The sequence below is a fragment of the Eretmochelys imbricata genome, chromosome 2, assembly GCF_965152235.1.
Source record: "Eretmochelys imbricata isolate rEreImb1 chromosome 2, rEreImb1.hap1, whole genome shotgun sequence".
In the NCBI taxonomy this organism is placed as follows: Eukaryota; Metazoa; Chordata; order Testudines; family Cheloniidae; genus Eretmochelys; species Eretmochelys imbricata.
In genome coordinates, this window is record NC_135573.1 from 163,857,253 (window position 1) to 163,929,341 (window position 72,089).

Here is a 72,089-nt window from a genome sequence, read left to right on the forward strand (position 1 = left end):
CAACAGGTTTGTTTGTTTGTTTGGTTGTTTTTTTTTTAAGGACTTTTCTAACATATCTGTCTCCAGGCAGATAGATAGAAAACTCTCTAGCTGCTCTTAGCTTAAAAAAAAAAAAAAAACCCTTCAGGTTTGTGGAAAAACGTGTGAATTTCCCTGCAAGAGGTTTCCTGCCTTTAGGTAGAGAAAACTCCAGCTCAGAAAAGAAGAATACCTTTGTTATGCCTGCTGCTCTGTCCCCCAGGCAGAGACACAGAATCTACAGCTGCAATCCTTTTAAAAAAAACCTTTTAAAATCCTGCTGTGCTTCTGGTTCAAAATGATCCCAAAAAAGTCTCAGAATGATCCCACCTCTCTGCCACCATGTCAAGGTTCCTTCCCCACTCTGAACTCTAGGGTACAGATGTGGGGACCTCCATGAAAGACCCCCTAAGCTTATTCTGACCATCTTAGGTTAAAAACTTCCCCAAGGTACAAACTTTGCCTTGTCCTTGAATCCTGTGCTGCCACTACCAAGTGTGTTAAACAAAGAACAGGGAAAGAGCCCACTTGGAGATGTCTTCCCCCAAAATATCCCCCCAAGCCCTACACCTTTCCTGGGGAAGGCTTGAAAAAAATCCTCACCCGTTTGTACAGGTGAACACAGACCCAAACCCTTGGATCTTAAGAACAATGAAAACGCAATCAGGTTCTTAAAAGAAGAATTTTAATTAAAGAAAAGGTAAAGAATCACCTCTGTAAAATCAGGATGGTAAATACCTTACAGGGTAATCAGATTCAACACATAGAGAATCCCTCTAGGCAAAACAGGTTAAGTTACAGAAAGACACAAAAACAGGAATATACATTCCATTCAGCACAGCTTATTTCACCAGCCATTAAACAAAAGGAAATCTAACGCATTTCTAGCTAGATTACTTACAAACTAACAGAAGTTCTGAGACTGCATTCCTGTTCTGTTTCCAGCAAAAGCATCACACAGAGAGACAGACCCTTTGTTCCCTCCCCCTTTGAAAATATCTTGTCTCCGCATTGGTCATTTTGGTCAGGTGCCAGCAAGGTTATCTTAGCTTCTTAACCCTTTACAGGTGAAAGGGTTTTGCCTCTGGCCAGGAGGGATTTTATAGCACTGTATACAGACAGATGGTTACCCTTTCCTTTATTTTTATGACAGCCCTGATCTACATTTTAGTTCAAGCTCCCATCCAATGTCAAGTGAGATTCTGTACTATTAAATAATTTCATGAATGGCATTGACTAAGAAAGCTTTTCATTTGTTTTGAATCTTTAATTGTAGGATCCAAAAGGGCTTAATCCAGGTCCATAAACTATATTATGCCCATTATACGGATGGAGAAAATGATGCACAAAAATGTAAAGTGACTTTCATAGCTCATGCAATGAGTGATTAGCGGGGTTGGTAATGGACTACAAGTATGCCAGAACTCTATCCATATCATTGGACAATGGTGACATTCCAGAAAATAAAGTACATGTGAGGGGAGAATGAAAGGAAAGAACCAAAGACCTCACTCTATGTGAGTCCAGGAGAAAGTAATGGTAGGGTTGTCAGTGGAGATGGGAGGCAGAGGAGAAGGATCAGGAGAAAAAATAAGAAGTTCAGTTTTGAAGATACTATGTTTGTAATGGAGCTAGGGCATCCCAGAGGAGATGTCAGTAAATGCAGCTAGAGTGGAAAAGAAGGGGAAAGGTCAGAGTAGAACAGTATATTTGGTAGTCAGCATAGAAGCAGTTGAAATCATGAGAGGAATACAGTTCAGCAAGAGAGATAATAAGGACCCTAAGGGACACAGACACTTACTGAAAGATGGGGTGGAAAGAGCTGTTATAGAAGATGCTGAAGGTGAGATTCTGGTAGGAAGGCAGCCAAGAAAGCATAGGTTAACAGAGGTTAAGTGATGACAGAAAAGAGAAGAGAGAGAGTGATCAGTATAATGGCAGCAGACATAGGCTGCAGGTTCAGAATTGCCCCTTTGGTTTACTGGTAGATTAGGATTCTGTTTCCCAATAGTTTGACTTTGAAAAAGAAGAGTGAAAATAGCAGCATATAGGAGGTCTAACTCTTCTGAAATCCAGCAGAATAAGTTCACCTTATGGTTTTCAATATCACCGGTGTGAAATCAGCTACATTCTCCATATTTTATTCCATTGTCAATATATTATTGTTTCTGAATGATATTTTGAGCAAGAGATCAATGCTAAGTACCTCCAAGTGCAAATGCAGATTTCGGGAACAAGGGCCTTCAGAGCTAATATTTATTGGAGTTCAATAGGCTTCCACTCCCTAAGTAATCCAGCATATTTTCTTGTTTCAAAGTTGTGCCACATTTTAGACCTAGGGTGCCAATGGAATCAGTCTATTTTGGAAAAGTTCCAACTTTCACCATTTGAGCCATAGATTCAATTCTATAAATCAAAGGCACTTTCTGGGTGGTTATCTCTAAGCAATTCCACTACAGCGGCTGATGGCTACAGTAGTATTTCTAGAATGCCAAAACTAAGCTGGCTGATCCAGCTTGGATTCCTGCCCCTGTATGCCTTCTGAGTTCACTGTTTACTTATCCTTACCTCACTCCAGGCAGAGCTTATGAAATGCAATTACAGGCACCACTCTTAGCCAATCTCATTTTGTTCCCACTCTTGCTTTAGCCAGCTCACCAAACGTTGATTCACCCCCGCCAGCATCTTTTCCCATCTTGTGACTTCTTAAACTGCCCTGCTTTCTTCCACTGTAAGGTCCTTGGAGTTAAGCTGTTTCTAATGAATTCAAGTGCTTCTGCCTCATAATTCAGCTGTTAGTGATGAAGCACACACTGCATACAGCAATAGTAGAATTGCCGTGATTACAAAAAAAAGAGGCAGTCTACTATAACTGAGTTAGCAAATTTCCTGGCAAAGTATGAGAAATAAATTGTGTACTCTTGTTAAAACGAGTCAATGAGTTACAGAAGGAATTTGATTATTTCTCTTCCTATAGTAACAGAGATCCTTTGATGTAGCAAACTCAGTATGTCAAAGTAATAGCGTACCGGGAACTGACTAAGTCAATCAATAAGTGTTACAGGTCTGATCAAGTTTCTCCTGTTGGACCCTCACCAGACTGCAAAGATCCAAAAGCTGAATGCTACGTTTTCTGTGCTTGCTGGAGCTGGCAGAGTTTAGCCACTCTTCCTGGTTTCAGGCCTTGAGGCATGCACTCCAAGTGCAACCCTCATGTTTTGACATCCCTCTTGGCTCTGGGGACCCCATGGCCCCAGCTGCCTTGGCCGTGAAACTAGTGCCTTCTGCCCTAAGCCTCCCACCAGCTCTTGCATGTTCCCCAGAATTCCACTGAAGTTGTGAGCCTTCTGATTTACACTTTACCTCTTCAGGGGTATGCAATAGTGAACGCTAACAGACTCACAAACTTTTTACAGGATTCTAAACACCATTGCACTTTACTTAGTAGCCTGAGAAATGCACAGGTCTATACAAAAAAATAAATACAGCTATACAAATGCTTCTGCCTCAGTTTCCTCACCGGTTGGGCAGAGACCTCTTCAGTCAAAGTTCCTTCTCCAGCAGCTCATGGCTTCTATGAAGAATCTTGAAGCATTCTGCAGTTAAGCCAGGCTCCCCCTTTTTAAAAAAGACCGCCCATCTCTTCCTCTCTCCTGCTCAGAACTTCCTGTCCCTTTTCCCCCTTGTTCCCCTAAGAATCATTTTTAAATTCCTGCTTTCCCATCTCTGTCTCTTTGTTCTGTTTGGGAATTTTCCACTTTACAATCTCTTGCAGAGAAACTTAATCTAATTGGTTTCCACATTCAGGCCACTCCCTTGTCTTGCCTATTGTTTGATCCAGAGAACAGTCATTAAGGTTAACAGCTCTCCCTGGTCTTGTAGGTATGTGCTGCACCCCAGTTTAGCAAGTGGTGGATTCCACATCCACACAGAGGAATTCCTTAATACAACAATTTTTTTTATAACTTCATAGCTAGACTTAGCTACTAGACTTCACAAGTTGTATAGACAGATTCTCCAAATCATCACAGTAGTTGTTTTCAAACTGTATTTTTAAATATACTGACAAAATATGTCAGCTATGTGAGAAGTCTGATGGAGAGATATGTGACTCTTCATGAGTTCTGTGATACTTTTGTGTGATTAAAAAAGAATACCATCTCATATTAGCCAACAAAGTTGGACTTTGAAACTGCACCTTAAATCTAGCTGGGTGTGGGGCTCCAGATGTGGTTGTGCTGAGTGATAACAGCACCTGGAAGGGTTTTCTGCTTGTCACTAGCAAAGCATTGTGAGAGACAGCCCAGGCTGGAGAGTTAAGGAGGCACAGTGGTCCCATGGTTCCAGGCTGCACCCTGGGGATCCTGTCACACCCTTCAAAAGGGGAAACCCTGCACTACAGATTAGACTTCCATGGGGCATCTGGAGGACTGAAGCCATAACACTCTACTCATGACAACGGCCATTTGCATCAATCAGGAAGCTGTGTCTGCTGCCTTGAGTAAGGTTTGAAGGGACAATCTGGCAGTAATTTACCTTCCTTGATGAGCACGTGGAACTGTATGCTATCCTTCTGCAGAAGTTTGTCAGTGAATTCTGCAAACTTGGTGTGACACTTTCTCAAGGTCTTCAGAGCTATAGGTCACTGTGCTACCCCTCTGCCTCGGGGAGAGAGAGAGATTTGCTAGTGGTAAACTGTGTGTCAGTTCCCTGGCACTCTCAGTCAGATAGCACCAAAAAAATTTCCTCAGGACTCTGTCAGCCCTTAATTTGCTTTGCCGGTTAACCCTTGGTGTACACCAGTCCCCAGACTCCCCAGATGCATTCCCCTGTAATATACAGTCCCTGTCACTAGACACTTACAGTAGTTACTATGTAAGCTCCTCCCACAGAGACAGTGTACACACAGCTTGAAGGTTGCCACTCAGGATTAAGTCCTTTATGACAACACAGCACTGTAATCTCTGGTGACAACAAATATAAATTGATTAACAAAGAACAGAGATTCACAGCTTCAAGTGAGTGTTCAGTAAGAATAATGGAAACAGAAATGGTTATAAATAAAACAAAAGCACCACATGCTTTCTAAAGACTAAATTTTAAGACGTTACAACCCTTGTTTAAAATAGTTTCTCACCCTTAATGTCCTTCTGCAGAGCTTGCTGGTTTTTAATCAATCCAAGACCAATTTATTCACAAATCACCCCTTCTGCAAAAGGGGTTCTTCAGTGAATTGGATAACAAAGGGGTGCTTCCTTCTTCTTATAATCCAGCCAGCCTTTGAAGTGTCCCCTTTTGAAGTGTGCACCAAGATAAGACTCTTCTCCCCCATTGCTTGTTCTCTGGCTTGCTGGCGCCATGTGGAGTTCACATTCCCTGTCAACCTGTTTTTCCTTAATGACTTAATATATAAATTGTGCTTCCTTTGTGTCAGCTTTACCATGCTTAATTTATACTTGATAGAGATGTAACTACCTTTCCTCCTGCGTGAAAGAATCTGTCCCTCTCTGTTTAGTTGCAAACATTAAAGCATAGTATCAATAGGTATAAACAATTCTTCATATAGCATGAATACAAAAACTGCACAATGATATCAATGGCCAGTATGTCATCAGCTTTTATTTGATACTTCACATGACATTCTTTCAAGATAAATTCTATGACAGCCATATGCTAAGTGTAGTGAGTTGTCAGGCCTGAAAGGAGTTGCTGACACAGGGTAGTGAACCACCAATGAGCCCGTGTCACACTTGGAATAATTAACAAAATCATATTTAGACAGTAGTTCCTGACAACGTGCTATGCAGAACTGCAGGTTGGTTGAAGTGAAACCTTCCTCCTGAATAAGTCCAAATGCTTTGCTTCCTTACTGGATGGGGGTGGATTTTGACTGATGTTGCCTGCTTCTTTCAGTAGCTATTTTGACTACTAAGGAGTTTGAGGCAGGCTGAGTGAATACAAATTCTGCTTTCTTTGTTGGTACAAAGTATCTTTTCAGTTCTTTTTTGGAGTGGGGCACATGTGACTTGGGTATGCCAGACCACCTTGGCAGGTTCTAAGATGGTTTCATTGATGGAAATCTTCACAGCCAGTACTCATGGCTTGCCAGGGTTCTACTATGGAACAATAGGCAAATACTGCAATTCAAGAGGACATGAGTTTTCCCAAAGCAGTAGAGTCATGTTAGGTGGTCATTGCTGAGCCACTGCTTGCCAGCCACATACAGCGGAATACACATATATGGAATACACACCATGTGAAGAAGCAAGAGAGAGGGGTTACTTTCCTTGGACAGTAACTGAAGTTCCTTCAGATGTGTGGTTCCTATCTGTATTCCACTGTCTGCCTTCCTTCCCTTCTGCTCTGGATCCTTTATACATGATTTGAGATTTAGAGGGAACTGGGGAGGTGATTGGGCTGCACTGTACCTTAGGGCCTCGGTTCAGAGCACAATGAAGAGAAGGGTTCAGGCACAGACCAATGGACACTGCTTCAAAAATCTTCTGTTCTCAGGTTCATGGACCTCATGTGCTCCCCAGTGGAATAAGTTAGGGGCCTCGCATCTCAAAGAACTCCAATTACTGTACAAAGTAAGTAACCTCATTTTTCAAAACTACCCTATCAAATTTGTTTATAAATATGTTGTTTTTCAAAATCGCCAGGTTTGGAAAATTGAAATGTTCTGACTTTGAAAGATCCCAGCATGTGATTAGGGCTGACCAATTAAAACTGTCAATGAAAAATGAAAATGATATGGGGGGAAAAAAAACAAAAAAGTTGAACATTTTGAAAAATGTAAAATTGGGAAAATCAAAAAGTTTTTGTGAAAGTTTCTGGTTTCAAAAAGTTGTCAGACTTAGTGAAATAGCTCTGTGGTTTTTGCATCATTTAGCTGATTGTGGATTCATTCTCTCCATTTCAAAGTATGAATTCCCTCCCTCAGATGCATACAATCCTTTGGACACATGAACTCCAAACAGGTAATTATATCAGATCTAGAAATAACCTTACCACTCAAAGGGTAACAAAGGCCATTCAACTTACAGAAAATCTATGCTATTTTCTTGGATACTCTCAATGTTTTGTGGAAGAGCAGTTGAACAATATGAAATCCCTGAGTGATCTTTTGGAAAAGTATAGTTGAGTCTGAAATGTTGGATATCAAGGGAGGATCAATACAGATATCAGTGGGAAATGGACCGCTGAATTCCAAACTGCTTTCATCCTCATAACAATGGAGTTGACATGTTTCCCTATTTTGGCTTTAGCCAGCTGGAAATTGCCATGTATTCTGAACACAGATGTAAATCATAAAGGGCTTAATGATGCATTATAACAGAAGCAAGATACTCCTTTTTAAGTATATGTCAATGCTGAGTCATCAAGTGTGAAAGGAACTATTAAGTACATAAATTACATTTTCAAACCATCAAAATGGGCAGTTCAGACAAGTTTCATGATAGAGGCTAAGCTTTTGTCATGGATATGTTTAGTAAAAGTCACGCACAGGTCACAGGCAATAAAGAAAAATTCATGGAAGCCCTGACCTGTCTGTGACTTTTACTAAAATTATCTGTGACAAAATGTGGATCTGCGGGTCCCCACACCACCTGCAGCGGGGCAGCTGCATGGCGGCTAGGAGCTGCGGGGGCCTGCACTGTGGGTTAGGTGCCAGAGCTTCAGGCTCCCCTGCCATGCATGGTTGGGAGCTGAGGGGGGGGAGCACCTCCTGCAGCAGCCAGGAGCTGTGGGATACTCCTGCTGCCCGCAGTTCCAGGGGCCTGCAGTGGCCAGGAGCCCAGGGGTTCCCCCCACTGCCTGGGGTGGCTGGGAGCTGCTGAGTTCCCCCACCACTGCTGCCTGCAGTTCTGGGGGTCCCTGCTGGGTTCCCCACTACTTCAGGCTACCCCCACCGCCTGTGGCGGACAGGAGCTGCGGGGTACCCCCTCCGTCTGTGGCTTCCAACTGCCACAGGCTGACGTCAGGGAGGTCGCTGAAAGTCAGGATTCCGTGACTTCTGTGATCTCTGTGACTAAATGATAGCCTTATCCATGGTTATCTCTCTGGACCAATCCAATGACTTGTATTGATTTTAGCTAACCTGGATGTTACTGCTGGCCTGTCTGTCACAGTCAGATTTTTGCTTTAGCTACAAAGTTGGGGGACCAGAGATATGGATGAACTCCCAGAAAGAACTCGTAGCCCTTTAAAAAAGGCTTCTGAGTCCAAGAACATTAAGGAACAGAAAATTCAGTTTGTGGTTGGAATGATTCAAACCCTGGTCAGAGATGCCTTTATGGAAGCAATGCAGCCCAGAGTAACATCTTTGTCAAGTGCAGGGATGTCCTTGAAGCAGGAACTACTTCTGTTCTTGAACTTCAAGGATGATGACGTATCCCTGAATATTAAAACCCAGGAAATAGACCTAAAATACATAGTTTGCAATGCGTCACAGAGAAACATGAGGCTTTATGTTTTAAATTTCAAATGTAAATATTTTCAGGGTTTTTGTCATTTAAATTAAATACATATTTTAATGTTGGTAAGCTGGTAGATTTTAAATTGTGAAGTTTGGTGTGGTTTTTACGACAAATACAACCAATTTAACCTAACACTGAAAACATTTCATTAACCTTTAGTTTGTAAAAATGTGTGCCCACCCTCCCCCAGCAATCTAAAACTACAAGTTGAGTGAAATGGGAATGGAACTAATACATCTAAACCATTGTGTATTATTACCTAGAGCTATAGCAATGTTTATAAAACTGCCCCTCTAGTATAGTTGACACAGAGGCACAGGAATATCATAACATTTAATAAATAAAGCGACAAGTAAATATAGTCCAGACCCTTGAGTGTTAGTTGAGACTGTACATTTAATAGAAAGTACAGCACAAGCATTATATAGTTTAAATACCTTGCTTCGCTATTTGCACCTTGGTCATAATTACAATGGAAACCTGGATATTGTTCCACAAGACATTATCCCAGTACTTTCAAAAGCAGTCAAATATCACAAATGAGACCAAAACTATGCTGGTCCCTCTCTTTACAGTCACCAAGGACGTTGATTTGAAAACAAAGAAAGGGGATATGCAGCAATATTTGATCATGTTTTGAGTATATAAAAAAATCACAGAATAATAAAAATGTAGGACTGTAAGGGACTATGAGAGGTCATCTAGTCCAGCCCCCTGTGCTGAGGCAGGACCAAATAAACCTAGACCATCCCTGACAGGTGTTTGTCCAACCTGTTTTAAAAACCTGATGGGGATTCCACAACCTGTGGTAACCTATTACAATACTTAACTATCCTCGTCATTAGAAATTTTTTTCCTGATATCTAACCTAAATCTCCCTTGCTGCAGATTAAGCTCTTTACTTTTTGTTCTCCTTTCAGTGACCATAATTGATTACCATCCTCTTTATAACAGCCCTTAACATATTGGAAGAATGTTATCAGGTCCCCTCATCAGTCATCTTATTTAAAGACTAAGCATGCCCAGTTTTTTTTTTTAACCTTTCCTCATAGGTCAGGTTTTCTAAACCTTTCAGCTCTTTTGTTGGTCTCCTTTGAATTCTCTTAAATATCTACATCTTTCTTAAAGTGTGATGCTGAAAACTGAATACATGAGAGGCAGTATCAAAAGCTTTACTGATATAAAGATATATCACGTCTACCGCTTCCCCCTATCCATTAGGCCAGCAATCCTGTCAAAGAAGGAAATTAGATTGGTTTGGCATGATTTGTTTTTTGAAAAATCCATGCTGGCTATTTCTTATAACCCTATTAACCTCCAGGTGCTTACAAATTGATGGCTTATAATTTGTTCCACTATCTTTCCAGGATCAAAGTTAGGCTGACAGGTCTATAAGTCCCTGGGTCCTCTTTGCCCTTCTCCTGTCCTCTGGGACCTCAACCATCCTCCATGGATTCTCAAAGATCATTGCTAATCATTCTGAGATTGCTTCAGCTAGTCCATTAAGTACCCAAGGGTGAATTTTGTCAGGCCCTGCTGACTTGAATACATTTAACTTCTTATTCTTCAACTATTATTTCCCTATTCTGTCTTGTGTTCCTTCCCTCTTGTTATTAATATTCTATTGTGGGTTATAACATATGGAGATAAGAAATGAGTGAATGGAATACATACTGCTCATCTCCAAAATTTGGCATTTCCTTTTTTATTACTCTTTATTTAATGAAATCTGACATTTATGAGGAAAATGCGAAATGCTCTTTCAGACACAGAATAGGGTTCAGTGTTAGTGATTACTGTTTTTAGTGATCATTTGTGATATGGAAACCCTAATTTCCCCAAAACCATTTCCTACAGGTTCCAGTGTGTTTGCCTGTCATTTACAGTGATCACAGGATATTTAAATTTAAGGATCAGATTAGAAATTATTGCTTTGATTTTCTCTGCTGTTTCCATCGGTAAGAAAATTTCAGACCTTTTCAAACACCTCCCTCTGACCTGCAGGCAAGAGTGTTGCAGCCTGAAAGAGTGGCAATAAGATTCAATCATAACCAGCCTGACCTGCCACTAAAATGCCTGGCAGAATTTGTTTTGTCCTGGCAAGGTAGAGGTTATGCATCTGTGCACATACCTTATTTTAAAAACTTTCACTGCTATATGGATCTGAATATAGTGATTCTGTGGATAATATTAAAGAATGCATGTTGCCCAAATGATTCTTGCAACAGGATTCTACTGTAATTATGATATTTTTTTCCAAGATGACAGGCGATATTTTGAAAGGCAAAGTGATGGTCTGGGAAAATGGGCAGGATTTTCCTGTGCATAGCATAACATATGTGAAAGCAGGGTATATTTCCCCAGTGTGACAATTTGTTGTGAGAAGCATTAAAAAAAAAGACTTTGTAAGCTAAAACCTTATCAATAAAAGCCACAGTCTCCAATCTACATAATAATTTGCTTTGGGAGCTTGAGTTTAGAAGACACACTTGGGAATATAGAGCTCTCTAATTGGTGATCCATCAGAAGAGAAAATTCTTCCTTTCAAGTTAAAGTTACTCATTTCCAGTTCAATATTAATTGTCTTTCCTAGAGCACTACTTTTTTGTGTGAAGGTGGGGATAAAATGGGGAGTGACTCATTTTTCCCTTAACTTTCACTTGTCTCACTAAATCACACCCTGTTGTAGGTGTTAGCAAAAATTAGAATCTGCATGGATTTCAGCATGACAAAGTGTAATAAATCAATTTTGCAAAGACTGCTGCTATTACACTTACAGTGAGTATCAGCCTACTACTTGAGATCCATGATGTGGATCTAAGTGTAGAAATGTTCCTTAAGCATTCCAATGACCATTTTGTTAAAGATTGTTATGTACAGACTCATGTTGCAACTGATTTGTTGCTATGTAGAGACACTCATCCAAAATAACAATGTAACCTGAGCAACATGCTTGAAACATCTGCAGTTCCTTGTAATGTGAACCAGTCCCAGCGGACGTATGTCCTTGTTTCCTCAAGGTGTCCATCCTTCAATTTATATGCTGGCAATGCATCTAGTTAGCAACTACATGTGTCCTCAATCTATGTAATAAGATGATTACTAATCATCACCCCAAGTGAAGCTGTTCACTGACAATTACTCACAGCAAGAGGTGTAATGCTTTCTTGAAGTTATATCTATAAATGAAGCAGAAATGCTCATTTCCTAATTTCCTATTACAATCAAAAAGTTAGATGTAATTTTGAATTGTGTGTGCTTTTCCTAAAAAAAATCCTAAATTGGCTAGATTCCAGATCTCCCCTCTTTAGTTAGTGGATGATATAAACCTGATAGAAGGAAAATAAAGATCTGTTGGTTATTGACAATTATATTCTGTGCTCAAACAGTGAATTTTACTGCATGGGTCAATATTTAGGAAAAGCCTACAATACTGATGCTAATTTTTTTGGGAGCTCTAGTAATGAGTTCCCTCGGTAAGATATAGTATGGTTGATTATGCCTGATTTTAAGAATAAGATTGTTTGAACAGTATGGTAAATAGCTAACAGTATTTTCATAGTGCTTTATACTGATGCAGGGATAATGTGAGGTGGAGTCTTTTACTTGCTGAAGGTTTATTCCAAATGATTGATAAGTAGAAGCGCTGGAATGGGTTACTGAATTGCAGAAATGGGTTACCACGGGCGGTGGTGGAATCTCCTTCCTTAGAGGTTTTTAAGGTCAGGCTTGACAAAGCCCTGGCTGGGGTGATTTAGTTGGGGATTGGTCCTGCTTTGAGCAGGGGGTTGGACTAGATGACCTCCTGAGGTCCCTTCCAACCCTGATATTCTATGATAGATAGATATAATAGAGTTAAAGGCATTCAGACTACAGGAAATTGTTTCCTGAAATTAATGACAAAGATAAGGAAACAAGCAGGTGTCTTGCACTTATCATGTGTGGAAAGTAGAGGGGAGGAGAATGGGTTTATAAAGTATTATCATCCTAGGGAATAAAGCTGAGATAATGAAAGCAAGGAGAGGGAGAAACACAGAAGAGGAATGAACAAGAGGAAATAGGTAGAATTTTGTTTTCTACCTTCCATATTGGTGGTGGAAACTTAAATAACTTAAAACTATGGCACTTCATTCTGACCAATGCCATAACGAATGCCCAGGTGGCTCTCAGCTCTGTATAGAGGAAGAAGTAATCCTCCAGAGCAATGCCTGACATTTTTCAAAGAGCTCAAAACAAAATAGCCAACAAAATTACTTTGGCCTTTGCAAGTTGCTATGAAATGCTCCACACTGAACAGCAAGAGATCTCTTTGACCTTCCCACTTGCATTCAGTGTTTCCTGGTAAAAGTCAGTGTGATCAATCTCACTCAATATTAGGCGAGGCCTTTATGAATGCATTAGAATAAGAATAAAATGGTCATTCCTGTTTACAGTATTATACCACATGGGAGTCAGATTTGAATTTATGTCATGGATCAGAGGCATATGATCAGTCCATTCTTCCACAGTTCAAGTGAAAGGCTTAAAGCTGAACAGTGGAATGACAAGAGTGCCCATTGTCCCTTGCTACTTGCCTTAGCAACTGAATACCAGGTTAACAGGATACACAATAACCTTCTGAAACAAACCATAAATATAGATAGATGTGATATCAAAGGAAAAAAATGTTATAGGTCTCACTTAACCATATATATTAGAACCAATTGTCTTTCAGGTTATACAAGATTTCCTCAGGCCCTCTGGTTACAGAATGAACAAGGTAGAGGTGAAAATAAGAGCACTTCCTCCAAACTGCTCCTGGTAATTCAGGGTCTTGCATCCATCATATAGAACATAGAGGGTTTCCAGATACCCCCAGACATAAAATCCCAATAGGTCAAGAACTAGAAAAGATTTACACAGGTGATCAGTTCTGTTTTTAAACCTACCAGGTAGAATTGGAATCTTTAAAATTAAATAATCTAAAAATCCTGTTCCTCTTCCAATGTCTACCTCCAGTACTCTCAGTAAGGATTATTGGGTTAGCTTGGCCTGGTTCTTTCTTTCTTTCTCTCTTTCTTTCTTTCTTCCAATGAGGGATATGTCTGTGAGATTACAGGCTGAGTAGACATACCTACAATAGCTTTAATCTAGCTATCTTCGTTACTGGACTAGTGAAGTCATGACCAGATTTGCTTCATCATAGGCTAGCTCTGCAAGTAATTACCCAGGGTGCTGGGTGGGCTTTAAAAGCCCTCACTGAGGCATTCACTGCTACAGCATCACTAGCTCTTGTATCCAAGCTAGCTACTCAAACTGCCGCCACACTCTGTGCTGCAGTATAGACATACCCTAAATCAATGGAAGTCTCCACTAGCTTCAATGAGAGTTTAATGGGGCTTCATATGGGCACCCACCCTCACTTAAATCATATCTTTAGCTTGCTGCTCACATTCTGAATATACATGGAGATGATGACTGTGTGTTTGTGAGAGATAGGATACAGCTTACACTTCCCAGCTTTGGAGTAATATGTTAAGCATCTTTTCCCCTTGTGGGCACTTTTATTTTGCAAAGAGATGATTAAGCTTGAGGACTTTTATAAGAGTTTCCTATAAAATGCTTCATTTAATCAGGAGCAGAGATGCACTGGGGCTTGAATGCCTGCTGTCCAAATCCATCCATCGGTAATAAGAGAAAAAAAAATCACAACAATTTGTTGTCACTTTTCACTAGCAACTTCATCTGCTAACTACTGATAAAAGTTTATTTGTATTCAACAGTTAATTTAGCATCCTTTTTCAAGAAAAATAATTGAAATGCTTTTAGTATACTGTGTTGTATTACACTGGAACTATGCAGGTGATAGACTGCTTGGCCATATGTCAAGAGTCATGACTTTACTATGCCTCAGTACATTTGGGATTTTTTAAAAAGTTCTATTTTTGATTTGATTCCAAACTTGCCTGCTGTTAATTTTGATAGGAAATATCTGATCTGACATACTGCAGGGAACGTAAAAATGTGTGTAATGAAAACACTATTTTCCAAAGTTAATTAGGAATTGACTAATTTGATTCTTTCTTCTTTAAGACCCTGTCCCTTTCTCTTTACTAATTGTATCCAAAAATGATCCCTCCCTATTTTCTCCCTTTCCCTTTGATAGCTGTAATTAAAACTGAGCCTATATTCTTCTAACTGTACCCTTGGCTTTCCTCAAGTCCTTAGGCAAAAGTCCTTTTGAAGACATGATAAGATTTGTCCCATTGACTAGGTTACCTGAATAAACACTATGGGATCTCACCCCAACCACATGCCATGGATAATGTTATTCCATAAAGCCACAACAGTTTAAAGGGGTACTTTGAAACTGATTAGCAACCACACTGAAGAGTTTCTCCAGGTGCAATGGCATAATGCCAATGTTCTCCCCCCCCTCCCCATCAAAAGCAGTGTTCATGAATGTTGATTTTAATTTTGAACATCTATTTCCTTCAGAGATGTCAGTTCCCCATTTGGTGTACAATTTATGAACAAGGCCAACATATCTGACTGGCTTAGATGGATGACTAGTCGATTTACTATGGCAATTACTATATTTCTATATAATAATTTTAAGATATTTAAGCACTTGTTTGACAGAGATATTCAAGTGCAGCAGGCATGAGGCCTTGGAACAATAAACAATCCAATGATACAGGAATAAAATTCAGACAAATATCCAAAGTCCAAAGAAATATGCTTCCTTTTAATCAGGCCTTAAAAATGGAGAGTCTGATCCTAAAGGCAAACTCCCAATAAAGTCCTTTTGTAGAGAAATGACAACTTATTTATTCCCATTGGGAACATCAGGCAACGAAGCTAAGATGATTTCATTCTCAAAAGAGAAGGTTGAAAAAAATAAGTCTGTAGGCCTTAAATAACTATTTTAACTACAGTTAGATGAATAATGAAAAATATTGCCTGCAAATGTTGGTTTGAGTTTTTAAATGAATTCACTTGAACCGTAACTACACCTCCTATTTTGTTTACTCTCCATAAATATTCCAGTGAGCCAGTTTAATGGATTTAAAGAATTTCAAGGGGAATGTCAGTATTCATGCTAGAAGCGCTGGCATGTTAATTCAATCAGGGAACAAAAGTAATGCCATGTGACTTATCTCACCAACCATAGCAAAGTGACCTGGCTGTAATTCGGAATGCTCGAGATCAATCCGTGGAGTAAAATATTGTAAAAATTACTCACTGATAAATTTACATAATGAATAAATCAGAGGAAATTGAGAGCTGCTCATGGACATACCACGAGTAGAAAAAGGGCTAAATTTGTCAAATAAATTATTCACTGTCAATTATTCACTCAACCTTACTTTAAACATAGTTCCATACACTGGGTATAAGACAAGTATGACTGATTTCAAAGAAATGTTGTTCACAGCCTTTTCACTCTCCTTCTTCAGTACATAGCTCCTTCCTCAGGTCACGGCATTACTTAACCTGTTCTCAGCTTCCAGGAATCCTAAAGTTAATACTTCAATTGAATATGCAAGTGAGAATTTACCTACATAAACAACAGTAAATAATGCGTAGTGATGGGCAAACCTCAGAAGGTTCTGTATAGGTAGGTATTCAAAAGCTGCCAGGCTGTGCGTAGTTTTAAAGGCTATCTTTTTTTCAAACCCCGGTTTCTCTCTGCTGAAGAGAAAGGTCCCCTGTGAACTTCAAAGGCAAAGATGCTGCAGATTTCTCTGTGGTAGTTTCTGGCTTTTAAGTCTTTGCAATGTCAGTTGGAGTCTTATATAATTTATAATTTATATATAAGTGAAAGCCACTTATATAAAAGAGAAAGTGATATTTTACATTTTAAAAAGGCTTGTATTTAATTCTATCATTTTGTTTCAGGTACTGCAAGTAATGGGGTTTGGTGAAAACTTGATAATATAGAAAAGGTAAATTGGATTCAATTTTACCATTCTATTTAGAGAGCCCAAACCTCACTCCTAATATCAATTTAAAATCAAAATGGTAGTTCCTCAGAAATGTTGTGACACCTATCAGCTAAAGCAGTATTCTCAAAAATTAGAGATGATAAACACACAAAATAAGGACTTTATTGTAATGTGCTTTTAATTAAATAATGCAAAGGTGAATATTGCCATTTTTGTTATCTCACTTTTTTTACTACAGAATCAGAAATATTTTCTGTATAGTACTGATTGGAAAATACTCTCTCCCCCCCCCCCCCCCCAGCCTCAAAAAAAGAGTGCTTACAGAGCTGAATTGCCTCCTCCTCAGAATCCCATTGAATCCAAACTACTATTACATAACACACACACACACACACACACACTTGTGCTACTTTTTAAATCCCATTTTCTTAGTGGATTATATTGGGAAGATAACACAGCAACCCCGTTCCTTTTAAAATGTATAAGTGAGAATAAACTGATCTAAATCTGCTGATAAGCATTTTAAGAGGTGATATTATCACTGTTTCCAGATCAACCTGCTGTGTACTGTAACTAGAATAAAGCAAAAAAGGGATTGTAGTTGAAGCAGTCACTGTACTATAGAAGCAAATAAGTGTACCCTATCATAATGAAGCTAACTTCCAAGGTCAATGGCAGCACCACATGGTGTCCCACTCTGTCCTCGTGGAGGAGTGTCTCGTTGTTCAGTAGCTGATCAAGGAGTATCATTAGGATATATACCTGGAGTGTGAAAGAAGCTTTATTTAAATAAAAATAAAAGATGGAAGACATAGACCTCTGCCAAGAAGAAGGTAAAAGCTGAGGAAAAAATGTTGTAAAGTGTGAAGATTTCACTTTTCAAAACATTTCTAATTAGACCTGGTCTGGTGCTACCACATAACATGCTGGACTTCAAATCCTCAAGAGTTCAGCGGTGTTTAGATCCAAGGCTTTAGTCTGATCCATGATCAAGTTAGCTATTAACTGTACATTTAGGATGAGAATTCAGAATTGTCCTCAATCTTAAATCTTCTAGAATTTAAAATATAGTCTTTCTGGAGGGGTTTTGATCCATCTTACAGAATTTTTCTGTCGTTCCTATGGAATCTCATGGGTGGTTAAAAATACCAAAGAAAGTGATAATTTTAATTCAATTCTGTAGGCTATAAGAGTGATTTCTATAGATCCCTATTAAATTTCTATAGAACCTTACTGGTTTTATCCTTCTTAATTTTTAGAGGACTTTTGTACAAGGGCAAATCTGGGGCTGTATGGTATCAGGGTTTTAGTTCAGATCCATGGATAGTTTTAATCTTTGTAAATGTATTTTTCTCATCATAAAAAATCAGGCTAGAACAATCAGTTGCACGGTCACAGCAATGGCATGTCAATGAAATGCTGTATCATCTAAAAGCTCCATTTTCTATAATAGTATATTATAATAAAACATAATGTCAGTATTTTAAATTAAATCACAAATTACATGTAAGTATAAAGCAACGGTTTCAAAGCAGACAAAGAAATGCCATAGTGAGGAAGGCAGGGGGCTATTGTGCTGCAGTCAAGTTATGAAGAGTGTCATCCATCTAAAGCTTTAAAAGGTATTGTTAAAATTCAAAAGAATTAAGTCATTACATCTAGCCTCCCAATTCTCAATGTCTTAATTCCCTTTTCCTTTTTTTTTTTTTTTTTTTTTTGTGGGGGCGAAGGATTTAATTTGTAGAGTGTAGTCACTAGGTATCATCTTTTAATGAACAGGTCTTAATTCTGTCTAATGTGTGCTTACTGTGCTGTATTGCATAGCATTATATATCTTGAATTTCTTCCAAGGTTTTTGCGGTACAACATTCGGTAAGACTGTCCTTCCTGAGCCATAATATGGTAATACGCTTACGTGTTCCCACTATACAGATTTGAAATGTGTCCTTGCTTATTTTTCAAGGCTGATGGAGTATCTCCCAAGATATAATAAAGCAGATTTAAAATCAGTGTAAATCAGATGTGGAAAATGAATTTCTTCTATTTTTCCCTGAATAAGACAAATACAGAGTTGGGTGAATAAGTTTTGGTTTAGTTTCTAATGAATTTACTGTTCAGATGCACCCATCTCCTTTTGTGTGTAGTTTATGAAAATGTTCAACTAATGGAATTTTAGGGGTACAATGTTCACAGTAATCAAATTTTAAATTAATGTATGCAAGAATTCATGCTGAAAGTGCTCAGATTCATATAGTCAGGGAACAGAAATAATACTACAGGACTTATATGACTAATCACAAATAAGCAAAAATCTCAAATATTATGCATGCTCATGACCAGTCCATAATGTATAACACCGAACAGGATATTCATCAGTTACATTTAAATATCAAATACATTTGAGAAAATCAGATCTTTTGCAAGCAGAAATAATGTCTATGGTCTTGTCTATGTGGCAACTGGAACTGAAATAACTAAACTGGTTATAATTCACACCTCCAGTTATTTCAGTGTAAGTCTGCAGAATAACAGTGCTGTATTTTGACATAGTTAAGTCAGTAAAAATAGATATCTACACATTATGTAGACAAGACTTATATTAGTTGATACAATATTATTAATTATTCACTCAGCTCTAGACAAAAGGTCACAAAGTTCTAGGCACCCCTAAAGAATATGGCTAAAGTAGTCTAGTTGGGCACAACCAATCCAACCTAGGGTATTTCTTCACTGAAGAGTAACTCAGGTTATCAACACTTGAGTTACTCCCTTCCAGGTAGTCTAGCTGAAGTAAAAGGGCAAAGAGTCCTGTGGCACCTTATAGACTAACAGATGTATTGGACCATAAGCTTTCATGGGTGAATACCCACTTCGTCGGATGCATGTAGTGGAAATTTCCAGAGGCAGGTATAAATATGCAAGCAAGAATCAGGCTAGGGATAACGAGGTTAGTTCAATCAGGGGGGGATGAGGCCCTCTTCTAGCTGAAGTAAGAGTGGCTGTGCTTCAAAATAATACTTGAGCTGCTGTGTTGTAAGCATGAAAGGGGATCATTTTTTTGTCAATTTGCCAGAATGCTAGTTAGATTTTAAAGCTGAAATCTAACAAACTAGGTTTGCCAATTGGATAAGTGTTATAGCCAACATATAGTAGAATCCAATAGGATAACCTCTTTTTATTGAGTCTAGGGAGTATTAGCTTACTCATTTTAATGCTGGGTTCTTTCCAGGTCAACTTTTAACTTGAATTGTATTTCTCAAATCAGGACAAATACTCATTCTTAATCAACCAATAATTTATTAATTGGCACATAATCACAATACTATATAATCAACATTTCACCACTCAAATGAAGATACAACCAATGTTCTAGATGTGTACTACACACACAATGCAGTCATGCAAACAATTATCACAGACAAGAGTTGAGGTTCAGCAGTTATCAAGGAACAATGCAAATTACCAAGATTTCTTATTACCGGTACATTTACGTATGAACATCAATTCACAATTCTTTAGTACCTAACATATTTATCACACTTCCAAGGATGCACTTGTCTTTAAAGCACTTTGAGGAGTCTGGTTAGTACACTTTCAATGGATTGGTCCAAAAGGGATAAATGTAGAATATTAAAGCAATTGCTTAAAGTTATTGTTTTCAGTCTCTTTTAGGCTAATTTGCTTGGACTTATAAAGCTGTTAACATATAAAATATTTCTACTTGAGGTCTCAATAGAGAGTGTAGACTTAGCAAGATAATCTACATATTAGAGAAATGGAAGGGGAAATACAATCTCTGAAATGGAATCTCAGTACTTCTTATCCTCTTTACTCTGGGGAGCGGCACAGGCCAAGGGACGTAGTGGCCGCCACTTCCAGCAGCTCCCATTTGCCTAGAGAAGTGAACCGCGGCCACTGGGAGTCACAATCAGCCGAACCTGCGGATGCGGCAGGTAAATAAACCGGCCCGGTCCACCAGGGCCTTTCCCTGCACAAGCAACGGAACAAGGTTGGGAACCACTGATCTAGGATATACACTGGAATAAGAAAAGGAGTACTTGTGGCACCTTAGAGACTAACCAATTTATTTGAGCATGAGCTTTCGTGAGCTACAGCTCACTTCATCGGATGCATACCGTGGAAACTGCAGCAGACTTTATATACACACAGAGAATATGAAACAATACCTCCTCCCACACCACTGTCCTGCTGGTAATAGCTTATCTAAAGTGATCATCAAGTTGGGCCATTTCCAGCACAAATCCAGGTTTTCTCACCCTCCACCCCCCCCCCCCACAAATTCACTCTCCTGCTGGTGATAGCCCATCCAAAGTGACAACTCTCTACACAATGTGCATGATAATCAAGTTGTCACTTTGCTATCACCAGCAGGAGAGTGAATTTGTGGGGGGGGGGGGGGGTGGAGGGTGAGAAAACCTGGATTTGTGCTGGAAATGGCCCAACTTGATGATCACTTTAGATGATGATCACTTTAGATCAGGCCCTGCTCCAGGCGTTGCTATCTGCTCCACCTTCCACTCCTCCTCTTTTGGAAGCCCTCTCTTCCCTGCTCTCCACTTTCTCCTCATCTGCAGCCCTCTCCCGCCCCCATTTGGGACTTTCCTGGCTCCTCCCCTCACTGAGCCTAGTGCATGCTCAGAACACCAGAGCAGAGGCCAGCCAGCCCTGCAGGGTGAGTGCAAGGCAGGCTCGCTATGCAACTCCCTCAATCCTAGGACTTTCTTCCCCCAGGAATAGCAACTGACCATCCAAGACCCATTCCAGTTTAGCCACTGGGAATGTTGGGAAGTATACTTGAGTTCAAGCCTATATCCCCTATTGGGCTAGCCATCTTGACTTAAAAGCACTACCAAACTCAAGTTAAGGATTTGTGTGTGTGGATGGGATTCAAGTTAGGGGCAACACAAAAGTTATAAGTAGAGTTAACTCTGCAGTGAAGACAAAGCTCTAAAGAGGCAAGGAAACAATGTAGTCTGATGCTTAAAATTAGGCAATAGAAATCAAGAAACCTGAGCTCAGCCCTTGACTCTGTCAATGATTCTCAGTGAGATCTTGGGCAAATCGCTTAATTTCTCTAGGCCACATCCCCAAACCGTATAAATCAGCTCTCAGTAACATCAGTGGAGCTATGTTGATATACATCAACTGAGGATCTGACCCTCAGCTGGTGTCCCCATTTTCTCAATTGTACAATAGAGATAATACCTAATTTTTCAAATCACTTTGAAATCCTGAGATGAAAGGTGCTGCATAAATACAAAGTATTATAAAGCCAAACTTTCTCCCATCATATCTTTTACAGTTCAGGTCAACACTTCCCAACTTTTCAGTCTTTTAAGATAGTAAGTAACTTAGTAATGTAAGTGCTTTACTATGCTCAGAATACATTTAATTGCCAAAGAGATAAACCTAAAAACATAGCTGAGATTGCTTAATGGGGCCACACAAACCCTGAAAAGCAAGGAATTGTCCAGCTAAGGTGTCAGGGAGTCTGCTGCAGCAGGGTCAGTCTCTAGCAATACACTTGGCTTAGTTGATCCTAACAGGGGCTGCCTCATTGACTGAACTTCCTGATGAGTGTAGGGGCAGAGCTAAACTATTACTTGACCCCAGCAACAGCAGGAGCTCACTGGCTGCTTAATGTGTTGTACAATACAGTTGTACGTGATCCTTCTTCCTGGGTCTGCTTCTGCTCGTAGCCAGCCCCTGACCCTCCCCGGTCCGCTTTTGTGCCCACTCCCGTTCCTGTCTTTCTCCATCCTTGATGCCCTTGACTCTGACCCTTGGGTCTACTTCCTGACCATGTCTCTGTCTCACCTATTGGCTATGGCATTTGGCTTCTGATCCCTGATGCCAACTCCCAGCTTTGCTTCCCAACCATGTCTCCATTATACCCATTGGCTCTCACTTTAGGCTTCTCATTCCTGGCTCTGACCCACAATTCTGCTCTCAGTCATGCCCCTGGGGTGTCCCATGGCCCTGAATCTTGACTCTGGCTCCATTCTGCTCTAACATCCAGGCTGGTCACCTCCATGATGCCAACCATTAGGCCTGACCACCCATGTCCCTTTCATGATCCTAACATAAGGTATCCTTCTTTAGCATGCCTTCACCTCCATACACCACTTTCAATGACACGTGGTTCCTTGGTAAATAAATCCATTGCACAGCATGTACAATAACACAATACTCATAGTGCATTTCTCAGCTTCATATTGTTATGCAAAACCTTAGCTCCAGCTTCAGGAATTTTAACATGCATGTCTCTTAGATATCCATGCATTAATGAATTGTGTGTTGTTTGATGCGCCATTTTCCCATGAGGATGTCTGAGATCAGAGTTAAAATTCTACACAGCTGGCCCCGTTCCGCCTGGCAATAAAACACCTAAGCTTAGGGCTTGTCTACTCTTGAAATGCTACAATGACACAGCTTCACCACTTCAGCGTAGACACTACCAGAGGGGATCTCCCATCAGTGTAGGTAATCCACCTCCGCAAGAAGCAGTGGCTACGTTGACTGAAGAATTCTTCCATCAGCTTAGTGCTGTCTGCACTGGGGGTTATGTCAGTTTAACTGTTCGGGGCGGGGGGGGGGGGGGGGGGGATTTTTCATGTCCTGAAGTGATGTAGCTAAGCCAACTTAATTTTCAGTTTAGACCAGGCCTTACCTGGAGTTTTGCCACAGGTTAGACTGGGAGCTGCAGCAGACTCTACAGTAGTTGCTGAATACTCCTTTAAGTCAAAAGTTAATATCCTGTTACATTGTATCTAGCAGTAGGATATCAGATCAAAAACACTATAATGCTAATCATTAACAAACATATAGTCTATATTCTCGCAATGGAGGTGTCACCCAGTGTTTCTGGCTCTTATATAGTGTGATGCATGAAAAAATTACATATAAGTATCAGATAATATCAGTTAACATTTAATAGGAGAGAGAAATGCTTGTCAAGAAAATTTAATTCTCCAAGTCTTCTAAAGTTCTAGATTTTATTAGAACAGGAGTAAGAAGCTCTGCATGTTTAAGTATATAATAATATTTAGCAGCTGACTACAAAGTGGGCTTTTCTGTCTGCTTTTTAAAACTGGTATAAGTGAGAATTGCTCTGTGATTTGTAATTTTAGCATTTTAATCCATTAAATGCTAAAACTCTATTGCCAGCAGCTGAGAGTCAGAAGTGGATCGTAATGAACAAACAGGAGAGCAGATCTTTATCAACCCAGACAGATAAGATGGAGCATTAGCTAATAAACAATAATAGACAGTTAATAAAAGCTAAAAATCAATATAATGTCAAACAGGAAGCCAGTGCAATGCAGCTAAGATGAAAAAATATGAGCAATTTTTTTTGTTGGAGTAAGTACTTAACCAACTGTATTTTACATGAGTTATAATTTATGGACAATATTCTGGGAGAGGCCTATAAATATAAAATTGCAATACTCCAATCTGGATAGCAAAATCCCTAGATCGTAAGAGTGCTGCTTTGTGATACATTTTTCAGTAACAAAAATTAGGGTTTGTATTGCAGTCTCACAATTCAAATCCTCTTGCACATGAGTTCTGGTCCTCATTACCAGACGGCCTATATAGAACAATCACCCCCAGTGTAGACAGCACTACATTGAGAGAAGAATTTTTCAGTCGACCTAGCTACCGCCTCTTGGGTAGATTATCTATATACCTCTGATTAAAGTATACACATACATAAACAGGACACAATTAACATAGCAGACTCTGGATCTGATGCTAATTTCAGTAGAGGTGATTATTCATAAAAAAAAAAAATCAATCTATGCTAGGAAAAATGCAGTTTCTGTGAATCTGAAAGTGTTTGCGAATTTGACATGAATAACTCCTATCATTCACAAAATGGCCAGAGAAGCAGAAGGAGGAGATGCTGCTGCTCTTCTTCCCCTCCATTATAATCTTTAAACCAGGGGTTAGGTCACTTACCTGGGGTATGGTAGACGGAGATTCAAATCCCCATTCTGAAACAAACCCCAAATGGACTTTATTGCTTCCCACAAAATTAAAAAAAAAAATCAGATTAGTTTTGACCCTGTCAAGTTCCTCCCCCACTCTGAATTCTAGGGTACAGATGTGGGGACCTGCATGAAAAACCTCCTAAGCTTATCTTTACCAGCTTAGGTCAAAACTTCCCCAAGGTACAAAATATTCCCCCCGTTGTCCTTGGACTGGCCGCTACCACCACCAAACTAATACTAGTTACTGGGGAAGAGCTGTTTGGACGCGTCTTTCCCCCCAAAATACTTCCCAAAACCCTGCACCCCACTTCCTGGACAAGGTTTGGTAAAAAGCCTCACCAATTTGCCTAGGTGACTACAGACCCAGACCCTTGGATCTTAAGAACAATGAACAATCCTCCCAACACTTGCACCCCCCCTTTCCTGGGAAATGTTGGATAAAAAGCCTCACCAATTTGCATAGGTGACCACAGACCCAAACCCTTGGTTCTGAGAACAATGAAAAAGCATTCAGTTTCTTACAAGAAGACTTTTAATAAAAATAGAAGTAAATAGAAATAAAGAAATCCCCCCTGTAAAATCAGGATGGTAGATATCTTACAGGGTAATTAGATGCAAAAACATAGAGAACCCCTCTAGGCAAAACCTTAAGTTACAAAAAAGATACACAGACAGAAATAGTTATTCTATTCAGCACAATTCTTTTCCCAGCCATTTAAAGAAATCATAATCTAACACATACCTAGCTAGATTACTTACTAAAAGTTCTAAGACTCCATTCCTGGTCTATCACTGGCAAAGACCAGCATAAAGACAGACCCAGACCCTTTGTTTCTCTCCCTCCTCCCAGCTTTTGAAAGTATCTTGTCTCCTCATTGGTCATTTTGGTCAGGTGCCTGCGAGGTTACCTTTAGCTTCTTAACCCTTTACAGGTGAGAGGAGCTTTCCCCTGGCCAGGAGGGATTTCAAAGGGGTTTACCCTTCCCTTTATATTTATGACAGACCCAAACCAATTTTTTTGTTCTAATTTTCAGAACTGCCACCAAACTGACAAATTAATTATTCATCCCGGTCTAGATCTCAGTCACACCAGTGTAAATCCAAAGTCACTTCAGTAAAGTCAATAAAAATACCACAGATTTACACTCTTATGATAAAAGGAGTACTTGTGGCACCTTCACTCCGATGAAGTGAGCTGTAGCTCACGAAAGCTTATGCTCAAATAAATTGGTTACTCTCTTAAGGTGCCACAAGTACTCCTTTTCTGTTTGCAAATACAGACGAACATGGCTGTTACTCTGAAACTCTTATGATATAAATCAGTGAAATTAGACCTGGTCAGAATGTTTGATTGTTTGTTTTGGTCAACCAAAATATATTGTAATCAGAAAATAGAGTTTTATTGAAAACTTTTTTTTTTCACAAAACACCCCTTGTTTGCAAAATGATTTGATTTTAGAAAATATTTTTAAATGAAAACTGTTGAGGGGAAAATGAAATAAAATATTTAACTGGAAAAGAAACACTTTCAATTTTTAGAAACAGGAAGTCACACAAAGTAATATTTTGCCTTTTCTTTTTCGAAAACAGCTGCAAAATATAAAAAATGCACTATTAACACTTTGTTAATGTTTCTATCAACTGGCAACATATAAAAAAAACTATAAGAAAGTGGGGGAAAGTCAGTTTCTCCACATTTTTTTTTCATATTTTCCCACCAGAAAACTGTTATTTTCCAAAGGGAAATTTTCAAAAAAAGTGAGTTTCCTATTAATATACCCAGGGAAAAAAATTCCAATTTTCTAGCCAGCTCTAAGCATAACTGACATGAGAATCTGAAAACTTAATATCAGTAATCTTTTGTAAAATAAATATTGCAAGGAAAATTTAAGATATATCCAGTGACTTTCACTCCCCTCTCCACCAGAAACATCCATTGATCCTTAAGCTGATGTTAACTATTGACAATGGCTTGGTTTATCCCTGTGCTTGTTTGATTGGAGGGGACTCTACTCAGCTACAACATACTCCTAAGGATACATGCAAGGAAGAAGTGCTGCATTTTTAGCTATATCCTCAATGCTCCTGGACCTTTTAGGATCCCTCTACAGGAGCTCTGCATAGAGAGAACTCAGGGATATTTTAAAATGGGCTTGGAGTCACCTCTCTTCACAGCACCCTCCCCTGCTCAGCCCCTGGAACTACAAGCTGGAGATGTGTTGCCATGTAAGGAGGAGCCAACACTACTTCACACAGGACAGGCACCCACACAGGATGGTTCCTTTCTTTGAGGGTAAAGTGGTGCTCTTTCCCATAGATCCATGGGACTGGGCGACTGCTCCCATTCCATACATACCTCAAATCTATTCAAATACACAGGAATGTTCTATAGAAACTGACCTTGGACCTTTACCCTGCATTTCTTTGGGCTAGAGGTGTTCTGTTCCATTGTAACTCACATATGTACCATCAGTTACAGAACAAATGATCAAGATGAGAAATGATACTTACAATATTGGAAAGTTTACAGGTATAGGAAGGACTTTGAAAAGACTCAACAACTAGAATGATCAAATCTTTTACTTATAATAAGCAGAACTGTACATGGCTATCCTCTTTCCTTCCTTCACTTTGAAATTGCTGTGTAGTACAGTTGCAATATAAATTCACTGCCAATAAATCATTCATTTGGTCTTTTTTTTCCTGTTTGCTAGTTGTCCATGAACAGATCATGAAACTCTCAAATGTATACTTTATTTGAAGATTTTGATGAATGTTTCTAACAATAGTTCTTTGAAACTACAACAAGAATTATGACTATTCACAGACATAGCTTGTTTACAGTACATAAGGCATTTGGTGTTGATTTTGTTCCCTGACTGGATGAATTATGTAGCTAACACAATGCAAACTGAATTTTACAAATTAATATACAATTAGCCAGCTACTCAACATGAGCTGTTTAGTTACACAAGTTCTCTAACAAGGAAACAGAAACAATATCACAGGACTAATGAAGCTAAGCAAACATAGTGGAAATTGTGAATAACAAATTGCAAATTTCAAAATCAAATATGCAAGTCATCATTGGCATTTGGTGAATATTCCAGCATTATTGTTCCAATTTCACTTTTTACATTAGTGCCAGTAAAGCTCAAGTCCTCCAATGGTTATGGCAAGTAAACAAGAAAAAATTGCAAATATAATAATATTTGCATTTGTGTATGTTAAGAAATATTTTTCATATGATTTGCTCAATCTTCCGATGTAGCTTTTAGGAGCCAAAACAAGATTAGATAAGCTGATTAATATAGTGCAGGTAGAGAATACAATACTTGAGGCGCTGGTATTTGCTAATGACATTCTATATTCGTAACTATCCAAACTCAACTTAACTGCACTGAGAAATATGGCATCATATCAGGGTACAAAATAAACAAGCAAAAGTCATAAATACAACCAATATTATGTATCTTTTTTCAATTCCATTTTATTAAATTGATTTTCAAACTATCTTCCCAAAGACTGTAGTACTTAGGCCTCCTAATAGCTACAAAATTAAAAGATCGCATTAAATATAGTCTATGGCCATAAACAGACACATCAGATTACATATTACTAGAGATGGGCTCAGGGTTCAGAACTGGAACAGAGCTGCATCTAAAGTTCAGGGGGATGTGTTTTAGTTCAGAAATTGTGACAATGTCAGGTTCTAGTTTACTACCTGGAGGGAGGTGCTGAGCTGTTCTGCTGACTTGACCTGGCAACCAGACCCACTGGATCTCATTAGCAGTAACTTAGTCACATAAGGCAAAGGAAAGGAATGGGACCAAAATTAACCACCATCTCAAAAGGAAACTCCAGGTAAGGTTTATGTATGTTTGTTACTTGTTAAGAGAAGACAAACCCAAGAAGAGGACAAGGGGAAGCTTTAGACAATAACCCATGGCATGCTTGTGTTTTGGAAGTAGGATGAGGCTTAGAACAGGCATTATCTGTTACAGAGCAATTGTATACATAGACTTGAGTTATGAAACTCAGATTTGGATATGAATGTTCACAAAATGTTGTGGGAGGGTTTCAGAACTGGTGTTGTAATTTAGGCCTATTTCTCAATATGACAGACTTGATATTATCCTTATGGGGAACAAATAAAATCGTCTCAGTGAAAATCATCCCAGATATTAATACCTACATATGATTAATCAATATTTCCAAAATTATCCTTACTCAAAATTTAATTAACCATAAAGGAGGTTTCATATTCTCTCATGTCTTGATATATTTCTCCTCTTCTTACTACAACAGGAACTGCATTACTTCTTTCCAGAAATAGCTGAGACTCACATTAGTTAATATTAAAAGGAAAGGAAGACACTAACAGATGGACAGCTGTGAGGAGCACATTCCTTAGAATCAGGGAGCTTGAGTTTTGAATGTTTATAACTCTCAGAGTGTATGATGTTGTGCGAGTCACTAAATTTGTTACCATTCTGTATAGGGAGATAGCAATGCACCTTCGTAAAAAAACAAACAAAAAAAACCTATATGTACATTGATAACATTACAATATCCTTTCCCTATGTAATTTTAGCTCAGTGATATGTGTGGGGAGGTAAAGATAATATACAGTTACTCAGAACACACACACACAAACAAGCAATGACTTTTAACCAGCAAAAAGTGAGTCCCATTTCCACCCATTCATCCTCATGTGCCCCAGATGGCCCTATTTCTGTGAGCCAAACAGAAATCCTGTAACCAAACTTTTCCAAAATTAGTGGATGTTTGGATCCATGGTTTTGGTGCAGGCCTATCTCTAAATTCAAACAATATGTCATGTGAATTGAGGTGCTTGGAATATCTACATTCTGAAATAGTCTGTAACCACACATGCCTATCAAAATTATGGAACTGGTTCTTAATGCTTACATACGACATAACCAAGGATGAGAATTTACGTCTAAAAACTAAAAGTCTACAGCTGATTTTTGAATCTGACCTATATGGCAACAAAAGGGGTGTGTGCGTGTATATATATGCCATGACTGCTGGAGATTTCATGAGAAAGGTACATATTTACATAAAATTTGGGAAGGTGAAAACAAATTTTCATTTTTTCTTTTCTTTTCATTTTTTCTTGAGGTGGTAGAGGGAGTCCTAGACAAATGGTATCTAATATTAAGAATACAGAACTATTGAATATCTACTGTCCTTTCACACTATGATCTGATCTTTTTATTCCAGGATTTCTGATTCCAAGGAAGAGTGTAATGGATAACCAAGCACAATGGGTTTTGAGAGCTCTGTTAATTGCCAAAAATCTAATATTAAAAAAAAATAGACATACTCCCAAAATAAAAGATTTGATCAATGATATGAGGTTCATGGTGGAACTGTACTGTTAGGGCTGCTGCCCCTGGAAATTCTTTAAAATGGTCTGACTTCACAGTGTAGAGGAGAATTGCCTCTGATGTTTACACGGTATAATAATATATTTGCTTCTGGGCATCTGTTGGGTTGGTAGGAAGATAATATGTATTTTCCTCAACACCACCGTATCCTTCCCTTTCCCACCTGCAGCCCATATGCAAGTCAGAAATTCTTTAGAGATATTTCTGCACGGTCCTGGGAAGAAGGTGATTGTGTCATCCTGGCAATTGTGCCACTGTATTAGAGAAAAAGAGAGAGATCTGACCATGGAGGGGCCACATGGGCAGCTGTGGCATTAATCGTTTGCTTTACGTAAATTGTATTGGTGCTCAGAGATGTTGGTCATAACAAGAAATTTCTTGCATTAGCAAGAAAAAAAAGAGAGATCACTAAAAATAAATAAATAAAAGACCACAAGGTAAAACCATTTTCAAAGAGGCCTTTTAAGTTACTCGGAAAAATGGCATGAAGTAAAAATCAACATTATCACACGGCATTACTTTTCATTAGAAACAACAATGCTGCCCAAGTAATGTGTGAGTTTAATTCAGTATAACCGGTAGCCAGATTTTTCAATAAAAACATAGAATTTAAAGCTTGATATTGCTGATAAAAGAAGGAACTAAGCATTGTGCAATGATCTTGTCCTACCAGCCATCCCTTTGAACATTTCTTTTCTAGTATTGATTACGTGGAGCCAGATATTGCCATCTACTGATTTCAATTAATGAGAGTAAGATACTAATCACCATGATAAAGGTAGCAGAATCATGCCCTATATGACAGCCTGATTTTATAAGACGTGCAACACCTTCAATTTGCATTAACCAATGATAATTAAGGATTGCTAGTACTTTGCAGGAGGTGCTCAGACTATTGCAGGACTGGGCCTTTATCTTATACACTGCAAAACAAAGTCAGTGATAAAGATGAATTTGAACCAAAACCCCAGATATAAACTCATGGTTTTTGGATCCAGGGCCAAACTTGGAGGTACAGGCTTAGCTCAAATAATAAAATAGTTATAATATTAAAAGCATCAAGAATAAAGAAAAAATGCACTGAGATAAACATTCATATAATATTGTTTATGGGCTCAAGCCTGCTGGCGTTAAAATCAATAGGAAATGGCCATTGACTTCAGTGGAAACAACAGCAGATCCCACTTTGTGAACCATATCAAAAGAACATAAGAAATATTATTTACCAATGGGAAAACATTAGTTTCTTGATGGAATTTCTTACAATAAGTAGAGTCAAGGTATTTTTTTAAACCTTGCTTAAACTATAAATGCAATGCAAAATAAGATAATAAATCTTAGAACAGGTTATTATAGTTAAGTCAGTATCGATCTCTAGGAGTAAAATTGCTATATTACATGTTGTAAAAATTTTTTAATACCCAGGAAAATATTACATTAAAACTATAATAAATTGCAATAGTTTAATCACTTGGCAAGTGATTTGACTCCTTCTGTTCAATTTATAGTATCGTTCCCACAGTGCCTGCTTCATAAAATGTGCATATTACTGATTCAGCTCTGATAGCTTTTATAGGGATGATATTGGAATAGCATAATTTATGCAATTGTTCTTTTTAACTTATTTTTTCTCCTTAGGTAGGTTCATTTTTAATTTTTCACAATCTTTTAGAACATCACTTACTTTATTAGTTCAACAACTGGAAATGGTGAAATTGATGAGTATCTCTTAACTTAATATTTCATAGGATAACACAAGAAAAAAGTCCCAATTTTAATATTTCTATTCTTGCCTTAATTGTAAGTCATTTGAATACAAGTTTACAGAATATGTCTCTCTGAGATTACATATTTGTTTCAAGTCTAGTTTTATGGCACTGCATTCTTTATTTTTAATTAAGTTTTTATTGAATTTTCCATATAAGAGTAACAAACAATAAAATGTGAATTATACATGAGCTGAAAAATTTTACATTACTCAAAGGGAAAAATAACTTATATTTGTCTAATGTACATTTCCCCCCTTCAGATTGCAGATATCACTCCTACCACAGCATAGATCTGAACTTTCCCACAGAACAAATATTCAGTGTTGGCCTATTCTCCATATTCATATGATAGTGTTGGGGACACTGGGGCATGGCCACTAGGTAACTCGAGGGGATGGAAGACCATGAGTGTCGATGAAGCCCACTCGCACTAGGTCCAGGTGTCCTTGGCCCCCCCCTCCTGCCTGGAGGCACTCGCAGCAGCTCTGCGTACTAGGCACAAGTGTCCTTGGCCCCCCCGCCTGGAGGTATACACAGCAGTTATGCTGAGGATCTGCAACAATATGCTGCAGAGTCAGACTGCCTGAAACTAAGCAAGGCCAAACAGGGCAGATATGGAAGAACAATGCTGAATAAACCAGCTTTATGTATGGTTTAACAAATGTTACAGAGAACCAGGGAACTAGCTGGGAACTGGATTGGCTGGCTATATGGATACTTGGGGCAGCTTGCTATTGGATAAGTATGCTGGGAAAAAGGATGTATAAAAGCTTGTGTAACTTCCTGCTCTGTGTACAGGATTTGAGATTCAAATCTCCCTGTACCTATTTGAAGCTTCAAATAAACTTTTCTGCTTCTCCACCCCGTTGTGATAATTGGGTGTAGCACACTGGGTAATGAACCAACTCAAGCTGTTGTTCAGCCTCTCGGTACTGGGTGCGGGCAACAATAGGAAAGGAGAAAACATATGATGTATATATAACTCCATTCAGATTTAATTAAGATATTCCAGAATAATCTGAGCAATGCAAAACAGAACAAAGCAAGAGCACACAAGACTAAACTCGACCAAATAAAATAAGGCCACCCCAATATTTGTGGAAGAAACAATAGTTAAAGAGGATTAAAATATTCCACTCTTATAGGAGGTGTTTCTGATTCACCATAAATCATATTGTTGACAAGATTTAAGAGTAATATAAAAATCACATCTAGGTCTCATTGCACATTTTTCATTGAAGAATTTGTTTGAAATTCCCTATATCTTCCATAAAACAATTCAAACAATCCACCAACCAAAAAAATAAATAACTTTGAATCAGTTCAAAATGCAAAAAATAATAATAATAATAATAATAATAATTTGCTTAAATTTTAAAGAAAAAAAATGGTGGGGTAAGATATTGGGCTCCCCCATTTCTCTCCCTTATTAGCCCCCCCCCCCACTGGAAAATGTTGGGGGAGGTAAAAGAGAAAAAAACGAGTGTTGGGAAATTAAATATTTTCATTTCACTGTATTGTTTTCTAAACAGTTTTGGTTTTGAATTTATTAGTCACAAACTTGGATAATAATCCCAATTTTTCAACGGTCTCTCATCATCTTTCAGTATCAGGGAAAGAAGGTGTTTTGTCCTCTACGTGGGGCTTGCTTTTCTGCATATATGAGACTGTCTCAGACGGCAATATACATTTTTTTTTTGTATAAATCAATTCAGGAACCAGAGAGAGAGCGAAGACACAATACCTAACGCTGCTGTGAACAAACATGAACCCTCCCCTGTTGTTCTGTTTCTGAGTTGCGTCCAGATTTGAGAGGTATCTCTGTAGAATTTTATCAAAGACTTAAAATTAGTGCTGGCTTTAATACGGCCAAAATGTCACAAAAAACAGCTTATAAAAACTTGAGCCATCGTATCTGAGCTCTAACACACGAAACCTAGCTCAAACCTAATGCAGAGCCAAACATTACTCTGTCAGCCAACTTCTAAAGCTACATAGTTTCAAGAGAAGACTTTTGGCTCCCATCATAGAGATGCTGCCTAGGAACTCTGAGGGCCCTCATTTGAATCTCAGCTGTGGTAACACTCAAAATGTGAAGGGTATAAGTGAAATTCACCTGAATGCAGAGGGACAAAATATGGTCCTAAGTACTTCTGTGTTAAAGGACTAAGCGAGGCTTGTTAGAGAGCTTTCCCTTCACCCTCTCCCCTGGTTCTTGTCACACAAACAGAAAGCAGAAGGTCCGAAGTGCAGGCAATGCAAAGTTTATTGGGGTTAGTTCCAAACAAGCATATCCATAGTTCTACATGCCTGCAGACTCCGTTTCCCAGTGCTCCGTTCCCAGCTCTGATGCTGCAGAGCCTTTACCTCTTGTCCCCCTTCCCAGCTTTGATGCCGCAGAGCCTTCCCTGTGTCCCTGTTCCCCATTCCCACTTCCTCCTTCTTAACAGGCCCAAATATATCTGCAATGCACGCCCACAGTCCCGTCCCTTACAATTTATGGTCATGTTCCATTTTGGGGGGTCGTGGGTTTTGGATCTTCATCCCACCTCTTTTGTATCCTGCGGGAGGGGTAAGGAGTGAGGTTCTGCTATGTCAGGGACAGGCATTTCTTTGGCCTTTTATTGTTTTATACTTTCCCTCCAATCCCCCCTTGCCCCTGCCGACTGGTTGCTTGACCTTGCCTTGAGATAGGAGTTGAGGCAGCCTTTCAATGTATGCTCATACATTACACTCCCACCATGCCTTGTAACACTTTAGCTGCTCTATCTCTTATCTCTTCCTATTATACTAACAAACCCATCTGGCCAGGCAGAAGCAACATACAGTGTCTTTGTCCCTTGTTCACACATATTAGTAGAAGATATAAGAGTATCAAAAAGTAAAATCCAAAATTCTACTTCAGGCTGACAAACAAGCCTATACACTAACAAGGCTTTGCACAGAACATTGCATAGGCCTTCTGTACTAGGGTGATTATCACCATATATTAATAATAAAATAAAACTATATAGACTGGGGCTGGTTCTCCTCGGACGTTTGTACACTCATCTAGCTCAATTGCTATTGCTGAAGTTGCTTCTGATTTATACAAATATAATTGAAGGGGGAATTAGGCTCCCAGTTCCTGAAGCCTAACTCTCCACTTTTGTACATCTAACTCCACCATTTCTTTCTCTTTCTTAATTTTGGAATTTAGAGCTGTCAGATTTTGAATTAAGGTTGTCAGTCCGCAGTAACCAGCCCACAACAACAGAAATATATTAAATGTCTTGTTTGGTAGAAGCTAGTTTGGATACAGTCGATCACAGGATATATGAGAATATTCATCTTGATGGGTAAACTCTAGAAACACATTATCAAGCCTGGCTCAACTTTAAGAGTAGCTAGGAATTTAAGCTTCTCCCCTCTTTTAAAATTGCTGGATCCATCTCTGATGCTGCCAGAATTGTCTAGCAAGTCTTAATACTAAAAGTATGCAAGTTATGACATTTATAAAGGTGAACACATAGACCTTCCTCTACAGTTGGCTCTGTCCCATACTCCTGATACTGTTGCTGCAGATTCTGGTGTCAGTTCTGACAGCAGTATTGATGATGGCTGTGTGATGATAGCAGATAATGAGGGGCTAGAGCAAAAATGGTAATTTAGCCCTGAGTCCTATAACACCTTACTATCTGAACTCTACTAACTCAAATGTTGGGGACATATATATTATAACTGAATAAAAAATATGGCTGTGACTCAGCTTTGTAAATTATGCACTATTACTGTACATGACAGTGAGATAATTAAAACTCCTCTTTCCCGCAGCCAAATATCATGTCTGAATAATGTTTTCAATGTTATTCTGTGGAAAATCTGATCATAATCAAATTAGTAGACTAAATCCAACCCTACTGATCCCTTTCTCCCCTCAACCCCTCCCACAAAACTCTTCTCCCCACCCCCCAATCCTACATTAAAATATCCTTAAGTTAAATAGTTAAAACCACAAAGGATCAAGTTCTCATTTACATTTAGTGTAAATGAGAATCAGGCTCAAAGATCAGGAATATAAAAGTTAAGGCTCCATTAGCAATGATGACATTCTGCATATTCCATACCATATGTTTTACAGCTTAAATAGTAATATATAAAGCTACACATTTAGCGAGTAAAGTGGCTTCTGATATGTGCAATGCTTCTGAACTAAAATTGCAGCAGGAACCTTAAACTTTAGAGTTTCGTAAATTTGTGAGTTTTACTGTGCAATTCTAATGTTGCATAAATGTCATTTGTTTACACTTAATTTCCTTGGTTTCTGTTGTAAGGAAAGAAGAAAAATGCATGTACATAATGTTAGCACATAAATAGTCCTAATTAGGACACTAGTCCCTCATTCTAGCCTGAAGGAGCAGATTGCTGCATCTGGCTAGAGCCCCATTAGCTTCACTGGATCTTCAGGTGTGCACAAGAGCAGGCTATGTAGATCAGTGTGAAGAATAGGGGATCTGGTTTTGAAATGTACACCTAATTTAGATGAATTTGATGGGGATGGGTAAGTTTCTTTCTTTCCTGCTGCTAATTGGGTGGGGATTCTGCTGCATTACATTGTGTTGGCTATATATTCACAACAGAATATGGTAGAAGCTTTGGGACAGGATCTACATTAATTTAAAGCAGCATAGCTCCATTGACTTTAGTGGAGTGAAAGTGATTTGCTCCAGCTGATGATTAGGTTCTTTATTATGAAATGAAACTATAGAATTAGCAGAGCATTGTAAAATGGTAGCAGAAGTTGCAGAGAGCCCTTAAAAGAGAAGGATTTTCGAGTTTGATGTCCCTTTGAACTGAATTTTCCTTCTGTCTCTAATATTAAAGTAATTTGAGAAGTTTACTATGTGTCTTTCAGTGACATACTTGAAACTTTTTTCATGTAAATTATCCTAATAGCAGCCTAAGACCAGCAGCCCCATGTCCCTGATCAGATAAGAAAGAGAACATGAGCAGTAACATCACAAAATGGATAAGAATTTCACTAGATTCTTCTAATGCCTCAGAAAAAATACTCATTGAGTATGCTCCAAAAACAATTCTTGTCAGTCATATATATATATATATATATATATATATATATATATATATATATAATAAAAACACCATTCATCATAACCACCTGGTTCCTATAAACTCTCCCTAGCTGCAGGGTTGTGCTTCTATAGAAAGTTTTTTCCCCCAGCCTGCCTTTCAGCTGACTAACCACTTCAATTTAGTAGCATCTGGTTGCTGTAGCTCCCTGCATTTTAGTCAGTAAGTATTAAGTTCTTTTTAGAGTCTATCCTTGTTTTCCCTTTTATATTATTTATGAGGAGATGGCATATTCTCACACTTATATATATATATATATATATATATAACGTTTAAGTTTCTACCAAAAATCAAGCACAAGTACTTATGCTTACTGAGGGTTTTGTCTATGTGCAGATTTAAATATCAGATGTCAGCCATTGTTACTAGAGTTCTGTTCAGAAGAGCCTGCTCAGAATTTTTTATGAGAGGAAAGGTACATTTTCTTCCACTCTTCCATAACTCAAACGTTTGTGAAAGGATTTTGACCATGCATGGAAAATTTCTGCCTAAAGATGAACTTTTAAGAGAGTTATAAGCATATAAAAAGAGAGTGTGTTATAATGGCAACTGAGTTTCAGCCTTAACCGTAACAGGTACTACCAGACATCCCACTAATACGCTATAATTTTCTTTGTTTTCAAAATTGTAAATCCACTCTCTGTGAAATTAACAATATTCAGGTGGGATACTTTGTAAGTGGTAATAATCAGCAGCAATTTGGAAGAACTATTGTCTAGTGTTTTCTAAAATAAGTTTACCAGTCTACATATAGTATATGCAACTTAACACAGATATTTTCTTGTTTATCATGGATACCATCTTCAATATTTGAAAGAATTTACATTTGGGTCTGGATTCAAAGTTTCTGTCTGGAACTTACACCTTAATGGTCTGATTCAGAACCCTGGATCTAGATGGAAGTGAAATTAGGACAGAGTTCTAACTGGGATCTTGATTAACAATTTGAGGTTCAGTACATCCCTAGTTACAACTAAGCTAAATAAATGCACACATATGTACACATATCACTATACAGTATATAGTGCTGTCTCAATTTCCAGTGCTGTTGAAGGATTTTACTCAGTATTTCACATGATCACAGATTAACTGTGTAAAGACTACAGGATATGATCATATTAGCAGAGGCTAGTATATATCAGATATATATACTCTGCCAAATAGGAGCTCTTTATTTACAGTTCCAACCATACATACTTGTGTGTCTATGCTTTCTTCATGCATAATTTTTTTTAACAATAATATGCCTTCACAGAAAGAAAAACTACCTTATCTAGGAACCATACAGTAATTATTCTTGCAAATTTTGACCAAGAAAAGTTTGTGTAATAGAAGAAAAGAATAATCAGATTTAAAACTAAATTAAACAGAAACCATTTCTTCTTTAATCATAGCTATTCATTTTGTTTAAAATGTCATATTGCCAAGGAAACGCTGGAGCAAATTCTAAATGAAAGCAAAATACAAAATATGTTCTTGCTTAATGTTTTCTGGCTATAACCCAGCTTGGTGGCAGCAGCATATATTACCTGCATGTGTCACTCTGTTTACCACATTGAAAGGAAAAAAGCAAGTAAATTAATCACCACTAGATTTGAACTGTATGCAGTATGTGATTTTTTTCCTAGCAGCATAACAGTTAAATGTGCTTAAGTAAGACATCTGGTTCACTGTTGAAACGTGGTGCGGTTGTGTGATTTCTCTCTCGCTGTGCATCTCCTGTAGAGCCTGATGTACTGCACAGTGCATCTCAGTGTGCCTTCGGACACCACACTTAAGATACTAGCATTGCCTTGTGATAGTGGAAAGGTTATTTTCAACCATCTGACAGGACTATGGGGACCTACTGTCCACCATACTTATTAATATTATATATTTATATTAAAGGAACTATCAACAGCCTTAATGTGCTGAGTGCTGTGAACAGAGGCAAATAGATTTAAAATTCTTTGAGGCAGGGATTAAGATGCCAAGCTATGTATAGAGGATAGCAGAGAGGGATATAATCAAATATATACAGGCAAAGATTTTTCAAGTAACTAGTGATTTTGAATCTCTGTGTCTTTCTGAAAGTGAGGCCTCTGTAAAGGTATCTCAAGACAGATACCCCAAATCATGGATCACTTTTGAAAATGTTGGCCACATTTTTTAATATACATTTTTGCATTTTTTTTAGTATTCTAATTGTAAAAAAAAAAAAAAAAAAAAGGGTGGCAGTGTTGCTAATTCTTGTGATTTTTTTTCTCACGCATCTCATGATAATTGTTGTTTTATTTCCAGCTTCAGCCTCTGTAAACATGAGAATCTGCTACAGCTTTTTAAAAGTAATTTTCTAGCTCTTAGAGTGTAGAGAAAAGTATGAAAATATGACCCCAGTGTATCCTTAAGGATTAAAAAAGTAAAGGGGATCAAAAATGTATTTTTAAAAAATCTATGATTTTTTGACTCATGATTTCTGAGCATTTTGGTTGACAGTACTGGCATGGGATTTCCCAAAATACCCTTCAGCCCCTTGTTCGACCTACCACTCAGCTTAACTATTTGAATATAGGAGTTTGTTGTCATATCAGTATTAGGGAGGGGAAGAGAAGGAAGCAGCAATAATGAAGATGAGGTGATTAGGGCCATAATCACCTCCTCTTCATTCCTGAGGACTCTGGTTGGCTGGACAGGAAGAAAAGATCATATCTTAGAAATGTCCTAGAGGGAGAAGAGGCAAGATATGGAAACAGCACAGCTGTGTGAGCTGGGAGAGAAAAAGGAGTTGAAGATGAACCTTAGGTTATTGGACTGAGAGGAAAAATGATGGTGGTATCAGCAGTGACAGAGAATGGGAGCAATGGAGACCATTTCAGAGGAAAGATTAGTTCAGTTTTTCTCATAAGTTTAAGTAGGCGGTGAAACATCTGGCAAGAAATGTCAGGGAGATGTGCTGAAATTCAGGACTGGACAGAGGGAGACAGGTCAAAAGTAGAGTGTAAGGTCAGGGAGGAGCGATCACATCACTAAACTGTAGTTCAGGGAGGCACAAAGAAGCACAGTGAATGCCAGAAAATCCTCCATCTTTGTAAGCATCTAGATGCTACGGCTTGTTGAGTGCCCATCTTAATTTTGGCCAATTCAAATCTTTTCCTTTTCCATTATACTTCCTTTAAATTTATACTGAAAAAATGGCCTTTACAAGACACCTGGGTTCCCAGAGATCTCAGTGTCTCAAAGGTTCAAGCTGGTTTTCAAGCCATTCCCAACAGATAAGGAAACAAGAAGACATTATTTGCCTAAGAAATAACTATGGCCCAAAAATAATAATGAAAAAAGGATGATGTCCGCTATTCTCCTATCAGCTCTGTAAGTCTTTCTCCATATCATATATGAAACCCATTTGTTTTAATGACATTTGAGTCTAATGAATCTCAGATATTTAGTTTTATATTTCTTGCTCCCTCAGCATTGTGTAGTCTCACAATTGGAGGGTTTTTTAACACATTTGCTGAATGTTCTTGTCCTGATCCATAAGCCATATGGTTTCCCAGGGCTTCTCAAGCTTTTTAAGGCCATCAAACCCTCTGTTTCAGTGGGAAGACTCATTGACCTGCCTGCCTTCCAATCACTGTTTCATTCCCGATATCAAACCTTCTCTGGTGATTTTAGCACTTAGGCCCAGATCCCCAAAGTTATTAGGCTCCTTACTCCTACTGAAATCAAGAGGTGTCAGATGCCTAAATACCTTTGAGGATCTGAACCTTAGCGAATTTTACATGTGGACTCAAGATATATAACATCAAAGTGGACTTTGATCTTAATTCATAATTAGCTTCCTTGATTTAAAATTAGTTCTCATTCTCTATTCCCTCTCCTCCTCACTCCTTACAGCTGTCTACTCCAGTCTGCTCCCTTGCACACTGCGTGCCCAGACACCTACTGATCTATTCTCCACTCCTATCAAAACACCTAAATGAAGAAGTTCTTGCTCTCAGCCACCATTTAAGAGTAATTTGGATGCAACTAGTGGGGCACTTTCCTTTTCCTTCTCATGTAACACCTGTGTATGGTTGGTCTATCAAATTGTCAATTTGTAAGTTGCCATGATGAATGAGTCTTAAGGAGGCATGTGAGGGGGAAATCAGATCAGTATCTTAAATGTCTGTATACTAATGTGATAAGTATGGGCAATAAGCAGGAAGAACTCAAAATGCTAGTAAATAAACACAACTATGACATAGTTGGCATCACTGAGACCTGGTGGGATAATACACGTGACTGGAATATGGTATAGAAGGATACGGCTTGCTCAGGAAGGACCGGCATGCAAAAGAGGGAGGAGGTGTTGCCTTATATATTTAAATTGTGTACACTTGGACTGAGATTGAGATGGAAATAGGAGACAGACTTGTTGAAAGTCTCTGCGTAAGGATAAAAGGAGTAAAAAACAAGGGTGATTTAGTGGTAGGGGTCTACTACAGACCACCTAACCAGGAAGAAGAGGTGGATGTGGCTTTTTTTAAACAGCTAACAAAATCATCCAAAGCACAGGACTTGGTGGTGATGGGGGACTTCAACTACCCCAGATATCTGTTGGTGAAAATAACAACAGCAGGGCACAGATTATCTAATATGTTCTTGGAATGTAGGGGAGACATTTTTTTATTTCAGAAGGTGGAGACAGCTACCGGGGAGAGTTCTTGATTTGATTTTGACAAATAGGGAGGAACTGGTTGAGAATTTTAAAGTGGAAGGCAGCTTGGGTGAAAGTGATCATGAAATGATAGAGTTCATGATTCTAAGGAAGGGTAGGAGGGAGAACAGCAAAATAAAGACAGTGGATTTCAAGAAGGCAGACTTTAGCAAACTCAGGGAATTGGTAGGTAAGATCCCATGAGAAGCAAGTCGAAGGGGAAAAAATAGAAGACGGTAGTTTTTCAGAGACATTATTAAGGGCACAAAAGCAAACTATCCCACAGCATAGAAAAGATAGGAAGTATGGCAAGAGATCACCCTGTCTTAACCAGGAGATATTCAATGATCTAAATGTAAACGGGGGAATAGTCCCGCTATTGTGGGGAACTTTCCTGGCTTCTGCACTATCCCAGTGAAGTGGGCTAGCGAAAGGATCTGAGTCCTCGCTCCCACTTCCTTGACCCAGTGGCCTCCCTGCCCTTGAGGACTCCCCTGCCACACTCCTGTCTGGCAGAGTCCTCGTAACCCCAACAAGGCTGGGCCCAGGATTCCTGGGGGGCTCGACCCTCAACCCTGCTGTGGTCACCTAGGACAGGGGCTAGGGTGTCCCCACTCCGGGGTACTCTCTCTGCACTGGGCACTTCTCTGACCCACTGACCATTACATACAAGTTAAAGCAAATGCAAGTTATTTAATCAACAATTAAATTCTGTGACTCTGCTCCCAGCACTGACCTGCTTCCTGGGCTGCTTTTCTGGCCCCTCTGGCTCTGGTTGCTGCAACTCTCCTCCCAGGGCAGGTCTTCTCTCTCTGGGCTGTGCCTCTGGCTTTGGGCCTGCAGCTCTGCTCCCAGGACAGGGTCTGCTCTCTCTGGGCTGCTTTTCTGGTCCCTCTGGATCTGGCACAGCTCTGCTTCCCAGCTTAGCTTCGGCCCCTGCTTTCTCTTTAGCTCGGCCCCACTCTGTCTGACCCAGGAAAATCCAGCTCACACGGCGGACGGGACTTCCCTGGCCTCCTGACTCTCTGATTAGCCTGCCCACCTGTTATTCAGGCTGACCTGGAGCATTGGCCTCTCCCCATTGTGCCTGGGGACTATCAGTCTCAAGGTCCTGGTTTCCCATAGATCTTTCCCCTTTTAGTATTTGGAGCTAACCAACCAAAACACCCTCACTGAATGTTAGTAAGGGGGCAACGCTCCCCTTACATAAAAATCAAAAAAAGAGTCCTACAAAAAGTGGAACTAGGTAAAATTGCAAAGGATGAATATAAACAAATAACACAAGTATGTAGGGACAAAATTAAAAAAGCCAAGGTACAAAACGAGATCAAACTAGCCAGAGACATAAAGGGTAACAAGAAAAAATTCTACAAATACATTAGAAACAAGAGAAAGACCAAGGGCAGGGTAGGCCCATTACTCAATGAGTGGGGAGAAATAACAGAAAGTGTGGAAATGGCACATGTGCTTACTGACTTCTTTTGTTTTGGTTTTCACCAAGAAGTTTGGTGGTGATTGGACATGTAACATAGAAAATGCTGGTAAAAATGAGGTGGGATCAGAAGAGGCTAAAATAGGGAAAGAACAAGTTAAAAATTACTTGGACAAATTAGATGTCTTCAAGTCACCACAGCCTGGTGAATACTCAAGGAGCTGATTGAGGAGATATCTGAGCCATTAGCGATGATCTTTGAGAAGTCATGGAAGACAGGAGAGTGTCCAGAGAACTGGAAAAGGTGCAGATATAATACCCATCTATAAAAAGTGAAATAAGGACAACCCAGGGAATTACAGACCAGTCAGCTTAACTTCTGTACCCGGAAAGATAATGGAGCAAATAATTAAACAATCAGTTTGCAAACATCTAGAAGATAATAAGGTGATAAGTAACGCTCAGCATGGATTTGTCAAAAATAAATCTTGTAAAACCAACATGATAGCTTTCTTTGACAGGGTAACATGCCTTGTGGGTAGGGGGGAAAGCAGTATACGTGGTATATCTTGACTTTAGTAAAACTTTTTTGCTACTGTCTTGCATGACCTTCTCATAAACAAACTAGGGAAATGCAATCTAGATGCAACCTACATAAAGTGAGTGGCAAATTGGTTGGAAAACCGTTCCCAGAGAGTAGTTATCAGTGGTTCACAGTCATGCTGGACGGGCATAATGAGTGGAATCCCTCAGGCATCAGTTCTGGGTCCGGTTCTGTTCAACATCTTCATCAATGATTTAGATAATGGCATACAGAGTATACTTTTTTTTTTAAAGTTTGCAGATTATATCAAGCTGGGAGGGGATGCAAGTGCTTTGGAGGATAGGATTAAAAATCAAAATGATCTGGACGAACTGGAGAAATGGTCTGAAATAAATAGGATGAAATTCAATAAGGACAAATGCAAAGTACCCCATTTAGGAGGGAACAATCAGTTGCACACATACAAAATGGAAAATGACTGCCTGGAAAGGAATACTGCAGGAAAAGGATCTAGGGGTCATCGTGGACCACAAGCTAAATATGCGTCAACAGGGTAACAATGTTGCAAAAAAAGTGAACATACTTCTGGGTTGTATTAGCAGTAGTGTTGTAAGCAAGACACGAGAAGTAATTCTTCTGCTCTACTCCACTCCGATTAGGCCTCAGTTGGAGTATTGTGTCCAGTTCTGGGTTCCACATTTCAGGAAGGATGTGGACAAATTGGAGAGAGTCCAGAGAAGAGCAACAAAAATGATTAAAGATCTAGAAAACATGACCTATGAGGGAAGATTGAAAAAAAATGGGTTTGTTTAGTCTGGAAAGGAGAAAACTTAGTGGGGACATAAGTTTTCAAGTATGTAAAAGGTTGTTACAAGGAGGAGGAAGAAAAATTGTTTTTCTTAACCTCTGAGGATAGGACAAGAAGCAATGGGCTTAAATTGCAGCAAGGGAGGTTTAGGTTGGACATTAGGAAAAACTTCCTAACTGTCACGGTGGTTAAGCACTGGAATAAATTGCCCAGGGAGTTTAGGGAAGCTCCATTATTGGAGATTTTTAAGAGCAGGTTAGACAAATACCTGTCAGGGATAGTCCAGATAATTAGTCCTGCCACAAGTGCATGGGATGGGACTAGATGATCTCTCAAGGTCCCTTCCAGTTCTATGATTCTATGAGGAGAGGAATACTTTATTCTTTCCTGTCACACTCCCTTAGCCAAAGCCTCATTAATTGCTGGTAGGTCAGTTGGAAAATTACCGTCTCTTCGTTGAGATCTCTTTCAAGAGTATATCAGGATTAATACTTGGAAAGCTTTGTCAACAGTACAAGTTCTTGGGTCTTCATTCAATTTATGATCATTTGAATTGGATAAGTTTAATTAGAAAACCACTAGTTTATGAAAACAACTGGGTTTTGTTGAAGGACCATAGAAATCCTAGATCCTGAACTGATAAAGACTTAAGCACATTCTTAAGTTTATTAGCTATTAGTAGTCAATAGGACTATTATGGTGCATAAAGTTCAGCATATGTGTAAGTCTTTCTGGGATCAGGTTTCTAGAACACAACACTTACAGCTCAACAAAAAAATTAAAAATGTTGTGCCATTTTTCTACATTTTTAAGGGTACCTACTCTAGGCTTCTGGCTCCCCAGCCATTGTCTTTCTTGGATTGAGATACAGATTTGTCTCCCTTCTGACTAGGGTATTCCTAGGCTGCACAGTACCCTGACTGTACTGAGCTATCCCCAGAAAAAGACAGTGTTCCTAAGGAAGCTTTATTTGCCTTTTCTTCACAAGTGGCACACAGTGTAATTGCCATAGGTATAAGTTACCCCGTGGCTCTTTCTAAGCAAGAACAGTTTATTTTTGAGGTAAAACCATTACAGACAAAATATATTAAAACAGTAAAAGAACCTATATGCATGGTAATAAGCTGACCAGAAATCAGCCCAGTTCCAGCAATGGCTGTGGCAGGTGGGCAGTCCTTCAAAAGTCCCACACAAGAGTGTTCCTGTGGTTTCAAGTATATAGCAGTCTTTTGCCTGGAACAGATGCAGATGTGGTCACGTCATATCAAAAAAGATATATTGGAATTGGAAAAGGTTCAGAGAAGGGCAACAAATGATTAGGGGTATGGAACGGCTGCCATATGAGGAGAGATTAATAAGACTGGGACTTTTCAGCTTGGAAAAGAGATGACTAAGGGGGGATATGATAGAGGCCTAATCACAACTGGTGTGGAGAAAGTAAATAAGGAAGTGTTATTTATTCCTTCTCATAACACAAGAACTAGGGGCACCAAATGAAATTAATAGGCAGCAGGTTTAAAACAAACAAAAGGAAGTATTTTTTCACACAATGCACAGTCAACCTGTGGAACTCCTTGCCAGAGGATGTTGTGAAGGCGAAGACTATAACAGGGTTCAAAAAAGGAACTAGATAAGTTCATGGAAGATAGGCCCATCAATGGCATCCCTAGCCTTTGTTTGCCAGATACTGGGAATGGGTGACGGGATGGGTCACTTCATGATTACCTGTTTTGCTCATTCCCTCTGAGGCACCTGGCATAGGCCACCGTCGGAAGACAGGATACTGGGCTAGATGGACCTTTGGTCTGACCCAATATGGCCGTTCTTATGTAGCAAGAACCTAGGCTTGTGGGGCATCTGAGGCAAAAATCCTTCCAATTCTTCCCTAAGGATTGGGGCCTTCCATGGACTGGAGGTCCTGTTGCTTTGCTGGATTAGAAAGACAGCCCTGAGTCAGTTTAAACTCAGAGTATTTAACTAAAAGTCCTTTCTTTGTCTGTTGGCACATGGAGAATGCAGTTCAAACAGTATATGTAAGCCTCTCCAAGTGATGGTGCCTTTTGAGAGGAATTACAACCTGTGTGGATTTGTCTAATCAACATGTGCTGTTCTTAGTTCCTGGAGGGCAGTGGTCCCCCTCTCCCATGGATTTACATACAATCCCTATCCCACAAAGATACATAAACCATTAACTTAATACAATGGACTCTAAAGACATTTAACTTAATTCAGTAAGGTGCATTCAAGATATTGCTGGATGTTGTCATATCTGTTGCACCAAGTTCATGTTATATAGCAGCACATTAAGGGTATATTTTAAAATAGTTTATAAAGGGTTAATAAATTATGTTTATTAATTGTTAGGATCCAACAGGTCAATAGTATGCTTATAACCATGGCTAATTATAATTTACTCGTGCTTTATAACCATCCATAACGCTCTGTTCATGTCTGTAATATACTTATAACTTCTAAAATTTATTAATCCTTTACAGACTATTTAGGAATTTATTATTATTTGTATTATTGTAGCACCCAGGAGCCCCAGTCATGGGTCAGAAACCTTGTGCTAGGAGCTGTAAAATCATAAGCAAAAAGACAAATATTAGTAAAGTGTGGTCATTATCTCTGTTTTTAACCTGCTAATCTGTGTGATTATTCATGACTTTATATGTTGTTGTTAGCTGGTATAGTAAATTGTTAGATGACACTTTGATTTGCTATGAAATAGATCCAAGAGACCAAACAAGAATCAAGTTTATTGATGTAAGCCAGTAATAATAATATAGTACAGGAAAAAGGTTCCATATGATACCTGTCTCCAGGAAGCCATCTCATGCAGCTTTGTTACATTCACCTTATGCAAAAGATGCACTCCCCAAGTACTCCCCTCAAGCCATCTTTTTATAGCTATCTGTTTACATTTAAAGTGTACTTTGTATGTCATCTGAAACCTTTCTACCTTGTATTTCTGGTACCATGTGTATCCTTTATCTTTGTTCTGAACACATGCATTCCAGGTACTAAAGGTCAGGAAGGCATCTCCTTAGGTTTGTACCAGTGTAGAACAATCCTATGTTTTGTCCTCTTCCTTTGGGACATTCCAATACACGTTTGTAAGAATAATGCCCTACTTGTAGCTATGGTAAAATAATCCTATGACCTGATCCTGACAACTATCTACTTAAGCCAAAGCTTACTTGAGCTAATGCAAGGTGTTATGGGATACTTAGCATAAGTGAACAGGATTATAGTTAAGGCAGAGGGTAGTTTAGGCTATCTAACTACTGTAATATTTGTGCTTAATGCTATTTTGATTAATGCATACTTATCTACATAATGCACATAATACATATTATATATGTGTTAGCATATATTGGTTTACAGTGTGATGCTTAATTGTTGTCATCTGAACGAATGGAAAAGAAATTGACAGAAGGTAATATCAGTTCTTCAGCTGAGGATTTATCTGATTTTTTTTTTTTTTTTGGTACTATATTCCTGAAATCTTTGTTTACAGCTGTGCTGAAACTGCTTTGTATATTAGACAAAAAGCATACGATAATTAGTTAATTAGTGGCTGGTAAACTGTCACGTTTTTGGGTCTGATCCTGCACTTCACTCAGCTGAGTTGTTCTGATATATTTGTCTCATTATTACGTTGACAGTGGAGGCATTTATTGATATGAGCTATAGTGAGTGTGTTATATATATTAGTGGTTGCATGTGAGCTTTCACTGTAGTTAATGATTCAGTTAGGCCATTTCGCGTTTGTCAATTAGAACTCATCCTGAAAAGATTTAAATAGACCTGTGTAGAAAATGGAATTTACATTTTATGGGAAATTATCATATTTCAACTTTTGTTTTCATCCAGAATGATGGATGAAAAGTAAAAATATCATTTTTTTTCCAGAACAAAGAGTTCCAAAATGTTTTCATTTGGATATGTCTAAATGTTTCATTTTGACTTTTCCAAATTCTAACAAAATGTCAGTTAGAATCAAAATGTTGAGTTTTTAAAGGTTAATTTGAAATAAAAATTTTCATTTTGAATTGGCATTTCAAGTTAGTGACATTTTTAGTTGAAGTGTTAAAATGAAATGTTTTGGTTTTAATCAACACTAAAAATAAATATCTTGGTTTGTTTGAAAAAGTCACTTCATTATATTGAACAATTACAGGAAGAGGTCAATTTTGAGGAAACAGTATTTTCTGATGGGGGGAGGGGGGAATAAACTTTTCTGTGTGTCTTTTCTTTTAAACTGGTTATTGACTGACATCAGACTCTAACACTAATTGAACAGGTTGCTCACTAGGATCACAATCCTGCACTTATAAATTGGAGTAACTTTTCTCAGGTGAAGACCCAGTCTGACAACCACCTAAGTTAAAATTGTGCCTGAGTGCTTGAAGAATTAAGTACTTTCACATACTGAAAAATTGATCCAACTGGAGTTTTGTGATTGACTTCAGTGGGGACTGGATTTCACCCCCGAAGTAGAGTGATAGTTGCTCCTGTTTGGCTATTCTGAATGATGATCATCATTCTTCAGAACAGCAGAAAATGCGAAGTTTCAAGTTCACTTAACATTAATCCTTTGGCAGTCTTCAAATTCTGGTACACAATTATTGATGTGAAAGCACAGAAGTGTATGGATTGCAAGACAAAAAATATCAGCAAAAAGAGACCCTCAAGTGAGAAAGTTGTAGAATATAGAAACATGATTTTTTTTTAAGATTTATTCTTTATTTAGAACTGACAGAGGCATAAACATGTAGACAGATATGTTTCTGCATTTTTTTCAAAAAAAAGTTCTGAAACAAGATTTTTAAAAAAGTCTGTGAAAAAAATGTCTGATTTTTTGGGGGGAATCTTACTGTTGGTCTATTCCATTTTTTTCCTCTCCAAGGCTTTCGGTCAAGGGGTAAGCAAAGTGCTGGTTGAAAGTTGATGGTAGTTGGATAGAATTATATATAGTGTTAATATTTTGATTAGTTCAGTCTCTGTGGTAGTGGTTGGGTTAATGTTTTGTAATGCATGACTTTTGCATTTTATTTATAAATATTCTACTTTAACTACAGCACAAGGATGTATAGGTGGATCCTGTAGAAATTGAAATAAATGTTGAGATGGAACACTTCCTTATTCACATTTGGGAAGAAACCAGACCCTGGCTTTTAAAAAAAATGGTAAAATATAATTTGTTTAACAAACATAAATTCAAATTATGGATATGAAGAGTAAGTGGCTCCTGAAATGGAGGTACCTATTACTATGCCCTGTCTCTTGCCCGATATCTTTCTCTTTCTGTCTCATTCGTGTCCAGCTTAGCCAGCCAGAAGAAATCTAACCTTGCACCTCTTTGCTGTGAAACAGTGAAATGCTAAAAATGGTACCTTAACAATCTGACTCTGGTAGACAGTTGCATCATTGTGGAGTGATAAGGATGTGTACTGCTTAGTCTGAATTTATAGATTCCAGTAATTAAATTTCAAGTGTCAGTGGAAGAAGACACATAGACTTTGAAGGGACCATCATGATCATCTGCTGTGACTTCCTGCACGTTCCAGGTCACAGAACCTCTCCAAGGGGAACACTGGAGGCAAAAAACCTAACTGACTTCAAGACTGAGCTTAATAAGTTTATGGAGGGGATGGTACGATGAAACTGCCTAAAATGTCATGTAGCTGGACTGTGAGTGGCAAAAATCCCCAACGGCTAGAGATGGGATACTAGATGGGGAGGGCTCTGAGTTACTACAGAGAATTCTTTCCCAGGTGTCTGGCTGCTGGGTCTTGCCAACATGCTCAGGGTGTAACTGAACACCATATTTGGGGTCAGGAAAGAATTTTCCTATTGGTCAGATTGGCAGAGACCCCAAGGCGGGGGGGTCGCCTTCCTCTGCTGCATGGGACATGGGTCACTTGCACTTTTAAACAAGTAAAATGGTGGATATTCTGTAACTTGAACTCTTTAAATCATGATTTGAGGACTTTAGTAACTCAACCAGAGGTTATGGGTCTATTACAGGAGTGGGTGGGAGAGGTTCTGTGAACATAAATATCAATGGGATACACTAAAAATCATTTATATAAATTAAATGTCTTCAAATAAATACCAATCCCTAATCTCCTAAACAATACTAGGATAATTGCATTGCTTTAAGATTCATTTTTGGATTGTTCATTTAACCTCAAGCTTTTTTTTTTTTTTTTATTGTGCTATCACCTCTAAATGAAATGTTTAACACTGTTTGTTTTGAATGATCTTGAACTGTAAATTAATAAAAAATGCTTCCCCAGCTAACTAAATTAAATGTTGTTTTAAAGAAAAGTGAAATAGTGGAAAACGGATTTTGAAATTTATTTTTTGTTTGTTTGTTTGTTTGTTTTTTGGTAAATCTTTGTCTTTGTCTTCTTTTCTTTTGTCTTTTATTTGTTTATTGGAAAAAGGGAATTGCACATTACTGTCACACATCTAAATTGGAAGTGGGGAATATGGAGAGAGTATTTGTAATAATGATAATAATTATAGGCAGAGCTGATAGTGCTATATGTACTTCAAAGTTTTCAGTTGATAATAATTTTGCCAAACTTTAACCGTTTGGGCTGCAATTTTTCTTGCTGGATATCTTCCTCAGGCTGAGTATTTTTGTCAAGCTTCAGCTAAAATGTTTGTTTTGTCTGAGAATGACATTAGGGTAAAATAGCAAAGAGGAGAGTTTTGTGAGGGAGTTCTCTGGGTGAAGGAGGAATGACTATATGACCCTTGGGGATGAGCAAGCAAATGGGAGTTTTGTGAGGGAGTTTAGGAAGGCAATGGCATAGTCAAATACATTCTATAAACTCTTCCATGGAATCTCTATGGAAAGGAATGCCATCCTTGAATAATAAGGTCACAGTAGTAGGGACATACTTGAAGGGGGGAAATACGAAAGAAACCCACCACAATAGCATTTAACTTCCAAAAAGGGAGCTACACAAAAATGAAGCTAATTAAACAGAAATTAAAAGGAACAGTCACAAGGGTGACTTACAGTTGCAAGCCTGTAAGATGGATAGAAATGTTTTTAAAATACCATAATAGAGCCTTAAACAAAATGTATACCCCCAAATTTAAAATAAAAAAGCAAAAGTACAAAAAACATGCCACCGTGGGTAAACAACAGAGTGAAAGGGGTGGAGAAAGGCAAACCTTATTTAGGAAAATAGAAAGGAGAATAAACTCTGGCAAGTCAAATGTAAAAGATAAATTAAGCAGAAATAAGCCACCAAGACCAAATGGTATTTACCCAGGAGTTCTGAATGAACTCAAATTTGACATTGCATAACTACTACTGTGGAGTAACTAGTACCCTATAACTTAAATCAACCTCTGTATGAGATGACTGGTGGATAGCTAAAGTAATGGCGATTTTCAAAGAAGGCTCCAGAGGTGATCCTGGTAATTACAGGCCATCAAGCCTATCTGCAATACCAGGCAATTTGGTTGAAACTATTGTAAAGAACAGAATTATCAGACACATAGAGGAACACAATATGTTGGGGAAGAGTCAACGTTGCTTTTGGGAAGGCAAATCTAATAGATTGGTGAAGCATATGGAAAAGGGTGGTCCAGTTGATATAGTGTACTTCTACTTTCCTAAAGCCTTTGACAAGATCCCACACCAAAGGCTCTTAAGCAAAGTAAGGAGTCATTAGATAAGAGGGAAGGTGCTCTCATGGATCGGATAGGAAAAGATAGGAAACAAAGGGTAGGAATAAATGGTGAGTTTCATAGTTGGAGGGAGGATCCCCCGAAGTTCTGAACTGGAAAGGGGACGGGTGAACAGTGAGGTGGCAAAATTTGCAGGTGATACAAAATGACTTAAGATAGTTAAGTCCAGAGCTGACCTCAAAGAGTTATAAAAGGATCTCTCAAAACTGGGTAACGGTTCAACAGAACGGCAGATTAAATTCAATATTGATAAGTTCAAAGTAATGCACGCTGGAAAACATACTCCTAATTATATATACAAAACAATGGGATCTAAATTAGCTGTTACTGCTCAAGAAAGATCTGGGAGTCCTCATGGATATTTCTCAGTGTGCAAAGGCAATCAAAAAATAACAATGTTAGGAACCATTAGGAACGGGATAGATCCATGGTACACCCATACCTTGAATGCTTGAGTTCTGGTCATCCTATCTCACAAAAGATATATTAGAATTGGAAAAATTACAAAGAAGATCAACAAAAATGATTAGGGGTATAGAACAACTTCTGTATGAGGAGAGATTAAAAAGACTGGGACTGTTCAATTTAGAATAGAAACAACTAAGGAGGGATATAAGAGAGATTTATAAAATCATGAATGATGTGAAGAAAGTAAATAAGGAAGTGTTATTTACCCCTTCACATAACACAAGAACTAGAGGGTCACCCAATAAAAACAATAGGCACCAAGTTTAAAACAAACCTAAGGAAGCACTTCTTATAACTCAGTCCACCTGTGGAACTCACTGCCAGGGGATGTTAAGATCAAAATGTAAGCATGTTTAAAAAAAAATTATAGATAAATTCATGGAGGCTAGGTCTATCAATAGTTATTAGCCAAAATGGTCAGGAACTCGATCCCCATGCTCTCGATCTCCCCAGATCTTTTACCGCAAGAGGCTGGTACTGGAAGATAGGGCTGGATCTCTCTCTAATTGGCCTGTTCTGTTCATTCTCTCTGAAGCAGCTAGCAGTGGCCCTTGTCAGCAGACAGGATACTGGTCTAGATCAGAGGTCTCAAAGTCCGAGCCCGTGGGCCATCTTCAGCCCAAGAACCTCACCACTGTGGCCCGTGAAGGAGAGACATGTGCAGCCATGCTGCCAGCTCTTTCTGCTGCAGGCTCCACCCCCCGCAGCGTCCATTGGCTGGGGGAGAGGGACAGAGATACCATCCCTAGTCGCCAGGCAAAGTCAGCCATGGAGGCAGCATCATTAGTTGTTGGGCAGAGTCAGCCAGGGAGGCAGCGTCACTTTTTTCCACAATGAATATAAACAAGTCAAAATACCAAACACAACTATCTGATGCTCACCATGCTGCAATCCTGAAGGTTTCAACTGCTCACTCACTGAGGCCAAATATCATCAAACTGACAGAACTGAAGCATTGCCAGGTGTCTGGCAAACACTAAAAACTCTCTGGCAGGCAAAGAATTGTATAAAGTTGTATGACAGTTTTTATTATTTCTGAGAAATTTGAAATAAAAAATACAATATAAACGTTTTCTTTTCTGAACACCATCTTCAGTGACATTATTGGCCTGCTGGGAGGATTTGAGGACTGGCACTGGCCCGAAGGTAAATTGAGTTTGAGACTCCTGGTCTAGATGGACCATTAAACTGATCCAGTTTGGCCATTCTTATGTTTTTTTGTCCATTCAAAAAAAATTGAACCCTTTCTTGAGAAGTTCTAGCACCTTGATGTTTTTGGAACAGACACATGAAATTTGTCAAGGGGAGTAGCATTTGTGTCAGGAATGTTCCTTTTGAAGATCCTGTGAAAAAACTGCCCAAATTTGGATGAATATAGAACCTTTGAAAAATCTTAGTTTGCATGACCTAGAGTCCCAAAGGGACTTAGGCATTGCAATGTTGAGTGTTGGAATACCTAACATTTAGAAATCTAACTCTCCTGTGGAATCCGTGAAACCTGGATTGGCACCTAGGCTCCCTAGACAATTCGTGGTGAGAGATAGCTGCCTATGTATCAGTTTCATAAAGAAAATACTGAATCCAATATATTTGCATGTGTCAAATTTGTATGCTTTATGTAAGTTAGACCATCATTTACACTTGGAGAGAAATACTGTAATACTGTATTCATCCTTGGGTAATTGAACGTTAGGGCTATGCTTCATATTTGTTTATGGTTTATTTTGGGGGAGAAAGTAGGTGAGAGGTTTGACATATAATTTTTCAAGGCATGCTTACGAAGGTTTGATTATTTTAAAACAAGTTGATACATTTTAACAGATAAAATATTCTATAACTTAAATTTATATACTGAATGAATCTTTGTAGTCCTTCAGATATTTATTAGCCACAGAGTCTGGACATTTATTTGGAGTTTACATACATTGTTTAGGCCTAAGCATGTTTAGGATGTCCCAACAAACAACTTAATGTTAATATTTCACAATGTGACAACACTAACCCTTTCCTAACTAAGGGAAAAGGGGTGGAGATTATAAAATAACTTTCATCTTTCTCTAAGTATTTTAACTTGACTTAAATATGCTTTAGCATTTATGTCTTTCTGGCATCAATTGTAGGGATTTAGAAAATAAGGGCTAGTCTACAAGACAAAGTTTTGCTGACATAGCTATGGATGGCTTGGAGTGTGGAAAAAGTCACCCATCCCCAGCTGACATAGCTGTGCCAACAAAATCCCCGGTGTGGAGGCAACTATACTGACAGAAGCATGCTTTTCTTGGCAAAACTAGTGTCGTTCAGAGAGATGGTTTTATTATGCTGGCAGAACGCCGTCTGTTAGCATATGCTATTTCTCCGCTAGGGGGCTCTGCCAGCATAGATGTGTTAGCATAGGCTCTAGTGTAGACAGAGCATAAGAGGTGTTCAAGTCCAGACAGTTGGACAGTCTGAAGAGCCATGAACTCATTAGTATTTCTATGTATAATATATTCAACGACTACTACTTTCTGTTCAATATGTTCAGTTGTAGTAGGTGGAATATCATCTGTTTGAATAGCAGCTGCAATGGAGATATGTATACTTTGCTGGATTCAGGCAAGAGTCTCATGACAAGCTTTCACTGAGTGATTAAAGTGAATGTAAAAAAAACATCCTCATCAGTACCTGTTGTGTCAGCAAGAGAGATCTGTCCCAGAAGCAAGGCTCTAAGAATAGTAACTTTAGCTCCTTGGTAGTCTTTGCTATTTTTAAAGCTTGTTGACCTCAAGTGTATTTTATGTGTGCCTTCTTGTAACAGTGAAGACAAAACGTATTACTGGGAAATTCAGGCGGTGCCACTGCAAAGGGAAGGTGCTCCTCCGTGGTAGATAGGAATGAGTGCTCCATGTGGGCCGGCCGAAGACAGACCACTGACAACTATTAACAAGACTGGTGACCTCGAAATGTTTTTGAGAGGTGTCATGGTCAAGAACCGGAGTGAGGTGAAGAAGTGCAGAGCTCATACTTCTCTATCCTGAATTCCCTTCAGGAGGAGAGAAATGGAGGTGGATATAAAAAGAGTCAGCAGGTCAGAAGTGAGAAGTGTGTGAGGGGGCTGGAGTGGGATGGAGAACCAAAGCTAGAGCATGCGAGCAAGTTAGGGGTGAGAAATTGGAGGAGCAGGCTGACAAGAGAACAGAAGCAGTGATTTGAGTTGGGCGGGAAGGTGACCCTGTGTTGTGATGACGGTTCATTTTGTGGATTGCAGCTTCAGAGCATTGCTGTAGAAAAGTGTATCTATAAAGTAATCCCTTCCTATCTAAGTGCATAGTAAAATGGGTGTGACACCCATACCAGCAGATTCCAGCAGCCATACAGGTTGAGGAAGAAAAGGGAGAAGCAGGTTCATGGACACACCCATTCTGGATCCATAAATACTTTCTGCAGCACTAACACCCCCTTTACATTCAGGGAGTGTTGGCTGCCAAATTAAGGCCTTTTTAAGGGATGGGAAAGAAGCTTTTGTGTGCCCTCCCTTCCCCATTGCACCTGTGCCAGGGAAGCTACCATTTAGCCACAGCTAAAGACAAAGGTATTACTAAGTCAGAAGCTTTCAGTCCTTTCCCTGTCACCTTTCACTTGTATGTATAACCAATCAAAATGGCTTTGGGGCAAAGGAGAGAGACCCCACCTCAGAATACCTGTTGATAGCTCAGTGATTAGGATCCTTACCTGGGATTTAGGAGACCCAGGTTCACATCTCTGGTCAGGAGCAGTGACTGGAACCTACCTCTTCCACATCCCCGATGAGTGTTCTAACTATTGGTTATTCTGGGGTAGTCTCAGTCTGTCTCTGTCTCTCTCTCCACCAGCAATTCCATCCTGGGTGTGAGAAACGTCCATGATGAAAGTTTGTCAGAACTGATAGGTTTCTGTACAAAACTTTGATTGTGAAAAATTGCCATTTTCTGATTTTAAAAAATTGTCTCTCATTTCCAACCAGTTCTAACAGATACAGCTAGAAATAAGCTTGTCTGGAAATTGTTTCATTTGACTACAGCAAATGGCCATATTTTTAGTCTTCATATGCAATAACTCATTCCCCCTTGATTCTGCAAAGGAACACTATTGCAATAAAGCTGTTTACTTATGCATACCTTTTACTTTTCTAGCCAGGTTATCAACAAAACAGTCAGTAAATGACAAATATGGGGAATCCTATCACATGCAGTGTTTTTAAATGTTATGTTTTATCAGTAGACTTTACTGAGGTGAGAATGGAATTTCATCAGTTTTCTGTTCTATAATTAGCACTGAGGACCAGACACACAATCCTAAATTCAGGGAACTGAGAATAGTGTCAGAAAGTTGAGGCAAGTGCCTAGACCAGGGGTTCTCAGTTTTTTGGGGGCCACCAACCCTTGCTGGTGGTCGCTGTGATGCTTTTTCCAAGCCCAGCTACCCAGGTCTGAAGCGCAGAGCCGGGGCCCAGGGGCTAAAGCCCAAAGCCTGCTGAGTGCATACATTGGCCCCACATGTCTGCAGAGGCACTGTCTGAAGCCGCCAGGAGGCTGCATGGTGCAGGGCACTGATCCCCTATTGGTGGTGCCAGCAAACACCAAGGCAGCCAGGAGCAATAGCAAGGTGCTGCAGGGAGATGCTGCTGCTTTGACCTCCCTTCCCTACTATCTCTGCCCAGGAGGCTGCAGTGGCAGCAGAAAAATCCCCTGGTGGCCTCATTTGAAAAACACTGGCCTAGACACATGCAGCCTCCAGTTTGGTGCAGACCTACTTTTTACTTTTGGTGTGTCAAATCTTTGGAATAGCATATGCACAACAATGAGATCATGAACTACTCATTGGCAGTATTTGATATGTTGGCTCTATTCCTTTCTGCAGTAGCAATTTGACTGTAACCACTTAACTACAATATGACACTTCATGTTTGCAGAAAGTCTGAACCTTTTAACAGTTACTTTCAGTAATACATAAAATAACTATTGCTAATTTATGTTCTAATATATAGAGACCGACATTTTCAAATGTGGGTACCTAAATTTAGACTCCTAAATCCATATTTAGGCATCTAAATAAAAGTGGGTTGTTTTTTTTCTAAAGCACTGAACACTGCACCTTTCATTTATGTCAGCAGGAATTGGTGAGGGTTCAGCTTCTGCTAGTCATGTACAATTTAACAAAGGAGACAACAGCACCAGTTTCCCAGAGGATCTTTACTGTCATGACAGGGCATAAAGTTTCCAGGTAGGTGAAGTCTTTAACAACTAGAATTCCACCTGCAAGTGAACAGGAATCCAGTGAAAAGACTTGACCAAAGTCATCACTGAGGAGATTTTCAAAGACACAAATATCCATTGGGTGCCTAATTCCCAACCAACTCTAGTAAAATCCCTGCATAAGAGGAGATCAGACTCCAGGTGGCCCCTCAGCCCTTTCTTCTATAACCTTACTACCTTATAGCTTCAAATCTGGGAGAACACTAAACACAAGAGAAGCCTTGTTATTTGAAGAAGGCTGTCATAAATATAAAGGGAAGGGTAAACACCTTTAAAATCCCTCCTGGCCAGAGGAAAAACCTTTTCACCTGTAAAGGGTTAAGAAGGTAGGATAACCTCACTGGCACCTGACCAAAATGACCAATGAGGAGACAAGATACTTTCAAAAGCTGGAGGGGGGGAGAAATAAAGGCTCTCTCTGTCTGTGTGATGCTTTTGCCGGGGACAGAACAGGAACGGAGTCTTAGAACTTAGTAAGTAATCTAGCTAGATATGCGTTAGATTCTGATTTCTTTAAATAGCTGAGAAAATAAGCTGTACTGAATGGGATGTAGATTCCTGTTTTTGTGTCTTTTGTAACTTAAGGTTTTGCCTAGAGGCAAATCTGATTACCCTGTAAGGTATTTACCATCCTGATTTTACAGAGGTGATTTTTTTTACTTTTTCTTCTATTAAAATTCTTCTTTTAAGAATCTGAATGCTTTTTCATTGTTCTTAAGATCCAAGGGTTTGGGTCTGTGTTCACCTATGCAAATTGGTGAGGATTTTTATCAAACCTTCCTCAGGAAAGGGGGTGTAAGATTTGGGAGGATTTTGGGGGGAAAGACGTTTCCAAACAGGCTCTTTCCTAGTTATATACTTATTAGACGTTTGGTGGTGGCAGCGATAAAGTCCAAGGCAAAAGATAAAATAGTTTGTACCTTGGGGAAGTTTTAATCTAAGCTGGTAAAAGTAAGCTTAGGAGGTTTTCATGCAGGTCCCCACATCCGTACCCTAGAGTTCAGAGTGGGGAAAGAATCTTGACAAAAGCTCATTTAGTTTCCTTCATGTGTTTTTAAATCTTTCTATCTAAATTTCCCTAAGGTCACCCTTCATCCAGGTATCTGAACACCTTTGTTTGTACTTGTGCAGCAAGATGCCCTACTGAGAAAGAAATCACATCAATGGTCATAAGCCATGGCAAGTGACCTCCAGGGACAAGAGATGATGAGGACGTGGTGAGCAATTGACAAAACTGAGACCAACCCTTGCTGAGCTCATCAACCCACCTAATGGAAAGGAAATTCAAATGTGACTTGCCACCATTAGCATCTGTAAAAATCCATCAGTCTCCGCCATTGTTTTGGAGTAGACCAGCTTCAGTTTAATATAGAGGTGAAATGACCCACGCTTTGAAACTTCTAACTTATGGTTGGACCAAACAGGGCTGAATACTAGGCTGAGCACTTTAAAAACATCCGTAACAAAAGACAGGAATCGTAGCAGTTTTCAGAGTGGGTATTCCCGTTCTCTGAGCTTCTAAATAAAGCTCACAAACATAAACATGAATTACAGAAAGGGGCACTCACCACCGACCTCAGTAAACACTGACTCACAGCCATAGATATAAAAAATGAGACTGAGAACCCTTTATTGCCCTTCAGACACAAACAATAAAGGACAAACTGAGGTAAGAGAACTGACTCTCTCCACTGATTAAAAAGAAAGTGGCAGTCTGCTTCTCTGTTCAGTTCTGATGGCCCAAAGGGTTCATTAAACTGTCCTAAAGGCCAGGTTTTCAAGTGCTCAGCATCCACAGCTAAGGCCAGATTTTTGAAAGATCTCTGTGCCCTTTCAGGCAGATAAATAAGGAGTGACTTTTGAAAAGTGATGGGGCCCAGCAACTCCCACTCTGATACTTATGGCCACAACCTAAGGAGATCTAAGTACTTTTGCTACACCTACTGGTGTAAACGGGACAGTGGAAAATCCAAAGAAGGAAGTTGCAAACTGCTCTTTGCAGCTCCCAGCTGAGCCTGGAGATCAGAAGTAAGCCCCAAAAGGAAAACAAACCATGAGCTTAGCTCACACACTTAAAGATGCTCTAAGAATGCAACAAGTGGGAATTGAGGGAAAAGAGAGAGACGTGTGTGTGTGTGTATATATGTACGTATATATATATATATATATATATATATATATATATAGGACATAACATATCTGCCTAACCTAACATGCAATTCTTTTCCACAAAAGGGTGGTGCCTGTTGTATTAATTTAGATGTGCTATATAGACTAAAAGTCTTGACATTGTTACGAATTATACCTCACAGGTCACGCACACAAACTGTTGCGAATTATACCTCACAGGTCACGCACAGGAACTGCTGCAAATTATACCTGATAGGTCACGCACAGTTCGAGTCTAGGCTGAGGCACACGAAAAAAGTCCACAATTGCAGAGTTCCCAAAGATACTAAGTTTATTACACTTGAGCATGGTGCCCCGCTGCTAATCAGAAGGGGACCTCGAATGCAGGTTATACAGAGAATATATACCTTTTAGCAAAGCATGTTGCCCTCGTGCATCGGAAACCTTAGCCAATAGACAAATCCTTCCCTTATCTACCACCTATCCCTGCTAAGTGCATCCCCCATGCTAAACCATTACTTCAGCTACACAACATGGTCCTAAAGCAATGCACCAGTAGCCTTTCTTATCAGGATGGGAGCCTTGCATCAAAGCCAGGAGGCAGAGAGTTATGAACAGACAAAGAACAGAAACTGGGAGTCGAGACAGGTTGGAAACAAGGTGTGTGTGGGGGGGGGGGGGTTCCACAGGACTGCAGTATCTAAGGAACACTCCTCCTGGTGCATGATGTGTTTACTTTTAGACAATGGTGGGCCCCAAACCAAAATGCTAACTTTTCCTTAACAACATAACTCAGTCAATGTCCAACATTAAATAGTGTTAAACAAGATCTAGGTTTTGCTATATAGATATTGCAGCCTGCGTGGTACTCTGACAAGCAGACTGTTAAAAATAATTTTAACCTTTTGTTAAAGATGCAGAAAAGAGGGGAAAAATAGAGCATTTGAAATGCAAAGTATTCAATAAGGCTTTTACTTTACTGACATTCTGTGTTTCCTTTCCCTTTAGCTGAAGTGGGTTTTAGAAGGAAAAGACTCTGACAGTCTCTTATGCGGTATTAAAGATAACTGTCCTTTTGGGGAAACAAGAAGTTAGTTGAGATGGGCTGGAGCTATCATTGCTATTGTAGTTGAAGTCTGATCTTGTTCCTAGAAAACAAAACCAGGCAAAAGGAGAGAAAATGCAGCTTTTGTCTCTGGTGTTCACTCTCACTTGCAGCCTCTTTATGAAAAAAAAAAAAAAAAACAAAACACAGGCCAGCACTGAAGTGTTTAAGACATTGCTTTTAGCTGTCTCTTTCTGGTCATAGATTTACAGCAGTGGTGCAAAATGTGCAGTCTTGGCTGGCTAAGCCAGACTCTTATTAGAGAGAAGGGAAAAAGGGAGAGGGGTGGAAAAGAATACATGAGCAGCAGAGAGCAACAAAGACTGACATCCCAGGTAGTATTCAGAGTTCATCTGGAGACATTAGGGAAAAGAGAAGAAGTTAGTTGAGATGGGTCGGAGCTGTTGTTTAAATCCAGTCCCATTTCATCCCAGATATTTTGGGATTCAGCAGGAATGGATAGAGGTGGCAGTGTCATTTGGGTCCCTCTCTCTGGCCCGGTCTGGTCAGGACATCTCTCATCATCGGGATAATGAAGGCCTGGAGTCCCAGGAGATTGGGGTTTGGGGTGGGGGTGTGGCACCCATAATGGGGAAGTTCACTCCAGTAGCCAATTTTTCTCCCCAAAGTAATTTTCTTTAAAAGCTGACAAAGGGAATGGTGTGTGGGATAGCCCATCCCCTCATTATTTTGTCCACCAATTAGGCCTACTTGCTGACACACCAATTTTGGTTCACTGATTTCTGGTTCCACACTTTTCTTGTTTACCAAGCATGATCATAACACAGCCCTTAAGTTCTATCAGTAGGCTATTTTTGTTTGAATTAATTCAACCTTTGTCTTCCTGCTGTACCTTTTCTCATCAACATTTGTTATCATAGGTTATTGTGTCATCTTGTGAACTTTTCACTCACTCCATACATATGTAGGCCTAATTATCACAATAACCCTAAAGGCCCACCTTGGAGGCTTCTATCGCCAAGCAAGGAATATGGCTTCTATTGATTTCCTAGTAGCAACAGAAGTAGCGGAAGTGATGGAAGAGCTTGTGTCAAGGGAACCTAGTGAACAAACCAAAGCATTTGGTGATGTCTGTGTAAGTCCTTAGCTCTTTACCTACAACATGCTTTGCAAGTGAAAATTGTGAATGACTATCCCCAATATTAGGCTATGTCTACACAGCTCCTCAGTTTGGTCTATGGGGGTATGAATTGCAGTGCACATAGGGTTGCCAACTTTCTAGTTGCACAAAACCAAACACACTAGCCCCGCCCCACACTGGTGCTGACTGGAGCCACCAGGGTCCCTTTTCAACAGGGTGTTCCGATTGAAAACTGGACACCTGGTCACCCTAAGTACACACCAAAATGCTGAGCTGTAACTCCCCTGTGCGCATACAGCAGGTGCAAACTAAAAGGTTTCTAGTTCACATTAATGTAATCCTGTTTAAATTTCAAATGGGCTTGACACCTTCAAACATTTGATTTTTCTTTCTTTGCATGTGATACAAATTCTGTATCAAGTGAAAGAATGGTTGAGTGCAAGGTGAGGAAGGATCAGCAACCATTATAGGAGAAAGGAAGAAGAATTTCATCAGTGACCTCAAAATTTAAATAAAAAATGGGCTTATCTCAGTTATAGGAAAGGTGAGAAATAAATTGTATTTAGTATATGACAACAGCTATTGGAGGCTGTTATATGGTGCTTAGATTTCTACATATTTCATATGAATTACTGGTTGCAGATCAAGTCCATCAGAATTGTTCTGTATCCTATCAGCCACCTTTATGTTTTTTTAATAATGAGCTTATGCTTTATTTTTGAATAAGGATGACTGAACAGAAAACATGTCTCACTACTGCCTGGTCAGATTTAAAATGGACTTGCATAGGATCTTAATATCCTTTATTTTGCCCAGGCTAAACCAAAAGAGGCTATTGTAGCTAAATTCTGAAAAAGTGCAACAAACACATTTCACCAATCCTTGCATAAAACACAGTGCATTAGGAAAACCTGTGTCAGTTTCCCATAGCATTTGTCCAATCTACAGACAAATTATTTTAGAGCATTCTTAGCCCATTAAGGGGATTGTTATGTAAAGTTTTCTGTTGATAATTTGTTAATTACTGATGGTTTTTCTTGCAGGAGATTTATATTCTGCCTCCAGTCTTAATCAGTTGTGGTTTTGATATTTTTTCTGGATAACTAAGATGAAGCGAAAACAGTATTGCCTATATCATAGGAATGTATGTTGTGTTATTTCAGAGAAAAAGCAGATATGGTACATTTTGTTTTTTTGTTATAGGAACTGTAAATATATATAAACTGTGAAGGGTTTGTGCACTGGATGCACATTAGTTTTGCTATTTCAATTAATTTTTTAAAACAGATTTCACTTATAATTCTTTTTTCACTATATCAACAAGTCACCAGTTTTTGCATTGCCTAGGAAGTTCTGACTCATCCAAGGACTTCAAACTCACCCAAAATATGTTATTGGTTTATTAAAATGCAAATTTCATACTAGATTGGTGATAGCAAGCCTTATCAATATTGAAAGGCAAACCCATGGGAAGACAACTATGTGAATGTTGTGTAAAAAATTATTGATTATGAGATGCAGGAAAAAAAAGCCAAAATCATTTATTTAGGCTAGGAAACTTTAGCTCATTCTCTTGGTTGGCTTTTCAGGATTTGTTCCTGTCTCTTCCTCATAGGGATCAGTGCAAGAAGAACCAGTACTGATAAAATAAGAACTGTCCTCCACATATGTGTAAACTCAAAACAAACTTAAACCAAATCTTTTCAGAGATTTGGGAGAAGAGCTGGGCAAATAAGAATCCTTGATTTCCTGACAGTTACAGAAAATCAAAGTTTTGATTTGGGTCAAACTGAATTTTTTTCAGAATATTAGGTGAATTCAAAAAATAATAATAAAAAAAATTATGGGTCAAATTAAATATTTTGTTCAACCTGGAAAATGAAACATTTTCTTTCCAGGCATTTTAACCTTTCTAAAGTAAAATCAAAGGGCTAGATTCACAAAAGTTGAGGAGCAGGGATTCATATCCACAGAGCAGGGATTTGAACATCCCATATAAGTTCTCTAACGATGGGGCTATAGGTAAGGTTAAGATTCCGTGTCGGGTATTTTTAGTGAAAGTCAGGGACAGGTTGCGGGCAGTAAACAAAAAATCATGGAAGCCAGTAACCTGTCTCTGATTTTTACTAAAAATACCCTGGGGAGCGGGGCACAAACAGAGCACTTCCATGGCTTGCAGCTGCTCCAGCCCTGCCGCTGCTCCTGCGTCAGGGGCTGATTGCTGATGACCCACCCCAGCTGCTGCTTCAGCAGGCTGGGGACTGCTGCTTTGGCTGCCCCATCGGCCAGCTGTTTCGGCAAGCCCCTACCCCCAGCTGATGTTCCAGTGGCCCCAAAGGCTGCTGTTCCTGCGGCCTCTAGGCTGGCTGCTGGCCCACTGTTCCAGCCTGACTCCAGAAGTACTCATAGAGGTCTTGAAACGTCATGGAATCCGTGACCTCTGTGGCAGAATTGTATCCTTAGCTATAGGGGTATAAGGACACCATCACCATGAATCTAGCTCAAAAAATTGTTTTTGTCCAAAACTATTCTGCAAATTCAACACAAATTTGCAAATAGGTTTGGTCAACCTGAAACTATATTTTCTGGTAAATATACTGTTCCTCAAAAAAATTTCATCAAGCTCTATTTGAGTAGAACTACACACCTTTTTAATTACTCTTTTTCCCTTCTCTGCACTCCAATTTTTGGTTGGGACCAGAAGCAGAAATATTGCCATTCAGCAAGGGAGCCTGTTGATATTTTTTTCAGCCACACTGAGTCAGGAAGCCCTGGAAATCTTATTATGAAAGATTACCTCAAATTTTTCAACTCAATTTCTCAATTAGTGGTTTGGATAAAGCATCCTGTGATAAGGGTGACATCTAACTTGAATTTAGATGCATAGGAAGCATGGATTGGGACATTAATGCTCTCTGGGCCAGTGAAAAGAGATCATTAGGGATCTAATACCAATCAGTCCTGTGAAAATGGGAGAATGGAAACTCTCAATTTTCTTATCCTCCGATGATAGCTGTACCCAAGAGGAGCTTTTGTATCTAAGAAGAGCTATAGTGGCAAAAAATGATTGTATTCTTTCCCAGTTAGGGCTTCAGAGAAGAATCAAGTGATTTTCTAGGGGTAAAAAATGTCCTCATTCTAGTGGTTGTATAGTTCTGAACATTTACTTATGTGATCCTCCTGAGTGATTCTTTCTTCCTCTGAGCACTTGGGCTCCCAGTACCATCCCTTTAGGTTGTAGCTAGAAATAAAAGGGGAACGGAGAGGTGAGATCTAAGAAATTCAAAAACCTGAATAGGATAAAGAACCGCCCTCTCCCCACATTGGTGTGGGACTCATAACATATGGCCTGATTCTGCTACTGATACATTTGGAAGTATTTTATTCCACAAGTGACCACGCTGATTCAGTGGGTCTGTTTGTGAAGTAAGGTACTTGTCAGAGTAAAGGGTTGCGGAACTTGACCCATAGAGAATAGGTTAGTCCTCTCCTGCACTTCTCCCCTCCCCCCACTCCCACCCCCAGCCCCCAACTGTATGGCCCTATATGCTAGAGAAATTTGACATGCATAGTGACCATTTGCCCCCCAGCACACATAACACAGCACACATTCACATACAAAAATGATGCACAGAAGATCATATGACCGTTTAGATTAGATGGGTTTGGAGTAGTGCTAATGTGTGGCCTATTTCACCATGCCAGTTTACTAGTGCAAATGGAAAGCACTGATATGGTAGTATGGTGACTGCAACTGTTCCGAGCACTTGCACAAGGAAGGAGCACAAAAGAAGGTGGCTTGCTCCATTCTACTGCTTTGGTTACAGCCCCATGGAAGTTAGATGAAGGATGGCCAATTGGATAGGTCATTGGTGTGGGACTCAGGAAACCTTGGTTCAGTTTCCAGCTTTGTGGCATCTATGGGACTGATGGCAAAAATAAATTGGTTAGTCTCTAAGGTGCCACAAGTACTCCTTTTCTTTTTGCGAATACAGACTAACACGGCTGTTACTCTGAAACAGGTTACTCTACATGACTCATCTCTAAATTGGGATTAAACTCATCTCTAATAATTTTCTACCTCACAGGAGTGTTGGAAGGGTAAAATTCCGATAGTGATGGAGAGGCACTGTGATGATGTGGGTCATATGAGCGCCTAAATAGAAAGGAAACAATTTGGTTCATAAAAACAAGAAGTAAAGTGTACATTTTTACATATCATACACACATTCACTCACAAAGAAACATTTTCTAACAGCAATACTGAAGTCAATGAAAACAAATTGTAAGCAGTCTCTAAACCATCAGTTTCATTCTTAAGTATAACTTTCCTCTTTCTTTTTTCTAGTGAGGCCCAGATTATTTTTTAAAATGAAATAACTGTCAGATTCTGAATGGAGATACTCTCCCTGTTGAATGCTAGGGAGTTTAATACCACTGAGAACTCCCAGAATGTCCTTTCTTAAAAGGACAGAACATCTTCATGTATCATCTCAGAAACATTAATATTGGTATTTTTCCCCATGTTTAATGATAACTAGAGGAAACCTTTTGAAAATATAATCAGCCATGTACTGAAAGGATACATATGAGACACTGGGTGATTGTAAATAATGGTTTCATTAAACTGTTAAAATACAATTGACATTTTGAATCAATTAAAATGTGTCTGACGTCAACACATTTATAAAATCAAGAGTCTCCTATTGGAGTCATAAATTTATTCTTATGTTTCTATTGTATGCATATTGGTCTCTTATTAAATCTTGAATTTATCAGATAAACTTTCATGAAACACATAGAAAACAGTTCAATATTTGTGGCATCCATGCATTAATGATGGGCTAAACGATGGCTTTGCCATCAGTCCTGAGCAAGGGGCAGTTCATAGCTGCATAGCCCAAGGACCAGACCAGGAACAAGATTGACTCAGCCCCAGTCTGGTGCTTTGCTCCCCATTCCATCCAGGGAAGAAGGGCTGGTACAGATTCCTATCTCTGCTGCAGATTACTTTGCTGGCCACACTAGATCAGTGGCACTGTCTGCAGCATAGGGGGCAGAACCAAGGCTCCACCCATTCCCTGCTGCCTCCTGCCCACTCCAGATGCACACACAGGAGGTGGAGATAGTGGCTCCTAGGAGACTGCCTCTTTCCTGCTCTGCTATCCTGCATATGTGAAACAAGTGGCTCACAGTCTGAACCAGTGTTGCTAAAAAGATTAAAAGCAAATGATGAAAAAGACCTCCCCAGACTCCACAAGGGAGTCCGTCACACAACTGAGATGCTTCAATTAGAGCTTAGTGAATAACTGATTTATTGGTTAGTGGGCAATTAAAAAATGTTTTGGGTCCACCCCGAAATGAAAATTTTCAACAAATTGAGATGTTTAAAAACAGAAAAATTCAGGTCAAGCAAAAAGTGTTGTCTAACCCAATGTTTTCTTTCAATTAGGACTATTTTTGCACTTCTTAAAAATAAAGGACACTTTAAACTGAACAGTCCTTTCAAACAAACAAATCAAAACATGCATTTCAAACATGTCAAAATTAAACTTTTTGAGGTGTTTGTTTTTTTAATTTTTGATTTAAAAAAAACAACAACAATTTGGCAGAACCACCAGGAATTTGTGAAATATTTTGATGTTGCTGAAGCTGCGTGTTTTTGCTGAAAATATTTCTGCCAGATATCACCCAGCTCTTGCTGCAATGTTGCCAGCAGGAAGAGAAGCTGCAGTCAGGACCGGATAGTGTAAGGGGCTGGTGGTACAGGGAGCTGTGCAGAAGAAACTGTTTGCAGTGCACAGCAAGTAGTTTAATTGTTCCTATGAAAGCCAGGGCACTTTATCTATTAATTGTTCACATATAGAATGCTCTCATAATTGATAAGTCCCACAAAAAATGTTGAAAGCTCAGAAGGCCAACAAGCTAAACCTGCCTTACAACCTAATGACTGTTCCCAATATTATCTCTTATAGCCAGCTCTGTTCTCTGTCCCCCATTATTTGGTACTTTTGATTTCTCATACTAAGCCAGAGAGGCACCCACATTCATCTCAACACCCACCCCCACTAGTCTCCCTTTTCTGAGTGTGAGATGCCGGGGGGGGAAGGTGATGTCACTGGACAAGAACTGTCCCTCTGCACTTTAAGGGAACTGTTAAGCATGAAAAGGAGTTGTGCCGGATGAGGAGGGGCATGGATTTGTGGGGAGAAGGGTTTTCAGAGGAACTCCAAGGTGGATCTGTGGCCAGCTGTGCAGGGACCAAATGTGAAGGTGGCCCTAGTTCCTGCTGGAGATCAAAGGAAGTACTGTTCTTAATAGCTCAGAAGAGGAGCTTTCTGAGGCAGTAACAGCCAGCCAGAGCAGCAGCACAGACCTGTTGACAGAGGAACCACATTCCCTCAAAGCTGAGCCTAGGACAAATTCCCCTGCTGGATCTCTCAGTGGTGGCCAAAACAAATTGGGATATTCTACACGTTTTCACCAAACGCTTTGCTTGACCCAAATCTGCATTTCTTGTGGGGAAAAATGCTGTGTCTGGAAAGTTTCACCCAGCTCACTTTGTAGGGAATCTAGCTAATGGAATCTGCCTTCTAATGTAATAATACAATTTTTGTATTTACTTTCCGAATATTTTTAAGGAAAAAGAAACTCAAGAAAGAGGAATTTGAAAAGACCCCGGTGTGTTCCTACAAGGATGTTCCTGATTACAGGTCCTTGTGTGTGGTGCTTATTTGCATTGTTGTAAGTTTTACAGTACCATTGATATAAGCACACATTAGTGTTTACAAGAACTGCACCAGGGCTTTGGAGGCATCAGCGAAGGAGTAAATTAGGCACAGTGTTGTCAGCTCTCACTATTTTATTGTGTATCATGTGATATTTGGAGTTATTCTTTAAGTCCCAACTTCTGGAGTCATAAGAGGACATGAGAATGTCAGCTTTGATTTCTTTCTTTAAAGGAAGGTTCTAGCCCTCATGATTGTGGAATAAATCTTGGAAAGCTTTTAATGCTTTTCATTGCTCACACTGAACCAGACAGGCACTCTCATTCATCTGAACACCCAACCCCACCATTCTCCCTTTTCTGAGTGTGACAGTGAGGACAGCTGGAGCCTCTGGAGCAAGAATCAGAAAGCAAATACCAAATTCAGGAAATTGGCTTAAAATAATGATGATTTGGGTCCTGACTCATTGTTTGTGAATGCTTGGGTTTGACAGTACTGTGGGCATCCCCCTCCATGTCCAGGATGTTGTGGAGCTAGGGGATTTCTTTTGGGATTCTCCCCCGTAGAGGAAAAACATCCCTATAGGCCATGGGTCCTTCTTCACAACTACAAGAAAAGCCTGAGGATATACTGGCTAATAGAATGGGTTGGGAAGTAGTCAGAATGATTTTCCAGTGGAAAATGCTACAGGAAAATTTCCATTTGACTAGGATATTTTGATTTTTCCCCCCCACCAAGAATATCAGAATGACAGCTCTCTGGCTGTCCACTGGGAAGCCGGACCTGAGGGGTAAGGAGGAGGCTGAAAGTGTCCCATCTCTCTGCTTCTCCAGAAGCAGGGCTGGAAGCATCTTGTCAATTTAATTTTCCGCCTGCATGGAGAAAATGAAACTGAGAATCTTCCAGCCTGCTGTTGGTAAGATGGAAAAATCCCAATTAGGTCCTCCCAAAAGTTTTTTTTTTTCCTGTAACTCTCTGCCTGGGGTGGAGGCAGGGAGTGGAGTGTATTTTTGACTATTTTTCTCCCAAATTGGGGCATTTTTGTTTTCAAAATATAATTTCTTTTTTCATGAAGGGATTTTATTTTCCCTCCAGCTCCTCTCCCTAAGCATGTATTTCACATTTCCTGATCTCTGGAGGCCTCAGTACATTCTGCTGTGCAAAGCTACTGTACCCAATGCTGACTACACATACAGATAAAACCAATTTTTATGAATTTTTTGATTCAGCTGAGCTGTTTAATCCCAAACACCTTTGTTTCTTACCTTGAGAATAAATTCTTGTATGTTCTCTCATAAAAATCAAGGATTGATAAAAATAAGTGTTGGGTGTTGCCCTTCATAACATTGCACTTCTCCTTATATATAGATAATGCACATATGATTTCATATAGGGCTGTTGTTCATTCTGTTTCAGGGGTATAGCATCCCGGCTGCTTATCTATCCTTCTTTTCATATAAGCCAGCAATGCTTGATTCTTCCCCCATAGACTGTGTTTTATAGAGGCTTCAAAACTTTGGCAACTGCTATTCATGTTATTCTGAAGTTCCAAACCTATCGTTTCATCCTAATCATTTTTCTCCCATAGGTCTATTTACTTTTTAGAGGAAAAAAATAAAATGCAACATTCAGGATACCCACTGAGACAAAGTGTTCTGTTTCCATAGTAAACGGCTTTTAAAATTTGTTTATTTTTCAGTAAAGTTATAATAATGAAACTATGAAGCTACAAAAACAGTTTTATGCCTTCCCTTCTCTACACATTTCAGTTGCCCTTGGGTAAATGTCAGATGGATTTTAAGATAAAATTACCTTTCATTTTGAAAAGGTATATCAAACTTCCCATATAGCTTTTCGTTTTTAATGAAAATTTAAATATATATAAGCACAACAATATCCCATTAGCACTGGTGAAAGTAGCCAACATGTCAAGTCATTGGAAAGCAACATACTCATTCCCACCCTGCTAACCATGGAGATATGTGCATTTTAAAACTGCATAATTAAAATCAATTTAAAACCAAGTGTACATAGCAGGGAGAAGTGGTAGTGACTCCTATATTTAGGTTGTCTGATGCTTTCCATTATAAAAGAGATGGGGAGGAAACAGGATGAGATTGCTCTTATTCTCCAAAACCAACAGAACTGGCCAGCTGTGAAGGGGAGCATGCTATCTATCTATGTGTAGACTTACGTGCCCCCAATTACCTGAGTGCCACGCAAAAGGAATTTGCTGTACTGGCAGTGTTTCCAAGAGGAGCATAGGAATTGTGTGTGGCTCTTTTAGCAAGAGTAAGAAGTAGCTCTCAGTTGTCAGTTCAATTGTGGAGAGAAACACCATAAATAATACACTTTAGCCCTTCAATTAGTGCCTCTATTGTTCCTGTTCAGTAGTGCTGATAATACATGAGTTTTTCATCATCCACTTTCTGGTCTGTTACTACATTAATGGTATTATTTCCACCACAATGGCTACCATTACATCCATGATCCTATCCTGGTGTATGGGTTATACTCGGGGTCGGGGGGGGGGGGGAGAAACTATTTATAAACTTGGCTGACACATTTGTGAACATAAAAGTTCCAGCAGGAGGAAAGATAATGATTATCCAGATGCAAAACATGAAGTATTATGTACGTATTATGTACTGGCTTTCATTATGATCGGTTCTTTGCTTCAGTTATTAGTTTTGAGAAGCAGTTTGTTTTGAGAGGGCAATTTTCATGTAGAAATGAAATAAAGAAACATTTCTGGATTGTGATAGTGGATACAGTGCACAGTAAATCACTCTGCTCCTTCAGGACCTGAATGAATAAATGAAAAGGCTTTTGAAAGTGTACAGCATACCCATTTAATTAATAGTGGTTGCTATTGTCAGGTTATTTTTCTTTTGGTCCGTCTTTGTGTGAGCTACATTCTGTTCCTTGAGCTAAATATAGAACACTCTTCAGCTACTGTAACTCTTGTTTCCTTCCAAAGTCACATTTACAAATCTATTTCTCCTCTTTTATTTTCAAGAACACAATACCCAGAACACTGGGACTTAAGCCGTGAATACTATCAGAATAGAATTTAGACTGGAATTTTCAAAGGGGATTTAGGCACCCAGACCCCATTGCATTTCAATGGCACCCAAATCCTTTTGGTTCCTTAAAAATCCCAGCATTAGTCTATAGACATTTTGATATCTTCACAGCTATAAAAGAATTTTCTTAGTATTGAAATGTTCTTAGATTTGATATCCTAAAGAATTCTTTAATGGAAACTATCCAAAGGGATCACAGCCTCACTTCTGTCTTGCCCCACCTAAAGGTCAATCCAAGGAGTTTCCTCAGAGCACTTACTAGGCG